The sequence below is a fragment of the Aegilops tauschii genome, chromosome 1, assembly GCF_002575655.3.
Source record: "Aegilops tauschii subsp. strangulata cultivar AL8/78 chromosome 1, Aet v6.0, whole genome shotgun sequence".
Classification (NCBI taxonomy): Eukaryota; Viridiplantae; Streptophyta; class Magnoliopsida; order Poales; family Poaceae; genus Aegilops; species Aegilops tauschii.
This window is the reverse complement of record NC_053035.3, coordinates 280,897,999-280,970,087: the sequence shown is the minus strand read 5'-3', so window position 1 is coordinate 280,970,087 and position 72,089 is coordinate 280,897,999. Positions and strand designations below refer to the sequence as shown.

The 72,089-nt window shown below is 45.2% G+C and overlaps 2 protein-coding genes across 2 annotated transcripts; both read right to left on the bottom strand.

The window, feature by feature from the left end:
- Nucleotides 1–1,737: 1,737 nt before the first annotated feature.
- LOC109777594 (uncharacterized) lies at nucleotides 1,738–4,634 on the bottom strand. The gene is made up of 2 exons (XM_020336210.4): nucleotides 3,028–4,634; nucleotides 1,738–2,144 (listed from the first exon to the last, which is right to left on the bottom strand). Exons 1-2 carry the CDS (start codon nucleotides 4,427–4,429, stop codon nucleotides 1,963–1,965), a joined length of 1,584 nt encoding a protein of 527 aa, XP_020191799.1. The 5' UTR covers nucleotides 4,430–4,634; the 3' UTR covers nucleotides 1,738–1,962.
- Nucleotides 4,635–35,705: 31,071 nt separating this feature from the next.
- On the bottom strand, nucleotides 35,706–41,173 carry LOC141029219 (uncharacterized). The gene is made up of 6 exons (XM_073506135.1): nucleotides 40,423–41,173; nucleotides 40,112–40,353; nucleotides 39,512–39,985; nucleotides 38,666–39,424; nucleotides 37,546–38,050; nucleotides 35,706–35,734 (listed from the first exon to the last, which is right to left on the bottom strand). The coding sequence occupies exons 1-6, from the start codon at nucleotides 41,171–41,173 to the stop codon at nucleotides 35,706–35,708; spliced, it is 2,760 nt and encodes a 919-aa protein (XP_073362236.1).
- Nucleotides 41,174–72,089: the final 30,916 nt, after the last annotated feature.

The following is a 72,089-nucleotide window of genomic DNA, read 5'->3' as shown; positions in this document are numbered from 1 at the left end:
GCCGTGATGAACTTAACAGTGGCTCTTCAGGGAATAATTTAGTGTTGACTGTACGTTTTGATGAATGCAATATTTATCTTTGTGGATATTAGTCGGGTTGGATTTCAATTGAAGCTGAAATTCCTCGGGTTATGTATATCCGTTGAGTGGCACCCATATTTTTTGTTAAACAACTCCTCATTATATCTTCATTTTTTGCCTCTTTTTTGTGAACTAATTAAATCTTCCTTGAATTACAAAATTGCAAATTTCAAAGATTCAATATTCCATAGTAAAAAAATACAGCAATTTATATGCAGATGTTCCCGCCGCAACGCGCGGGGAATCATCTAGTGTGTTAATAGAACTACTAAAACCGAGTACATGATGCGGTTTTATTACTACTAGGCGTGAGGAGGAGGTTAGCCTTGATGGGCATGTGGTGCCTCAAAAGGACATCTTACGATATTTGGGGTCAATGCTGCAGAAAGATGGGGGTATTGACGAAGATGTGAATCATCGAATCAAAGCGGATGGATGAAGTGGCACCAAGCTTCTGGCATTCTCTATGACATGAGAGTGCCACAAAAGCTATGACGGGAGAGTGCCACAAAAGCTAAAAGGCAAGGACGGCGGCTCGACCCACAATGTTGTATGACGTTGAGTGTTGGTTGACTAAAAGGCGACATGTTCAATAGTAGGTGTGACGGACATGCGTATGTCGAGATGGATGTGTGGCCACACGAGGAAGGATCAAGTCCGGAATGATGATATATGAGATAGAGTTGGGATAGCACCAATTGAAAAGATGCTTGTTCAACATCGTCTGAGATGGTTTGGGCATATTCAGCGCGGGCCTTTAGAAGCTCCAGTGCATAGTGGATGGAAGCGTGCGGAGAATGTCAAGAGAGGTCGGGGTAGGCCGAATTTGACATGTGAGGAGAGATATGAGGGATTGGAGTGACACCAAAGAACTAGGTATGAACAGGGTGCGTGAAAGCTTGCTATCCATGTGCCCAAACTATGAGTTGGTCGCGAAATCTTATGGGTTTCACCTCTAGCCTATCCCAACTTGTTTGGGACTAGTATTTGTTGTTGTTGTTGTTGTTTGTACTATGTCGTGTGCAACCAAGAACATCACGCCAACGCCAACGAAAGCCAAGCTCACTGCCACAATGGCACTAGAGTTCTCATGTTCAATGTACAAGAAAAATATACTGTACAGATTGGAAAAGAAAAGCAAAATACAGATCAAAACATACCACAAATAGGTTCAAGAAACATGCCAATATAACTTATCTGGTCAAGAGAATTCCCCAAAACAGGAGCCAACCAGATTATACTAAGGTTACCATACACACGAGAGCAGCAAAAACATTCATAACCTTCATGACAGCAGACAATATGCAACTATATGCAGTCCATTCACGATTCAGATAATATTGTTGTTCCTCTTAATCAAGGAGGTGCAAGCAAAGCACACTTATATTGCTGTGTGTAAACACCAAAAGGAGACGAGCAACAAACGTTGCTGTAATATTATTGGCTTATTGCCATTGGGGCACTTTATTTCTTTTTTCTCCCATAATGTAGACTATCTGAAACCACAATGGAACTAGAGTTCTCATGTACAATCTACAAGAAAAATATACTACACGGATTGAAAAGAAAAGCAAAATACAGATCAAAACATACCGCAAATAGGTTCAGGAAACATGCCAATATAAAGAGAACTCCCCAAAAAAGCAGCCAACAAGATTATAGTAAGGTTACCATATATAGCACACGAGAGCAGCAAAAATATTCATAACCTTCATGGCAGTAGACGATATGCAACTACAAGCAGTTCATTCACGATTCAGATAATGGTGTTGTTCCGCTCCCTCGAGGAGATAGAGATAAAGTAAACTGCATTGCTCTGCGTAAACACCAAAAGGAGACGAGCAACAAACGTTGCTGTAATATTATCGCCTGATGTTGCCCTCATGACCTCTCTACTGCCTGCCTCCCGTGAATGGCATCCGCTGGACCAACAACTTTGCCAGCACCCGACACCCCTGAGCCACACCCCTGAGCCATGCCACTGCCAGCCAACAACTTCATGTGCTGTCCTCTGTTGCCAGCACCGGTGGACATCCCTCGGCCCAGCATCTTTCCATTGCCCCCTGGAAAGAAATGAAGCCAATGTTTAACTGAAAATATCAGTGCAAAGACATCTTAAGCTACTACCTTCGTCTAGGTGAATAAGTCATTCGCGTAGTTCTAGGTCATCGATTTGAGGATTTAAATATGTGTTATATGTCATGAAAAGTATATCACTAGATTTCTACACGGATGTAGTTTCTAAATATATATTTTTTGTCACATATAATACATATTTAGATAGTTAAATCGTCGAACTAGAACTACGCGAATGACTTATTCACCGAGACGGAGGTAGTAGATGCTACTTATATGGGGTTCCTAGGCCTAGGAGTGCCATACGCTTTGTTGACCTGACAGTATTGATCATAACGCAACAGTCCTACATATACGATTTCTAGCTTCTAGCTACAGAACAGCAAGCAAATGGCAGAAGTACATGTGATTGGTGCTACTTTTGTGACTTATTAACAAAGAACTACTTAAGAATTTTGCTATACATGTCCTGAAGTTAAAAAGGTCCCGGCTTCTTCATCCATGTCCAGGTTTTATATATATATATATATATAGTATTTTTATCAGTTTACTGAGCTGTTCCTTCGTTTGCTCACAAGAAGCCTCAGATTAATGGTTCCCTAACCTAGCAGCATTCTAGCAAAGTTAACGTCTACAGAAATGCTCCCTCCGCTCGGAAATTATTTGCGTGGTTTTAGTTCAAATTTGAAGTGAAACCAGATCAGTAATTTCCGAACGGAGGGAATACCAAATAAGTCTGTAAAGTCATAATTAAGCAACATTGCACTATCAAAGGCATTTCTACAACAAAACAGACATATGCGTGCATTAGCGCGACATAATTGCAGGCTGCATCTTTTAAAAAGAAAGGGGGGGGGGGGGGCAAATTACCTGCTGAAGTACATCTTTTTCCCTTTTTCTTGTAAGAGACAGTAGTCCATAAATCCTCCTCATTATGGGGTTGATCTTCTTTTAACTCAACACCCATATGTTTGGAGATCCCACTTTGAGTGTACGTGTAACTGAAACCCATGCATCTTTCAGCGTCAAACTCACCCACGGCTTGGAGAGCCTTGGTGCTCGTGTTGACAGCAAGCACCCATGCGTTGCGATCTGAGAACTCAACCTTGGTCATGATGTAAACAATGCCATCATCATGCAAGCTCACAGCAGGACTGCCTGTGTGGAGCTTCGTCAGGACCTGCTTCTTGTTAAAACTGTTGGGCAGATCAGGCAGCAGCTCAAGATGGCTCGGGTCATCAATCATGATCTCCGAAGCTCTGAGATGGTAGTCCTCCTTCCATTGCCTTGAAATTGGGCAGGTCCCTGAAGGATGCATTGCCATCTTCCATGCCTTGGCTTTCCAATCTCCGAAGTAGTAGCTAGTGCTGCTTTGGGTCAAAGGAGGGTAGCTCATGCTGACATACTTGAGGCAGCCATCTACGGCAGCCATGTCACGCACAGAGTTGATTCTGGGGTCGGGCAACTCCGAAGGCGGCAACGGAATGTAACGGAGAATATTGTTGTGCAGGAGCGCGTCATAGATGAGGATACCATGTGAGAGGTCGACCCAGGCAATTGAGCCATGCTGTCCTCCAATAGTGATCACCTTGTTTGTGATCCTGTAACGGTAAGCGTCAGGTGAATTGACAAAAACCTCCTTTCTGGTCCATTCCCAGGTCTCTGAGTCGAACAGGTTGATATAGAACTTCACGGAGCCGCCAGGTCTGAGTGGGTGCGCTGCGTAGAACGCAGCAGCGAAGAACCTATAGTCGGCCTGGTCGCGAGTGCCGTAGTTCAGGAAACCAACATTACGGTCGCGAATTACGAGCTTAGAGGGGTTGGGGAGCATACGAAGCGACGGCTGCTTCTCGCCAGTGCTGCTGCCGACCCGGTAGATGAAGAACTGGTTAGCGGGCTGATCGCTGAAGGGGTTTACTGGTAAGCGGGGGATGCGGAGCAGCGCAAGGTGGCCGTCCGTCGCCAGAATCTTTGGCATCTCCGGGTACGCGTCAGGTTTCAGGCCGGGGGAGTGGATGGTAAAATACGAGACTAGCGGCGGGTGGTACATCCAGAAGGTCACCTGGATGCACTTGCCGTCCTCGGCGACGTGCTCGGCCGTGGTGTCGTTGCATTCGTCGTCGACGTACCCCAAGGTGTCGAGGAGGACCGACTTGGGTGGGGAAAGTGTTGGATCGGCTTTGGGGCGGTCAGCCGGGCGGAGCCAGATCGGCGTGGTGCCCTCGGGGTAGACCATGGAGCATGTACCATCTCCGTTCAAGATGAGTGCCATGGAAATTGAGGAGGAGGACTCGGATGAGGACAATCGCAGGGATTGGGGGGGGATTGGGAGGGGATTGTGGGTGGCGGCTGAAACGAGCAAAGCTAACCCTAGGGGCAGGTGGGGGAAGACGGTAAAGAGGATAGAGGAAACCTTGATTTCTCTTTAAAAACTAGTCTCGCTGAAGGAGATGGGCCAGCCCACGCGCGCGGGAGGGCTACAGCCTCTTTTTCTGTTAATTTTACGTTTTCTGTTTTCGTTTTTTGCTTTATTTTTATGCTTAAAAAAAATTCTAAATATATTTATTATAAAAAACAGTCTAAAAAAATATTTGGAAATGTCGAACATCTGTTCGAAAATTGTTAATCAAGCATTCCGAAAATTTTAAACAAGTATTAGAAAAATGTTTAAAAATCATTTAAAAAATGTTGAACATGTATTTGAAAAAATGTTGATCAAGCATTCGGAAAAATATTGAATAAATATTTGAAAAATATTAATCAAGCATCCGGGAAATGTTGAACATGTTTAGAAAAATTGTTAATAACGTATTTCAAAAAATGTTGAATTTTTTATCTTATATATATATATATATATATTTAATTATGAATTTGAAAAAAATGTTGAACAAGTATTTAAAAAATGTTAATCAAGCATTTGAAAAAAATGTTGAACAAGTGTTTGAATAATGTTAATCAAGCATTTGGGAACTGCTAAATGTGTATAGCAAAAATGTTGATCATGTATTTTTTTATTTGAAAACTTTTAATAAATAGTTTTTAAAAATTAATAGAAAAAATGTTAATCTTGTATATGAAAAATGTTAATCAAACATTTGAAAAACGTATAAAAATGTGTATAGAAACAATGTTGACCATCTATTAAAAAATTGAATTTGGAAAATCTTAAACGTGTATTTGAAACATGTTGTTGACATATACAAAAAATCTAGAACGAAAAACCAAAAGAAATAAAGAAAACCAAAAAAAGTAAAAAAAGAAAAAATAAACAAAATAAACCAAAGAAAAAAATGAAAAATAAAAACTGAAGAAAAAAAATGTAAAAATAATGAAAAAGGAATAAAAAACAAAGAAGAAAAAGGACAAGAAACAAAAGATAAATTACCTTAAAGGATGTCGCGCCTTCAGTTCATCACGAACAAGACCTAGTCGAGGTGGCTAGCCTCGCTAGCTCCTATCCAGAAGACGAGGATTCCGATCCTGCTTCTACTCGCTTCCCCTCTCTTTTCTTTTATTAAGAGGGCCAACCCAGTTGCTACAGTAGAGAAAAATCCTTCAACGAGAGATGCCACTGTCTCACTTAATGCGAGACATAGCTCTCACGGGGAGGTGGAGCTTCTAACGGGCGCTCTCAATGCCGGTTTAGGTTACTCGCGCTCGAAGGGTCACTCTACTGGCTCGCAGGGAACATGACCTGAAAAATTGGGGAGGTCCTATTCAACGCTTAAGGCGCCGGTAATTGCTACTAGCGCTCGCATAGCACGCATAGCGGGCTGGCCCAGCAGAAAAAGGTTGTTCCGCTTGTACGTAAAAAACACATTTACTTCTTCTAGTAGAAGCACGGTTCACAATTTACTTGTGACCAGGGTGGGTTTGCTCCCGGGGCTTGGTAGGCCTTGGTCTATTCCGGTTTATGTTCTGAATGGTCGTCACACTATTCCTGACTGGCTGGGAATGAAGAGGGGCCACCTTAGCTCAATGCCTCTCCTCACCCATATGAATTGCCATATTACACATTCATGTAGCAAGCTAGAATTGATGAGGTGGAGGCACAGAGGCTGCGAGGGTGTGGCCTATGATACCTCCTCCATATTCAGGTTTCAGTTTCAAGAGTTTCTTCCAATATGATGGGCCCTCTCTTATGAATGGTTTTCACCCCTAACACAATGTTATGGACAACATGTCTGATGTCTGGTCTAAGGAACCCTTTGAAGTTGAAGCTGTTGCAAACAACTTTATAAATGGGAGGCCATCTGGTAGATATTCTTTTGTTTGTGTTGGAGGTGCTAATGTCGCAACCCTAATCACCGCTGATGCAAATCTGCTTGCCTGGATTGGGGGACGCTCAAAATAATTTACACACCTTTGCTCACGGACACAGTTGATAACGCACAAGTATAGTGGATCGCGACAGTCTTCGAGGGTAGTATTTCAGTAGCATCATGAATGAATTCAACAATATAACTATCACATAAAGCATTCTTTTCATGATTCATAAGCATAGAAATTTTACTACTCTCCACATAAGCAAATTTATTCTCATCAACAATAGTGGGAGCAAAATCAACAAAATAACTATCATGTGAGGCATAATCAAATTGAAATTAAAATCATGATGACAAGTTTCATGGTTATCATTATTCTTTATAGCATACATGTCATCACAATATTCATCATGGATAGCAACTTTGTTTTCATAATCAATTGGAACCTCTTCCGAAATAGTGGATTCATCACTAAATAAAGTCATGACCTCTCCAAATCCACTTTCATAATTATCAGAATAAGATTCAACACCCTCCAAAATAGTGGGATCATTACTTCCTAAAGTTGACACTCTTCCAAACCCACTTTCATCAATATAATCATCATAAATAGGAGGCATGCTTTCATCATAATAAATATTCTCATCAAAACTTGGAGGACAAAAAATATCATCTTCATCAAACATAGCATCCCCAAGCATGTAGTTTTGCATATCATTAGCATCATGGATATTCAAGGAATTCATACTAACAACATTGCAATCCTTCTCACCATTCAAAGATTGTATGCCAAACATTTTATTGCATTATTCTTCTAACACTTGAGCACAATTTTCCTTTCCATCATTTTCACGAAAGACATTATAAAGATGAATAATATGTGGCAACCTCAATTCCATTTTTTTGTAGTTTTCTTTTTGTAACCTAAACTAGTGATAAAACAAGAAACTAAAAGATTCAATTGCAAGATCTAAAGATATACCTTTCAAGCACTCACCTCCCCGGCAACGACGCCAGAAAAGAGCTTCACTGACGGGATGTGAGTGCCACTTACCTAGCCTCCGCGGCAACGGCACCAGAAAATATTTTGATGTCTACTACGCAACTTTATCCTGGTAGACGTTGTTGGGCCTCCAAGTGCAGAGTTTTGTAGGATAGTAGAAAATTTCCCTCAAGTGGATGACCTATGTTTTTTCAATCCGTGGGAGGCGTAGGATGAAGATGGTCTCTCTCGAACAACCCTGCAACCAGATAACAAAGAGTCTCTTGTGTCCCCAACACACCCAATACAATGGTAAATTGTATAGGTGCACTAGTTCGGCGAATAAATGGTGATACAAGCGTAATATGGATAGTAGATACAGGTTTTTGTAATCTGAAAAATATAAAAATAGCAAGGTAACAAGTAACAAAAGTGAGCAAAAACGGTATTGCAATGCTTGGAAACAAGGCCTAGGGTTCATACTTTCACTAGTGCAAGTTCTCTCAACAATTATAACATAATTAGATCATATAACAATCCCTCAACGTGTAACAAAGAATCACTCCAAAGTTTCTATTGGAGAACGTAGGACGAAAACGTGCATCAACTCCTATGCATAGATTACCCCAATGTCACCTTGGGAATCCGCGAGTTGAGTGCCAAAACATACATCAAGTGAATCAATATAACATCCCATTATCACCACAGATATCCCATCGCAAAACATACATCAAGTGTTCTCAAATCCAATACTCAACCCAACATAATGAAACCTCAAAGAGCAAGACACAATTCATCACAACAAGAGATAGAGAGGGGAGAAACACCATATGATCCAAGTATAATAACAAAGCTCGCGGTACATTAAGATCGTGCCAAATCAAGAACACGATATATATATATATATATAGAGAGAGAGAGAGGTCACACACATAGCTACTGGTACATACCCTCAGCCCCGAGGGTGAACTACTCCCTCCTTGTCATGGAGAGCGCCGGGATGATGAAGATGGCCACCGATGATGGTTTCCCCCTCCGGCAGGGTGCCGGAACGGGCTCCCGATTGGTTTTTCGTGGCTATAGAGGCTTGCGGCGGCGGAACTCCCGATCTAGGTTTATTTCTAGGGGTTTCTATATTTATAGGAATTTTTGGCGTCGGGAACAAATCAGGGGGGGTCCACGAGGCGATGACAAGGCAGGGGGTGCGCTCTCCACCCTTGTGGATGCCTCGTGACTCTTCTAGCCCAACTCTTTTGCTTCGGGGGCTTCTTCTGGTCCTAAAAAATCATCGTAAATTTTCAGCTCATTTGGACTCGGTTTGATATTCCTTTTCTGTAAAACTCAAAAACAAGGAAAAACAGAAACTGGAGCTGGGTGATACGTCTCCAACGTATCAACTTTTTCTCACGCTTTTCCTCTTGTTTTGGACTCTAATTTGCATGATTTGAATGAAACTAACCCCCGGACTAACGCCTAACGCTGTTTTCAGCAGAACTACCATGGTGTTGTTTTTGTGCAGAAATAAAAGTTCTCGGAATGGAACGAAACTATGCGAGGATTTTTTATATCAAAATAAGAATTTCTGGAGCCAAGACCCACCAGAGAGGGGCCCTTGTTGGGCACAACCCACCAGGGCGCGCCCCCCTCTCCTGGCGCGCCCAAGTGGGTTGTACCCACCTGGTGGCCCCGCCGACGACCCCCCTGATACTATAAATTCACATTATTCCAGAAAAAATGGGGGAGAAAGAATCATCACGATCCACGAGACGGAGCCGCCGCCAAGCCTTGTTCTTCCTCGGGAGGGCAGATCTCGAGTCCGTTTGGGGCTCCGGAGTGGGGGATCTTCGTTCTTCGTCATCACCAACCAATCTTCATCGCCAATCCCATGATGCTCCCCACCGGGAGTGAGTAATTCCTTCGTAGGCTCGCTGGTCGGTGAGGAGTTGGATGAGATTCATCATGTAATCGAGTTAATTTTGTTAGGGCTTAATGCCTAGTATCCACTATGTTCTTAGATTGATGTTGCTATGACTTTGCTATGCTTAATGCTTGTCACTTTGGGCCCGGGTGCCATGAACTCAGATCTGAACCGTTTATGAACTCATCATTATATCCATGTTTTAGATCCGATCTTGCAAGTTATAGTCACCTACTACGTGTTATGATCCGACAACCCCAGAGTGACAACAACCGGGCCCACTCTCGGTGATGACCGTAGTTTGAGGAGTTCGTATATTCACTATGTGTTAATGCTTTGTTCGGGTTCTCTATTAAAAGGAGGCCTTAATATCCCTTAGCTTCCAATATGGACCCCGCTGCCACGAGAGGGTAGGACAAAAGATGTCATGCAAGTTCTTTTAATAAAGCATGTATGACTATTTATGGAATACATGCCTACATTATATCGATGAACTGGAGCTAGTGCCATATCGCCCTAGGTTATAACTATCACATGATGAATATCATCCAACAAGTCACTGATCCAATGCCTACGAATTTATTTATATTGTTTCTGCTGCGTTACTACTGCTATCATCACTGTTACACTTGTTACAAATTACTGCCATCACTGTTACTGTTACCGTTGCTGCTGTCACTACTATCAAAACTATCAAACTACTTTGCTACTGATCACTTTGCTGCAGATAATTAATCTCCAGGTGTGGTTGAATTGACAACTCCGCTGCTAATACCTTCAAATATTCTTTGGCTCCCCTTGTGTCGAGTCTATAAATTTGGGTTGAATACTCTACCCTTGAAAACTGTTGCGATCCCCTATACTTGTGGGTTATCAAGACCTTTTTCTGGCGCCGTTGCCGGGGAGCATAGCAATATTTGTTGAGTCACTTGGGATTGTTATCATATTATCACTATGAAGAATCCGAAGGATCCTAAACCGAAGATGTTTCCCTCAAGTACGAGGGGAGGTAAGAAACTGCCATCCAGTTCTGCTTTAGATTCACCTTCTGTTATGAGTAAACTTGCAACACCACCACATGCTATTAATCCTGATATGTCGCAAGTTATTGATGATGCTACTTCTACTATGAATGATGCTGATGATGATGCTAGTACCTTGCTTGATAATGATGATGTGCCACTTGGTGACTTTCTTGATGAACAAATTGGTAGAGTAATACAACATGATGTTGTTGAATCTAATGATGAACTTGAAACTGAAACTCCTGAAACATCTGCTAGAACTAGCCTTCCTAGATATGAATTGCCTAAGGTACCGGAAGGTTATGTTATGAGTGAAGAAGCAACTAGAGATATTCTTGCTTGTAAGGATAGAGATGATCTAGAGAAATTACTATGCAAGTATAAAGAAAAATCTCTTAATGCTAGAATGAAATGTGATCCTAAGTTTGCTACTTCACCTATCTGTATTGCTCATAAGGATTATGAATTCTCTGTCTACCCAGAGTTAGTTACTCTGGTTGAATCTGATCCTTTCCATGGTTATGAAACTGAAACTGTTGTGGCACATCTTACTAAGTTGAATGATATAGCCACCCTTTTTACTCATGATGAGAAAACTCACTATTACTTTATTCTCAAATTATTTCCTTTCTCATTAAAGGGTGATGCTAAAGCTTGGTACAATACTCTTGCTCCTGGTTGTGTGTGTAGTCCCCGGGATATGATTTATTACTTCTCTGAAAAATATTTTGCTGCTCATAAGAAACAAGCTGCCTTACAGGAAATATTTAACTCTTTGCAAACTAGAGAAGAGAGTCTCCCACAAGCTTGGGGGAGGCTTTGCAAATTACTTAATGCTTTTCTTGATCATCCTCTTAAGAAAAATGAAATACTTGATATCTTCTATAATGGGCTAACCGATGCTTCTAGGGACTTCCTAGATAGTTGTGCTGGTTGTGTTTTCAGGGAACGAACTATTGCTCAAGCTGAAGAATTATTGAATAACATACTGAAAAATTATGATGATTGGACTCTTCCTGAACCACCGCCTAAACTCACTCCGAAGAAGAGGGGTGCTACCTCTTGAGCACTGCGTTGGATTTCCTTGAAGAGGAAAGGGTGATGTAGCAGAGTAGAGTAAGTATTTCCCTCAGTTTTTGAGAACCAAGGTATCAATCCAGTAGGAGGCTACGCGCGAGTCCCTCGCACCTGCACAATACAAATAAATCCTTGCAACCAACGCGATAAGGGGTTGTCAATCCCTTCACGGTCACTTACGAGAGTGAGATCTGATAGATATGATAGGATAATATTTTTGGTATTTTTGGTATAAAGATGCAAAGTAAAATAAAAGGCAAAGTAAAAAAGCAAAGCAATAATAAAGTGATGGAAGATTGATATGATGAAGATAGACCCGGGGGCCATAGATTTCACTAGTGGCTTCTCTCAAGAGCATAAGTATTTTACGGTGGGTGAACGAATTACTGTTGAGCAATTGACAGAATTGAGCATAGTTATGAGAGTATCTAGGTATGATCATGTATATAGGCATCACGTCCGAGACAAGTAGACCGACTCCTGCCTGCATCTACTACTATTACTCCACTCATCGACCGCTATCCAGCATGCATCTAGAGTATTAAGTTCAAGAAAACAGAGTAACTCCTTAAGCAAGATGACATGATGTAGAGGGATAAATTCATGCAATATGATAAAAAAACATCTTGTTATCCTCGATGACAACAATACAATACGTGCCTTGCTGCCCCTACTGTCACTCGGGAAGGACACCGCAAGATTGAACCCAAAGCTAAGCACTTCTCCCATTGCAAGAAAAACCAATCTAGTAGGCCAAACCAAACTGATAATTCGAAGAGACTTGCAAAGATAACCAATCATACATAAAAGAATTCACAGAAGATTCAAATATTGTTCATAGATAATCTTGATCATAAACCCACAATTCATCGGTCTCAACAAACACACCACAAAAAGAAGATTACATCGAATAGATCTCCACGAGAGAGGGGGAGAACATTGTATTGAGATCCAAAAAGAGAGTAAGCCATCTAGCTACTAACTATGGACCCGAAGGTCTGAGGTAAACTACTCACACTTCATCGGAGGGGCTATGATGATGTAGAAGCCCTCCCTGGTGGATGCCCCCTCCGGCGGAGCTCCGGAACAGGCCCCAAGATGGGATCTCGTGGGTACAGAAGGTTGCGGCGGTGGAATTAGGTTTTTGGCTCCGTATCTGATCGTTTGGGGGTACGTAGGTATATATAGCAGGAAGGAGTACATCGGTGGAGCTTCGTGGGGCCCACGAGGGTGGGGGCGCGCCCCCCTACCTCGTGCCCACCTCGTGGATTTCTTGACGTGGGGTCCAAGTCTCCTGGGTCATATTCGGTGAGAAAATCACGTTCCCGAAGGTTTCATTCCGTATGGACTCCGTTTGATATTCCGTTTCTTCGAAACACTGAAATAGGCAAAAAACAACAATTCTAGGCTGGGCCTCCGGTTAATAGGTTAGTCCCAAAAATAATATAAAAGTGGATAATAAAGCCCAATATAGTCCAAAACAGTAGATAATATAGCATGGAGCAATAAAAAATTATAGATACGTTGGAGACATATCAGGCATCCCCAAGCTTAATTCCTGCTCATCCTCGAGTAGGTAAATGATAAAAAAGAATTTATGATGCGGAGTGCTACTTGGCATAATTTCAATGTAACTCTTCTTAATTGTGGTATGAATATTCAGATCCGAAAGATTCAAGACAAAAGTTCATATTGACATAAAAACAATAATACTTCAAGCATACTAACAAAGCAATTATGTCTTCTCAAAATAACATGGCCAAAGAAAGTTATCCCTACAAAATCATATAGTCTGGCTATGCTCTATCTTCACCACACAAAGTATTTAAATCATGCACAACCCCGATGACAAGCCAAGCAATTGTTTCATACTTTTGACATTTTCAAAACTTTTTCAATCTTCACGCAATACATGAGCGTGAGCCATGGATATAGCACTATATGTGGAATAGAATGGTGGTTGTGGAGAAAACAAAAAGGGGAAGATAGTCTCACATCAACTAGGCGTATCAACGGGCTATGGAGATGCCCATTAATAGATATCAATGTGAGTGAGTAGGGATTGCCATGCAATGGATGCACTAGAGCTATAAGTATATGAAAGCTCAACAAAAGAAACTAAGTGGGTGTGCATCCAACTCGCTTGCTCACGAAGACCTAGGGCATTTTGAGGAAGCCCATCATTGGAATATACAAGCCAAGTTCTATAATGAAAAATTCCCACTAGTATATGAAAGTGAAAAAAATGAGAGACTCTCTATCATGAAGATCATGGTGCTACTTTGAAGCACAAGTGTGGTAAAAGGATAGTAACATTGTCCCTTCTCTCCTTTTTTTTATTTGGGCCTTTTCTCTTTTTTATGGCCTCTTTTCTTTTTTTTTTTTTTTATTTTATTTTTCGTCTGTAGTCTCATCCCGACTTGTGGGGGAATCATAGTCTCCATCATCCTTTCCTCACTTGGGACAATGCTCTAAAAATGATGATCATCACACTTTTATTTTTCTTACAACTCAACAATTACAACTCGATACTTAGAACAAAATATGACTCTATATGAATGCCTCCGGCGGTGTATCGGGATATGCAATGAATCAAGAGTGACATGTATGAAAGAATTATGAATGGTGGCTTTGCCACAAATACGATGTCAACCACATGATCATGCTAAGCGATATGACAATGATGGAGCGTGTCATAATAAACGGAACGGTGGAAAGTTGCATGGCAATATATCTCGGAATGGCTATGGAAATGCCATGATAGGTAGGTATGGTGGCTGTTTTGAGGAAGTTATATGGTGAGTGTATGATACCGGCGAAAAGTGCGCGGTATTAGAAAGGCTAGCAACAGTGGAAGGGTGAGAAGAGTGCGTATAATCCATGGACTCAACATTAGTCATAAAGAACTCATATACTTATTGCAAAAATCTAGAAGTTATCAAAGCAATGTATTACGCGCATGCTCCTAGGGGGATAGATTGGTAGGAAAAGACCATCGCTCGTCCCCGACCGCCACTCATAAGGAAGACAATCAATAAATAAATCATGCTCCGACTTCATCACATAACGGTTCACCATACGTGCATGCTACGGGAATCACAAACTTTAACACAAGTATTTCTCAAATTCACAACTACTCAACTAGCATGACTCTAATATCACTATCTTCATATCTCAAAACAATTATCAAGCATCAACCTTTTCTTAGTATTCAACGCACTCAAAAGAAAGTTTTACAAATCTTGAATACCAAGCATATTAAGATTTATTAAGCAAATTACCATGCTATTTAAGACTCTCAAAATAATCTAAGTGAATCATGAGAGATCAATAGTTTCTATAAAACAAATCCACCACCGTGCTCTAAAAGATATAAGTGAAGCACTAGAGCAAAACTATATAGCTCAAAAGGTATAAGTGAAGCACATAGAGTATTCTATCAAATTCCGAATCATGTATGGCTCTCTCAAAAGGTGTGTACAGCAAGGATGATTGTGGTAAACTAAAAAGAAAAGACTCAAATCATACAAGACGCTCCAAGCAAAACACATATCATGTGGTGAATAAAAATATAGCTCCAAGTAAAGTTACCGATGGAAGTAGACGAAAGAGGGGATGCCTTCCGGGCATCCCCAAGCTTTGACTTTTTGGTGTCCTTAGATTATCTTGGGGGTGCCATGGGCATCCCCAAACTTAGGCTCTTGACATTCCTTGTTCCATAATCCATCAAAAGATTTTACCCAAAACTTGAAAACTTCACAACACAAAACTCAACAGAAATCTCGTGAGCTCCGTTAGCGAAAGAAAACAAAAGACCACTTCAAGGTACTGTAATGAAATCATTATTTATTTATATTGGTGTTAAACCTACTGTATTCCAACTTCCCTATGGTTTATAAACGATTTTACTAGCCATAGATTCATCAAAATAAGCAAACAACACACGAAAAACAGAATATGTCAAAAACAGAACAGTCTGTAGTAATCTGTAACTAACGCAAACTTCTGGAACTCAAAAAAATCAGAAAAAGTAGGAAGACCTAGGCAATTTGTTTATTGATCAGCAGAAATTGGAATCACTATTTTATCACGTTCTGGAGATTTTTAACAATTGTTTTCGTGAACAGAAAGTTTCTGGAAATTACAGCAAGATCAAATAACTATCATCCAACAAGATCCTATAGGTTTAACTTGGCACAAACACTAATTAAAACATAAAACCACATCTAAACAGAATATAGATTGATTATTTATTCCTAAACAGAAGCAAAAGCAAAAAAAAAAAATTGGGTTGCCTCCCAACAAGCGCTATCGTTTAACGCCCCTAGCTAGGCATAAAAGCAAGGATAGATCTAGGTATTGCCATCTTTGGAAGGCAATCCATAAGTGGCTCTCATGATAGATTCATATGGTAATTTTATTTTCTTCATAGGGAAGTGTTCCATGCCTTTCTTTAATGGAAATTATAATCTAATATTCCCTTCCTTCATATCAATAATTGCACCAATCGTTCTAAGTAAAGGTCTACCAAGAATAATAGGACAAGAAGGATTGCAATCTATATCAAGAACGATAAAATCTACAGGCACATAATTCCTATTTGCAACAATAAGAACATCATTAATTCTTTCCATAGGTTTCTTAATAGTGGAATCCGCAAGATGCAAGTTTAGAGAGCAATCCTCAAAATCACGGAAATCTAGCAAATCGCATAAAGTTTTGGGAATAGTGGAAACACTAGCACCCAAATCACATAAAGCATAAAATTCATGATCCTTAATCTTAATTTTAATAGTTGGTTCCCACTCATCATAGAGTTTTCTGGGGATAGAAACTTCCAACTCAAGTTTTTCTTCATAAGATTGCATCAAGGCATCAACGATATGTTTAGTAAACGCTTTATTTTGACTATAAGCATGAGGAGAATTTAGTACAGATTGCAACAAGGAAATACAATCAATTAAAGGGCAACTTTCATAATTAAATTCCTTGAAATCCAATATAGTGGGTTTAGCAACATCTAGGGTTTTGCTTTCTTCAATCCCACTTTTATCAAATTTATCATCAAGATCTAAAAACTCCGAATTCTTGGAACGCCTTCTAGGTAAAGGTGGATCATATTCAGTCTCATCATTATCAAGATTCATATTGCAAAACAAAGATTTAATAGGGGACACATCAATAACTTTTAGATCTTCATCTTGATTTTCATAGAAATCCGGTTTAGCGGCCATCTTATTGACTAAGGTAGCCTGCTTATCCGAAATCTCAGCAGTCAACTTCTCAAGACGAGCAATTTGGGATCTTATACCATCAAATTATTTAGACATATCATCGAGCTCTTTATTCATAAAACTCATAAAACTTTTTTGTTCTTTAAGCTCGTTTCTGAAGAAATTATTATGCTCAAATTGCAAAACCATAAAACTCCTGACGTTGCTTTCGATCTCTTCTAACCAGGTAGAGCCATTGTGACAAACAAGCAATCCAACACACGAGCAAACAAAAAGCAAGCGAGAAAGAGGCGAACGGAAAAGAGAGGGCGAATAAACGAGAGGAAAATGGCAAATAATGTAGTGCGGGAGATAAGGGATTGTGATGGGTACTTGGTATGTTGACTTTTGCGTAGACTCCCCGGCAACGGCGCCAGAAATCTTCCTGCTACCTCTTGAGCACTACGTTGGATTTCCTTGAAGAGGAAAGGGTGATGCAGCAGAGTAGAGTAAGTATTTCCCTCAATTTTTGAGAACCAAGGTATCGATCTAGTAGGAGGATACGCGCGAGTCCCTCGCACCTGCACAATACAAATATATCCTCGCAACCAACGCGATAAGGGGTTGAATCCCTTCACGGTCACTTACGAGAGTGAGATCTGATAGATATATAGGATAATATTTTTGGTATTTTTGGTATAAAGATGTAAAGTAAAATAAAAGGCAAAGTAAAAAGGCAAAGCAATAATAAAGTGATGGAAGATTGATATGATGAAGATAGACCCGGGGGCCATAGATTTCACTAGTGGCTTATCTCAAGAGCATGAGTATTTTACGGTGGGTGAACGAATTACTGTTGAGCAATTGACAGAATTGAGCATAGTTATGAGAGTATCTAGGTATGATCATGTATATAGGCATCACGTCCGAGACAAGTAGACCGACTCCTGCCTGCATCTACTACTATTACTCCACTCATCGACCGCTATCCAGCATGCATCTAGAGTATTAAGTTCAAGAAAACAGAGTAACGCCTTAAGCAAGATGACATGATGTAGAGGGATAAATTCATGCAATATGATAAAAACCCCATCTTGTTATCCTCGATGGCAACAATACAATACGTGCCTTGCTGCCCCTACTGTCACTGGGAAAGGACACCGCAAGATTGAATCCAAAGCTAAGCACTTCTCCCATTGCAAGAAAAACCAATCTAGTAGGCCAAACCAAACTGATAATTCGAAGAGACTTGCAAAGATAACCAATCATACATAAAAGAATTCACAGAAGATTCAAATATTGTTCATAGATAATCTTGATCATAAACCCACAATTCATCAGTCTCAACAAACACACCGCAAAAAGAAGATTACATCGAATAGATCTCCACGAGAGAGGGGGAGAACATTGTATTGAGATCCAAAAAGAGAGAAGAATCCATCTAGCTACTAACTATGGACCCGAAGGTCTGAGGTAAACTACTCACACTTCAACGGAGGGGCTATGATGATGTAGAAGCCCTCCGTGGTGGATGCCCCCTCCGGCGGAGCTCCGGAACAGGCCCCAAGATGGGATCTCGTGGGTACAGAAGGTTGCAGCGGTGGAATTAGGTTTTTGGCTCCGTATCTGATCGTTCGGGGGTACGTAGGTATATATAGGAGGAAGGAGTACGTCAGTGGAGCTTCGTGGGGCCCACGAGGGTGGGGGCGCGCCTGGGGGGGTAGGGCGCGCCCCTACCTCGTGCCCACCTCGTGGCTTTCTGGACGTAGGGTCCAAGTCTCCTGGGTCATATTCGGTGAGAAAATCACGTTCCCGAAGGTTTCATTCCGTTTGGACTCCGTTTGATATTCCGTTTCTTCGAAACACTGAAATAGGCAAAAAACAACAATTCTGGGCCGGGCCTCTGGTTAATAGGTTAGTCCCAAAAATAATATAAAAGTGGATAATAAAGCCCAATATAGTCCAAAACAGTAGATAATATAGCATGGAGCAATCAAAAATTATAGATACGTTGGAGACGTATCAAGGGGTATATTATATCTCAGTCCTGAAGATATGCAAGAGGCAAAGAAATCTATGAAGGAAAAAGGTATTAAAGCTGAGGATGTGAAAAATTTACCTCCTATTGAAGAAATACATGGGCTTAATACACCACCAATGCCTAAGGTGGTAGAGGTAAATTCTATTATGAAGTTCAATGAAAATGATAATCTTCACAATATGCATCCTAGTCAATGCCTTTATGAGTTTGAAAACTATATTAGAAAACAAGATCACTTAAATGCAAATGTTATGAAACAATTGAAATATAATTCTGATATGATTGCTCGCTTGAGTGACTTGTTATTTAGAATTTCAAATGATGTTAGAGGTGTTGGAAAACATGCTTCTATGGCACAAACTCAGTTAGAACAAGTTGCTAAATCTCAAAGAGAATTACTTGATGAAATGAATCATAATATGCATGACTTTGCTGTTAGAGTTGCAACTAGAGGAGGTAAAATGACTCAGGAACCACTTTATCCTGAGGGACACCCAAAAAGAATTGAACAAGATTCACAAAGAAATAACACTAGTGCACCTAGTCCTTCTAAAAAGAAAAAGAAAAAGAAAAATGATAGGACTTTGCATACTTCTAGTGAACCTGAAATAGAAAAACCTCCTGATAATGAAAATGAAACTTCTATCTCTGATACTGAAACTCAATCTGGTAATGAACATCCACCTAGTGACAATGAAAAAGATAATGATGATGTTCATGAAGATGCTCAACCAAATAATGAAAAAGAACGAGATAATGATGTTGAAAGAGCACCACCTGTTGATCTTGATAACCCACAACCTAAAAATAAAAAGTATGATAAAAGATACTTTGTTGCTAGAAAACACGGTAAAGAAAGAGAACTGTGGGTTCAAAAACCTATGCCTTTTCCACCCAAATCAACTAAAAAGAAAGATGATGAAGAATTTGAACGCTTTGCTGAAATGCTGAGGCCAGTCTTTTTGCGTACTCGCTTGACTGATATCTTGAAAATGCCTCCTTATGCAAAGTATATGAAAGAAATCATCACAAATAAGAGAAAAATACCGGAAGCTGAAATCTCCACTATGCTTGCTAATTATACTTTCAAAGATGGAGTACGTAAAAAACTTGGAGATCCGGGAATACCAACTATACCTTGCTCTATCAAAAAGAATTATGTGAAAACTGCTTTGTGTGATTTAGGAGCTGGTGTTAGTGTTATGCCTTTCTCTTTATATAAAAGACTTGACTTGAATAAACTCACACCTACTGAAATATCTTTGCAAATGGCTGACAATCAACTGCCATACCTATTGGTATATGTGAGGATGTGCCCGTTGTTGTTGCTAATGTTACTATTCTGACTGACTTTGTTATACTTGAGATGCCTGAGGACGACAACATGTCGATTATCCTTGGTAGACCCTTCTTGAATACTGTAGGGGCTGTTATTGATTGCAACAAAAGCAAGGTCACTTTTCATATTAATGGTAATGAGCATACGGTGCACTTTTCGAAGAAACAATTCCAAGTGAATGATATTAACGTTATTGAAAAATCTCCGACAATCATTATTGGAAGTTTTCAAATACCTCTACCTACTGTCAAAAAGAAATATGAAATGCGTATTGTTTGGGAAATGCATATCCCCATTGAGGTAACTTAGTGATTTACGAAAATTCTTCGGTTTCATGCTAATCAAAAGTGGTTGTTAATAAGACGTGATCAACCTTATTAATGAATCATTTTTGAACGGTACGAAGTTGATGAATTTAGTAAGCACTACTTTCTGTCCCTACCTTTTTATTCTCTGTTTTATTAGTTAAATAAAATAAATGCCATGCTTTGTCTGTTTTCTGAATTTCCCATGCAATAAAAAATGACCCACAAATAAAAGTTCTCAGAATGCCCTGAAAATTTTATATGATTTTTTCCTGAATATTTAAGAATTTTTGGTGCAAAAATAACCAGAGGGGGGGGGGGTGCACCGGGTGGGCACAACCCACCTGGGCGCGCTAGCACCCCCTGGCGTGCCCTGGGGGGTTGTGGTCCCCACGTGGGCCCCCTCACTTATCCCTTCGTCCCACACCATCACTCTCCACCAGAAAAAAATCTCCATTACTCTCTCTCCCGAGTTCTTGTGCATTTTGCTACAATTTTCGATCTCTTTGCTCGAAGCTCCGTTTCTGAAACTGTTTTGGGGATTTGTTGCTTGGTATGTGACTCCACCACTTGTCCAATTAGTTTTTGTTTTAGTGGTTTATACTTTGAATAAATAGCTACTCTTGGTGCTACTGTAGATGTGCTTGCATGTTCAATTCTTAGTGTTCTAAGTAGTTTGAATGCTTGCAATGGCCTCTATGTATCCCTATGAGTAGTTGCTATTAGTTTTGTGAAGTTTTGTTGGAAAAATTTTATGGACTAAAAATTCAGATTATTGTTCATAGGAAAAATTGTACGCGGACATTATGAACCTGTTTGGAAGGAGCTCTTCGAGGAGAAGGTCCTGGGGGGCATCCTCTAGTGGCGGCTCTGCTCGCCGGCCTTACGTTGAACCAAGCGAAAGTTCCACGCGAGATGCTGCCACCAAAACTTGCTTATGGCCTTGCAATGAGTATATGATGCAAGTGGGCATAAGGAAGAATTTGAGCAATATGTTCACACTGCCAGTCTCGGTCCCTACCTATCAAATAAGTGCAAACAGCGCCATCTTCTCACTGAATCATTTGTCAAAGGATTTAAATATTTTCCACATGATACTAGGGTGTCGTTTATGCTTTATGATGAACCATTTACTATTCCACTAGAGAATTTTACTCACCATTGCAAACTTCCATTTTGGGGTTTGCTTGATGAGCCAGCAAAGGCTGAGTATGAGACCTTTTTGACTAGCCTTTGTTATGGTGAAAATAGAGGAGTGAGACAAGGAAGAATAAGAAGTGTTCACTTTCCCGCAATTCAGTACCTTGCATTGTTTAACGGTAAATGCATAGTAGGCAAGCAAGACTGTAGCATACTCTGTGCTCCAGACTTGAGCCTCATTCACACTCCTCTCACTGGTGAGAGGGATTATAACCTTGGAGCAATTGTTGCACGTAGAATTCAGCATAACGCCAAGAGTGGCTGGTTCTATGGTGGAATTTATGCCACACGTCTAGCATGAGGACTAGGTGTTTCACCTTTACCCTTTGATCCTGTTCTACTCACTCGGTATTTAGATTTTGATGCCTTAAAGGATCATAAGATTCTCAAGGGAAGTGCTGATAACTTCACTTATAATTTGTTGTTTAACCAATCACATGTTGTGGACACATATTTACCTGCGCCTGCTCTCTTTGACTGTAATAGCACGGGAAGATATTTGGTTCTTGAGAGCGAGGCCCGAGCTCATAACACAACAGTGTTGGCGGCACATCCGCACTGAGAGACTCTGTGAGCTACTACGCCGACTACTACCCTCCAGGCTACTGATCGATCACCAACTTAGGCCAAAAGCCTAAGCTTGGGGGAGTACGTGTTTCTCACCGACATTACATTCATGTTCACATATCATTCTGTCTGTTGGTGCTCACACTCTTTCATTGTATCATCCATGCTTAGATTTATTTTTCTTGCTTTCTTCTTGTGTGTTTGAAAAACTTTAGAAAAAACCAAAAAAAATAGTTATAGTAATTTACTTTCTATGCATGCTTAGTAGTAGAACTAAAAAGAAAATCCAAAAAGATTTCCTTGTTCTTCTTTTGCTTGTTGGGAGCTTTCCCGTGTAAATAGTTTTTCTAGTTTTTGCTTTGTATTTGCTTGTTCAAAACCAAAAACTCCAAAAATATTTCAATGTGTTTCTCTGAATTTATTTTCCTTTTACTCAAGTCTTACCGAGGAGAAGACCACAATGAAAATGTTGAGTGGCTCTCATATGAATAACTATCGAACTAATAAAAAGAGCCCATTTTACCTTGTCTTCTTGTGTGAATAAAATGTTTTGCAGATTCCAACTTAGTCCATGGCACTCTTGCACTATTATTATTTTCATATCACTCGGTGCAAGTGAAAGGCAATAATGACGATATTCGATGAGCTGGTCGTGGCAAAGAGAAGCTGGTATGAACTCGACTTGTTATTGTTGTGTAAATATGTTTAACCTAGTGCCCATGCTTCAGCCCATTATGATTAAGCATGTTTGCAATGACAATTAGAGTTATAGTTTCTCATGCCATGCATAAGTAGCTGGGAGTTGATAATGATTTATCTTGGAGATCAACATAGCGTTAAAATGATTGTGATGTAGTATGATGATATGGTATCCTCCTCTGAATGTCCGAGTGGCTTGACTTGGTACATGTTCATGCATGTAGTTGAATCAAAACCAACATAGCTTCTATAATATTTATGTTCATGGTGTTCATATCCTACTCATGCTAGTGCCCAATGTTACTTATGCATAATGCCTGGTCATGATCGTTGTTGCTCTCTAGATGGCCGCTTCCCAATCTTAAATTGCTAGCCTTCGCCTGTACTGAGTGGGAATTTTGCTTGTACATCAAAACCTTGAACCCAAAGTTATTCCAGATGAGTCGACCATACCTTCCTATATGCGATATTACCCTGCAGTCCTAAGTAAATTTGCATGTGCCACCTCTAAAAACTTCTAAAAAAATTATCCGTTTTGTGTGCCTGGATCGTTCATGGAATGACAGGAGGTGGTCGATATTTTCCGTGCTAAGCATGTTATCCTCAGGTCGAGTGTTTATTCACTCGCCATCGCACGAGGAAATGGCGGTATTAGGGATGCCTAGTCCCAAACTGCAAATATGAAAAAGAGTTCATCTCTTGAATAATCAAACAAAAACTCCCAATGGAGTCAAAACCTTTACTTTCCGCTTGGGGACCGCCACTAGCGTGCTTAGCATGGAAGATGTTGATAATTGATAGTCGTGAAGTGAATCAGAAGGGTGCATGTCTCAAAATATCATTTATCTCTATTTTAAAAAACCAAGCTCTGGCACCTCTGCAAATCCCTGCTTCCCTCTGCGAAGGGACTTTCTATTTACTTTTATGTTGTGTCATCACCTTCTAAAAACAAGCGCCATAAATTGAGTAGAGCACAACTGTCATGATTTATGCATTGTGTATAGCTAATGTTGGGTGCATCATGACTGGATCTTTTCTACCATGAATTACAATGTTTAGTTGCCGCTTGAACTTCGAAGGTGCTCTGCATTTATGTTTTGCGGTCTCAGAAAGGGCTAGCAAGATACCATTATTGTCATATTAGATCAGGGTTGTTTGACAACATGTTTTTATTTGAGATATCTTATTATTGCTCGCTAGCTGATTATGTCACTGATATGAGTCATTATAATCTTTAAATGTTATTGTTGACATGGTTAGTTATAATGTTGGCTGAAAACCTGGGTGCTGTTTAAGCTTAATTTTGCAAACAAGAGCAAAAGAGTTCGTAAAAGTTTTTCTTTCTCACTTTCAGTTTATCAACTGAATTGCTTGAGGAAAAGCAAAGGTTTAAGCTTCGGGGAGTTGATACGTCTCCAACGTATCTAGTTTTTCTCACGCTTTTTCTCTTGTTTTGGACTCTAATTTGCATGATTTGAATGAAACTAACCCCGGACTGACGCTGTTTTCAGCAGAACTACCATGGTGTTGTTTTTGTGCAGAAATAAAAGTTCTCCGAATGGAACGAAACTTTGCGAGGATTTTTATATCAATAATAAGAATTTCTGGAGCCAAGACCCACCAGAGGGGGGCCCCTGGTTGGGCACAACCCACCAGGGCGCGCCCCCTCTCCTGGCGCGCCCAGGTTGGTTGTACCCACCTGGTGGCCCCGCTGACGACCCCCCTGATACTATAAATTCACATCATTCTAGAAAAAAATGGGGGAGAAAGAATTATCGCGATCCATGAGACGGAGCCGCCTCCAAGCCCTGTTCTTCCTCGGGAGGGCAGATCTGGAGTCCGTTCGGGCTCTAGAGAGGGGGATCTTCGTTCTTCGTCATCACCAACCAATCTCCATCGCCAATTCCATGATGCTCCCCACCAGGAGTGAGTAATTCCTTCGTAGGCTCGCTGGTCGGTGAGGAGTTGGATGAGATTCATCATGTAATCGAGTTAGTTTTGTTAGGGCTTGATCCCTAGTATCCACTATGTTCTTAGATTGATGTTGCTATGACTTTGCTATGCTTAATGCTTGTCACTTTGGGCCCGGGTGCCATGAACTCGGATCTGAACCGTTTATGAATTCATCATTATATCCATGTTTTAGATCCGATCTTGCAAGTTATAGTCACCCACTACGTGTTATGATCCGACAACCCCGGAGTGACAACAACCAGGCCCACTCTCGGTGATGACCGTAGTTTGAGGAGTTCATGTATTCACTATGTGTTAATGCTTTGTTCCGGTTATCTATTAAAAGGAGGCCTTAATATCCCTTAGTTTCCAATATGGACCCCACTGCCACGGGAGGGTAGGACAAAAGATGGCATGCAAGTTCTTTTAATAAAGCACGTATGACTATTTATGGAATACATGCCTACATTATATCGATGAACTAGAGCTAGTGCCGTATCGCCCTAGGCTATAACTGTCACATGATGAATATCACCCAACAAGTCACTGATCCAATGCCTACAAATTTATTTATATTTTTTCTGCTGTGTTACTACTGCTATCATCACTGTTACACTTGTTACAAATTACTGCCATCACTGTTACTGTTACCGTTGCTGCTGTCACTACTATCAAAACTAGCAAACTACTTTGCGACTGATCACTTTGCTGCAGATAATTAATCTCCAGGTGTGGTTGAATTGACAACTCAGCTGCTAATACCTTCAAATATTCTTTGGCTCCCCTTGTGTCGAATCTATAAATTTGGGTTGAATACTCTACCCTCGAAAACTGTTGCGATCCCCTATACTTGTGGGTTATCACTGGGCTCTAGGTTAATAGGTTAGTCCCAAAAATCATATAAAATAGCATATAAACATCCAAGATGGATAATATAATAGCATGGAACAATAAAAAATTATAGATACGTTGGAGACATATCAGCCAACATGATGAAAGTGACATGATGAAATTCGCGTGTACCGTCAAGAATGCTTTGCTTATCATAAGAGACCATTTTTGCCTTGTATTTGCCTCAAAAGGATTCGGCTACCTTGCTGCACTTTATTTACCGTTACCATTACTTGCTCTTTACATATTATCTTGCTATCAAACTACCTGTTACCGACTATTTCAGTGCTTGCAGTTAATACCTTGCTGAAAACCACTTGTCATTTCCTTCTGCTCCCACTACAAAAAAATACATTTCCGTGATGATACGTGTTTGTCACAGTAGGTCGCGTTTTTTGTCATGCATGTACATCCATGACAAATTTATGATAGAATCATGATAGTCATACCTGTGCTGTCGTAGAAGTGTTCCATGACATTACCAAAATTATCATCACGGAAGTGTCCACTTCCATGACGATAAATCGCACGTCACAGAAGTGCTTTCGTCAAGGGTGACCGACACGTGGCATCCACCGTAACGGAACGCCGTTAAGCTATCGGGTCGGGTTTTGGATCCGATAACCCGTTAACAGCCCCGACCAATGGGAAATTTCCACGTGTAAAATTCTTATTGGCCGGACGAAACACGTGTCAACTCGTCAGTGGGTCAGATAGGCGCCTATGATATGTCGACACGTGCCACAGCCCACCACTGGCCCATTTAGCTTACAAAGCCGGCCCGTTTGACTTGGTCAAAAGTTAACGGGCTGGCCCATGAAAAGCCTGTTAACGTTCTCTTCGCAAATAGCCCATTTTACGGCCCGTTAACTCACGGCCCGTTAGGCCCTAAAGGAAATCGGCCCAACAACGTCATGTGGGCTGTCGAATATAACACCAGCCCATTTCACTTTCGGCCCATGTATGGCCCACGATGTCTTTCGGCCCATATGAGGCCTTCGTATCTTTCGGCCCTTTACAGGCCCACGGTGACTCTAGCCCATAATGAACAGTAATTTTCTTTAAACCCGTTAACGGCCCATGATTTACATGGGCCGTTTCCAGCCCGTGTTAGCTTTCGGCCTATTGACGGCCCATACGTTCTTGGGCTCCTTTTCGGCCCTCGATTACTTCCGGCCCGTTACTGGCCTATTCCCCTAATGGGCCAAATTCGGCCCATGGCAAGAGTCGGCCCGTTACTGGCCTGTTCCCCTAATGGGCCAAATTCGGCCCATGGCAAGAGTCGGCCCGTTACTGGCCTGTTACCCTAATGGACCAAATTCGGCCCATGGCAAGAGTCGGCCCGTTTCTGGCCTGTTAACCTGTTGCGCCGTTTCCAGCCAGTCCTATATTCTGGCCCATTAACGACCCGTTATGCCTGTGACAGAATTAAGCCTTTGCTGTCCTACGACCTGTTAACGGCCTATTACCGTGCTGGGCCGATACCAATTACGCCCGATTACGGCCCATGTAGACCCATTTATCCAACGACCCGAGGCTCACCGATTACAGGCCCATTTATCGACGGCCCGTAGGAGACCCATGGATCCTACGGCCCGTATATGGCCCATGGTAGTTGCGGCCACTAGCAAACCTGGGAAAAAGAAGACTAGGAAATAAATAAGGACGAAACTAACGCTAGGCTATTAAGGCGATTGCACATATTACATCCACTCGGCATCAAAGATCGCCACCAGTGCAAATATAGGGAACCAACACTATACAAAAATGGCTTGCTGTTTTCTTCAGCCGGTGGCTGCACGTTAAGAATAAATTTTGTATCGCACCAAAACAAATTACAACTATATAACAAAAGGAAGGTTGGCATAAAACTTAACAGTCTAGCAGATAAATGCACCACCAGAAGTTCAGAAGCTCAGTTCATTTGACCTGACTGTTACGTTTTCATGCTGTATTATCCGATGGAGCACCATAACCCTCGCCTTCATTTCCACTAGGCTCCTGAACAACATAGCAAATGTCTGATAGTCTGGTTTCAAAACCATGCATATCTTGACGACATTGAGCAATGTTTCTCCTTGTTTCACAAAGGATCTCTATTAGGGAATGGACTTGTGTCTGGAGCGCATATACAACATTGCTTTGAGCTTGCATATCTTGATCATGAGGCTGTTTGGACGATATTGCCTTAACAACCAACCCAGTATTACGCAGGAACGTGCTTTTGGCACTGTTAGTGGACAGGTACTGACCCACTGCAGCAAGAGCTGACATTGCGGTTATAGTTGCCTCGCCACCTTTAGAAGGTGGCGGTTCCACCATTTTTTCCATAGCTCGCTGAAAAGTTGAGGTTTTACATTAGTAGTACCAGAACAGAAGATATTAAGGAGGCAGCAAAACCAAACGAAATAGCTTTGGTCTATATATAGAACTTATTCTGGTGAACCCATGTAAAATATTAGTTGTATTTTATTGCAAAGTACATAATAAAACCAGGTTCCAAACATATGACCATGTACCATCGCTAATGTATTGTCTATTTCTTCACATTGTATTGAGGGCTAAGGATAAAGAGACGAAGTTTATAATACGGTAAGCATAGTATGACATCATTCATATCACCAAACAACTGAGAACAGACAAGCAGGAAATTGTAACGTTGTGTGGGCAAGTCCAGCACGGAACTAGATTACGGGTCAAGATCAAAGGAACATCACTCCTCTCTTTTAAACCTTTTAAGGTGCAATGATACGCTAAGACAATTGTGTATAAAATTGAAAATAGTAATAGACATTGGCTGCAAACCATGCAGTTCAAGGCACAAGTCAGAGTAAGTAGTAGTTAAAAGGCATGAGGATTAAGGACTTACAACAGCGGCTTTGACTGGTGTAGTCATGCCCTTCTTCTTGCTGGTGTGACAGTCCTTGAAGATTTCCACAGCATTTGGTTCAGGTACTTTTTGGTCCTTGCGGGCTTTCCTTTGCATTTCGAACAAGTCAATATAGATCTGATAATATGGTACAGCGAAAAGAGTGAAATAGCAGCTAATTACAAGAGCCTCGCAGTGTGCAATATAGCTACGAGATCCTGTCGTCTGTTGGAATTTCACTTTCGTACGGTTGGCCTTGTTCTTTGAACAGTTCACCTACAAGAAGATAGATTTGTGTGGCACATGCGTAAATAGGACTTCAACATGTGATCTGATCACATATATATAATGTACCTGATACTTCGGATCAGACCAGTGTTTAACAAGACCCCTCCAGTCTTCATCCGATATATTTTCCACTGGAGATGTTTGGGAAAGTTCACTGTTGGCCTTGCCTTCAAAGTGAGTTTTCCTCAAGTTATACCGATACTGTCACAGAGAAGACTTGAAAACATGGGTGCAAGCTTGTCTGGTTGCATCATCTTGGCTATCCAACTTGAACCTCATCTGTTGAAAATTATGGGAGTCTCATTATCAGCAACCTAGAAAGTATGGGACAAAGCAAGACGATATTACTAGTTTCCATACATAACCATACTTACAGATAAATGGTCGAGGAAGGTGTTGAACTGGGTTTCATCTTTGTCATTCCTGTACTGAATCCATGTTGGGAGGATACATACATGACACCTAACGACAACCGCTGCCTCTGATACTAACTTGGCTGACTCTGTAGCATCACATGGCCTTTTTAAACCTGCCTCAAAACGGATCTCCATTCTTCCTCCTCTAGATTTAGTTAACCTATCAAGCATTATCCCTGATGTTTGTTTCCTCTTGCGCCTAGGTGCTAGTCCAACAACGAACATAGGAAGTGTTAGTGTACATCAAACTGTGAGACTACATATAAAGAAGCATGCAACTGTAACTTGACTCTAGCAACTACCTTCTTGCTGTTGAAGCTCACAAGGTTCATCTGATATTGCCAACTCGTCTTGTGTCAAGAGTGCTTGGGAAGTAGTGTCAGGTGGCAAGGGAGCTTGGGAACGTGTTGCTAGCTCAGTTGATGCATGAGTAAGTCGTGCAGCTGGTAGTACTGTGGTAGGTGTTGCAAGAACTAGGGCTGTCTCTGCTTGTTTGGTGTCAGCTATTTGTTTCTGTTTGGCTTTTTTTGCAACTCGTGTAGCATGGGATGTCGTGTTTGTAGAATTTTCCGCTGGACTTTGACCTTCTATTGCACCATTAGTACCAGCAGAATCTGCAGGATTCATCCGCTTCTCATTCCCTGCCATTCTGTGTTTCTTCCTCTTTGTCTGTGCCATGTTAAGTCAAGCCGACAAGAAAAACGAATAACAATTTAGTTTTCAGAACAAATTGATGTGTGATGCAGACGAACTGAACTTTGATGTTAGACAACCACATGATAGGAGGATGTAATATGTATGAAAAACATGACGGAAGAGATAACCAGAACTATGATGTGTAAACTAAGAAGAAGACATTTCACCAAATTAGAAGCAATGCAATGGAAGGTAGACACCATATGAAAGATGCTACAAATATCGCTCTGCCAAGTTAACAGTGTCTCATCATAAATGGCGTTTAAACAAATGTGAAGCAGTACAAGAAATAAATCATATGCAAGATGCAGACTACATCACACTACCATGTTAGAGGTCTCTCGTCATTAGTGCCATTGCATATTCACATCATTGCATATTCACAGCTTATGATGTGTAAACTAAGGAGAAGGCATTTCAACAAATTAGAAGCAATGAAAGCTAGACACCATATGAAAGATGCAATGAATATCACTCTACCAAGTTAAAACGGTCTCGTCATAAGTGCCATCTCAACAAATTAGTAGTACAAGCTAGAAAAGAATGTGAGATGTAACCTATATCACACTCCGAAGTCAAACATGTCTTATGGTAAGTGATTGTTGCAGGTTACACAACAGTAGTAATTTGATGTAAGAACATGGTGTGATAGATAGATATTGTATGTTCTAGAATCAGGAACACGTGGCTTATTCAAGTATAATGTGTAAAGTAAGCAGATGGAATTCAACAAAATTAGAAGCAATACAAGCTAGACATCACTCATAACATGCAACCACATATAGCAGTGCCAAGTTAGAGGGAGCACCGGTGATGCTGCACTAGGGGAGACATGCTCATCATAAACACAGCTTTATTGAGTTTCTATGCATGTGTTGTCTTGGAAATCATCTTGGGGGTGTGGAGGAGTAGAAACTGTAGAGGCCCTCCGGAAGGAGCACCTTTATCCGCTGCCTTGCTAACTTCCTTCCTCTTTATTGATTTCGAATTGTCAAGTAAAACCGACAAGAAAAAGCAATAAAATTCTCTCTTCAGAACTCATTCATGCATGATACTGACAATCACTACTTTGATGTAAGGCAAACACATGATACCAGGATGGAATATGTACAAAAAACAGGACGACATGGCATGTTATGCTTTGTTTGTGTAAACTAAGCAGAAACCATTCCAGCAAATAAGAAGCAATGCAAGCTAGACACCACATGAAAGATGCAACCAATATGACTCTGCCAAGTTAAAAGCGTCCCATCATAAATGGAATTTCAACAAATTAGAAGCAGCGCATGCTATAAATCATATGAAAGATGCAACTAATATCGCACTGCATATACTAAAGGTGTCTCGTCATGTTGATTGATGCGGGATACAAAAAAACAATAGTTTTATGTAAGGACATGCTTAATAGACAGATGTACTATGTACTAAATACAGGAAGGCATGTCACATTAATAGGTATAATGTATAAGCTAAGCAGACTAGCACATGCAGTTTAACCAGATTGGAAGAATTACAATCTAGACACCATATGCAACATGCAACCACATATCACGCTGCCAAGTTAGAGCAAGCACCCGCGATGCTAGTGTAGGGGAAATGCTGTAATCAACTACAGAGCTACGTTCACTATCTTCATCTAGCATTTCTGTTTCTTGAGAATCATGTCCGGAGGCTGACGCTGCATTCTTTAAATGAGGAGTAGTCCCCTTGCCTGCTTGCCTCGTCATAAGTGATTGATGAGGGATACACAAGAACATTAGTTTGATGTAAGAACATGGTTAATACACAGATGTACTAGTACGTACCAAAAATAGAAAGGCATGTCATATTCAAAGGTATAATGTGTAAGCTAAGCAGATGCAATTTAACCAAATTGGAAGCAATACAAGCTAGACATCCGGCTGGAGTGGTGAGCATGATCATCTAGGACCTGAGAGCCTGGTGGGAGGCGGGCTGCTTCGCCACCATCGCAGCTTTTTAGTTGGCTTCCAGGTGATACCTATCTTTGCTGGGCTTGTCACTGGCTCAGCCAGTGCCTTGACTAGCTATTTGTCTTCTGGTGCTCCCGGGATGGTGGTTCATGTAAAAAATATCTTTCCTTATCTTGATAAAGACTGACTTCGGCCTTTCGAATACAAGCTAGACACCATATGCAACATGCAACCACATATGACACCATGAAGTTAAAGCAAGCACCTGGGATGGTGGTTCACGGCGAGCGAGATCATCAACTCCAGAGCTACGTTCCCCGTCTCCATCTGCTGACACTACACCCTTTAAAGTCTTGAAACGTGTCTGGCCTAGCCGCGTACCACGCTGGACCGACTTCTCTCTTCTCTTTTCTACTTCTGTCAAGGCAGGGTCTGAAATAACCTTGCATAAAAACACAATAGTGAGAGTATGGGTGAAGTGTGTGCAGAAGTAGTGCACTGTAAAAGTAGCAGATAGCAGGTGGCTGAAAAATAAATGACAGGAGACATATGATAGCTTTACAATATTGCATGGCAAACAAAATTAGATTCTACTCCGTATGATTTTGTAATATATGAGCACAGGAAATGCAGGTACTCCTCCAGCACACCACCACATGTGGTCCTATCAAGATAACAGTCGACTAAAAATAAATAGGTCAGTCGATTTTTTTATGAACCGTCCGATCTATAAGGAACGGGCAGATGGCCTTCGTCTACCTGCCGCCAGTCACAATTGACGATCTTTCTCGAACCGCCAGCGACCACCGGCCCAGACCCCTGCCTCCGCCGCCCCGCCCTCCCATCGACCTCACACCACCGCCGTGCTTGGCAGCGCCCCAGGCCATCCCTTTAATCCCGGCCGACCTCCAGATCGGGCGCCGGTAGCTCTAGGCCGCACACGCCCCTAAGATAAACACCAAGGCGCTGCTTCCCTGGTGTAATAGGCGTACTAGCGCCTGTTACGCCGGGGAATGCTTCCGTTAATTGGGAATCAACTGGCCAGAAATTGAAATTCAGGGGGGCGACGGGCCTCTAGCTAAGGTGAAATAGTATATGAGGAGAAACCTTGTGCATCGCGAGTTACTAGGAACATCTAGTATCAAGAAGAAGTGGTCAACTAGTGTCTTCTGTGGGATGAATACCGTGCAAGCAGAGACGTAAGATTTGCACGAATAAGGGAAGAGGAGTACCTTTTTCGGTTGCCGGTGTGGTCACCTCCACATGCCGCGCCAATCTTCTTCTTTTTACAGGGGAAACCGATGTTCTGCAAGGTGCAAGCTTGGACGAACCCATGGCCAAATTGTTGACTGTGTTGCCGTATGTCGGCGGAGGGGAAGCGATCCGAGGCGGCGAAGGACGGCGTAGCAGGAACAGCTCCGGTGCGGTGGAGGGTGGCGAAGTTGGAGCGGCAACGGTGAGGCGCATGACGACGTGGTTGAACTGGCTCGGGTACGGACGGCTCGGCCTTGGCTTCAACTAGTAGCCATGGAGGGCGTTGTGGTTGAGGTTGCGGTGCACGATGACGTCGGGGTATCGGCTCAGGCGTGATGGAGGAGGGCGGCGGTTGATGGGTGGGATGGGGTGGCGGACGGAGGACGCCGGGGTTTCGCGGCTGGTGGAGAGGTAGTTTTGGCGCCCACGGAGTACGAATGGGGAATCGGACGGGTGGGGGGTGTCGGATTTCGGGTTCCGGTAGACCCTTAAGGTTCGAACTCTGGGGTGCGTGCGGAGATCTCTCCCCTGCCGATCTACGTCCGATCTCCTCGCGTGATCTAAGCTGGGAATGATGAACAACACAAGGGACACGAGGTTTATACTGGTTCAGGCCACCGTTGTGGTGTAATACCCTACTCCAGTGTGTGGTGTGGTGGATTGCCTCAGGGGCTGATAATGAACAGTACAGAGGAAGAACTGCCTCGCGAGAGGTGTTCTTGAGCTGGTGCGGAGTGTGGATGAACTGAATGAGTTCGAGGCTAGTTCTAGTGGGGTGAGGATTCGATGCCTCCTACTGTGGTGACTAGCCCTATTTATAGAGGCCCCGGACCTCTTCCCAAATAATGAGCGGGAAGGGCGCCAACAATTGGCCATTTTGAAGGGGAACATCTAGTACAAGTTATCCTGACCAAAGGTGGTCTTCGGCTGCCAAAAGCACTGGTGATGACACCGTCTTGGGCTCCACGGTGACCTCCGTCTTGCCGCTCTGCTGGTCTTGGTCTCGTTGCACCGGAATGGTAACCTTTGCCCGATGCCTTGGCCTGTGCTTGCTCCCTTTGCACCAAAGGGGAAACAAGGACACTGCGCAGGCCGGCGCCCGCCTGGTCTTTGATCGTCATGGCTTGCGTCACGGGCTCCTCGCGAGGTGCCCCTGCCTTGATCTCTCCGCCTCCTCGCGAGCCTGCCTGATGAGGCTACCCCTGGGAAGCTTCCTGTCATCCACCCCGCGAGGCTTGGCCCCTCGCGAGGGTCTTGAGCTCGAGCTGATGAAGATGGGCCGCGCTGGGCCCCCACTTGAGCCATGCCGCAGGCCGCAGGCCGCAGGCCGCAGGCAGGCAAGACTGGGGACCCCCGTTCCCAGAAAGCCGACAGTAGCCCCCGGGCCCAAGGCGCGCCCGGGCTTGGCTTAGCAGAGAAGCGAAGGGGCAAGAGCGAAGCACCGCGGGCCCCAATAGCCTGCGGCCTTGGGCGCCGCGTGGCGATTGACTGGACGTGGGCGTCTGCGCTTCCCACGACGCCTCGGCAACTGCGCAATTTGACAAGTCCCTGCATGCAGAGAAACGAGTCATGATTACCTGCGATCGTGGTGCTCGGAGGTTGGCCCTTCCCTGGCTATAAGTGCGGGGCGGCGTGAACCCCCTTAGTCCATTCCTTCCTGCTTCTCGTCATTCCCATGGCTCCGCCGAAGAGATCCTCAACCGCGGAGAAAGGAAAGGTCCGTGCAGCTGGGCATGACTCCCCTCCGACCAAGCATGGCCGAGGCCGCCCTCGCAAGCATCCCGCGGTCCCGGCAGTGGCTTCCCACGGCCATGGGGGCGGCGCCCTGCGCGGTGGTGAGCGCCCGACTGCCGAGGGGAGGCACTCCATGGCCGTGCGACCCCCTAGGCCACGCTTTCGCTCGGCGGAGGTGCTGCCGGAGTTCGTCGTATGGTCGGCGGACCCGGCCAGCACCTGGCTCCAGCTCCCCCGTTTCTTTATAGGTGAACTGCCGGCCAGCGCCCGGTGCGGCTTCTGGCTCCAGGCGGACGGTTGTTGCAGTAGGGCCTCCTGGGCTTCACTGTAGGTCTCCGCTTCTGGGAATGGTGCCTTGACCCGCGACTGGCAAACGTTTGCCCACGCGCGCGGCCTGAGCCGGCGGTGCACCTTGTACTTCAAGTTTGATGGCGACGCCACCCTCTACGTGAGGGTGTTCGGGGAAGACAGTCGCCGCGCTGGGTGCTGCCCCGAAGATGATGACCGCGGACGCCTGCCCAGCCCTGGTACTGACCGGGATGAAGACGGCGACAGACGCGCGGTCGGCGGTGCTAGGGGTTCGCATAGCTTCGGTGACCCTCTCTCAGGCAGTAGCTCCTCCAGCGGTGGCCGCGACCAGCCCCCATGCAGTCGCGCCCGCCTGAGTGAAGGCAGCGGGTCAGTCCGCCGTCGCGCCCCGGTGAAGCGAGAGGAAGGGTCCGCCTAAACCCTGGAAGCAGCTCGAGCCTTCACCGCAAGTTGGTGCCGGACAAGTCTTTTGTTTTTCCTCTTTCCATGCGCAAAAGGAGAAGGTAGTACAGGGCCCTGTGGGGGCGTGTTAAAACTGTTGCTGTCAATTATCACGCTGCTTTCGTTATTTTCGCGTTATGCTTCCGCGCCGTGTGCTTCACGCCCTGCAAAGATTAGCAGGAGGGGTAATTTTCGGTCTCGGTTGTGGGGGCGATCGGCCCAGGTCCTGTGCTCATGTCGCGATGCCCGTGAGGCATGGTCTGGGAGGGGTGCTCCAGCATAGGACTCGGGTTGGAAAGCTCCAAACGATCGGGCAGAAAATACTCGCGAGGGCGCCCACGAACCCCCCTCGCGAGACTTGTGCAAGAGAGAACGAGGCAAGTGAGTGAGGGAGGCAGAAAATTGCAAGCCTGAGACGGCAACAGCTCCAATAAAACTTCAAACAAGAACGAACAAGCCAACTGCAGAAAGCAAATGAAAGAGCCGCGTCCGGCACCTATTCTAGTCTTCGACGTCTTCTCACCAGCGCGGAGCTAAGTGCTGCCACTGGGCGTGGGCGGGAGCCCCCGAGGCCCGAGGGCGGCACTCCGGAGACTCCAGGGCATGTATAGCCCCACTCATTATTACGTGAGAGTGTCACGGGCGGCGAGCTTCACAGGCATTGGCCCTCTTCACAGGCACCGGGCCTTTTCCAAAACGCAACAGCTTCACAGGCATTTGCCTTCTTCACAAGCACCGGGCCTTTTTCGAAACGCGACAGCTTCACAGGCGTTTGCCTTCTTCACAGGCACCGGGCCTTTTCCAAAACGCGACAGCTTCACAGGCGTTTGCCTTCTTCACAGGCACCGGGCCTTTTCCAAAACGCGACAGCTTCACAGGCGTTTGCCTTCTTCACAGGCACTGGGCCTTTCATAGGCGCTGGGCCTAGCTCAGGGGTAGAACCTCCAGAGATGTTGAATGTTCCATGCGTTCTGGACAGGTACTCCCTCCGGGGTCTCCAAGCGCGCGGAGCCTGGCCTGGAAACATGAACAACCTTGAACGGGCCCTCCCATATGGGAGAGAGCTTGTGCAACCCCTCCCTGGAGAGAACCCGTCTGAGCACGAGATCCCCTACCTCAAGGGTCCTGGGGAGAATGTTGCGGCAGTGGTATTGCCGTAGCGCCTGTTGATACCTTGCTGCCCTCAGTGCGGCTTCTCGGCGACGTTCCTCCCCCAGCACGAGGTCCATCCCCCGCATGGCATCCTGCTGCGTCTTGTCGAACGCCAGGACCCGTGCGGAGTGACGCTTGACCTCGTGAGGGAGTACAGCCTCTGCTCCATAGACAAGGAAGAACGGGGTCTCGCCAGTCGGCTTGGTCGCAGTTGTGCGGATTGACCACAACACGGACTGGAGCTCATCGTACCAGCCCCTGCCGCAGGCCTCCAGCTTCTTCTTGAAGGTCCTGGCTTTGAGGCCCCTTAGGACCTCCGCGTTGGCTCGTTCGGCCTGGCCGTTGCTCCGGGGGTGTGCTACCGAAGCGTAGCATATCTGCGTTCCAAGGTTAGCACAATATGTTTTGAAGAGATTACTGGTGAACTGCGAACCGTTGTTTGTGATGATGCGGTTGGGCACCCCAAATCGGCTCACGAGGCCCTTGATGAACTTGACTGCGGAGCCTGCCGGGATTGTGCGAATAGCTTCCACCTCAGCCCACTTGGTGAATTTTTCCACAACAACGTAGAGGTAGCGATAGCCCCCTGGCGCCCGAGGAAACGGGCCCAGAATGTCCAGCCCCCAAACTGCGAACGGCCATGAGAGGGGTATAGTCTGGAGGCCCCCCGCAGGTTGATGGATCTGCTTAGCGTGAAACTGGCAGGCCTCACAAGCCTTCACCAATTCGATGGAGTCGCTGAGCGCTATGGGCCAGTAGAACCCGCTGCGGAACGCCTTGCCGATGAGGGTTCGTGATGACGAGTGGTGCCCACAGTCCCCACCGTGTATGTCTGCCAGCAGCTCTTTCCCTTTCTCTTGAGAGATGCAACGTAGGGACACGTCATTCGGTCGCTTCCTGTAGAGCTCCCCGTCCTTGATGCAATAAGCCGTGGCCTGCCGCGCCACACGCTCCGCCTCCTCCTCGTTCTCCGGCAAGGTTCCTTGCGTTAAGTAGTTCTTGAGCTCCGAGATCCAACACCCCTCCTGAGGCTCCAGCGCCAGGAGCAGGCGTGCCCCTGAGGCCGGGCCGCAGACCGGAGCTCCCGAGGCAGGTGGCTGAGGGAGCTCCTCCCTTGGTTGCGCCGTGCTTGACATTGACGGCACTGCCGAGGGTTTGAAGAGCCGCTCCTCGAAGACGCCAGGCTCCTGAGGCAGCCGCCTAGATGCCCTCTTGGCAATGAGATCAGCCTCCTGATTGGTGCCGCGAGGCACATGCTGCAACTCCAGCCCCCAGAACCGTTTCTCCATCTTGCGGACCTCAGCGAGGTACGCTTCCATGTGCTCGTCCTTCGGCTCATATAGCTTGTTGGAGAAGTTGATGAGGAGTTGCGAATCGCCCTTGATGATGAGGCGCTTCACCCCTAGGGCGATTGCGGCTTTCAGGCCTGCTATCAGGCCTGCTATCAGGCCTTCGTACTCTGCTATGTTGTTGGAGACCTTTTCCCCGTGTTGGAAGCAGAGTTGTACGGCGTAGTAGAGTTTGTCTTGTGTTGGGGATACGAGTACCGCGCCAGCTCCCGCGCCATGTCGGGAGAACGCCCCATCGAAGTACATGACCCAGCCGTCTGGTGCTTCACTCCCCGGGGAAAGTGAGCGGTCTTCGCCTGCCTCGAGGCCCGGCGCTTCTGCCCATTCCGCCACGAAATCCGCAAGTGCGGCTCCCTTGATGACTCTGGTCGTACTGAATTCTAGCTGAAATGCCTGCAGCTCAATGTTCCATTCAACGACCCTTCCAGCTGAGTTAGGGCTCCTGAGTACCCTTTCCAAGGGGTACGCTGAGACGACCTTGATGGGGTGGCCTTGGAAGTAGTGCCGCAGCTTGCGTGAGGCCACCAACAGCGCGAGGAGGAGCTTCTGAGGCATGGGGTACCGTGCCCTTGCGTCCCGCAGCATCGTGCTGACGAAGTACACGGGATGCTCGACGATGTTGATGGTGCTGGTGCAGCTTGCGTCCCCCAGAGGTCGAGGCGTCTCCTGAGATGACGAAGCCCCCTGCGCTTGCTCGCTTGAAGGGGCCCCTCCTGCTTCCAGTGCGCCCTCCTGCTGTGGCTGTTCCCTTCCTGCTGCGGTTGTGGTCTTCGCGAGGCCTTCCTGGCTTTGCTCTGTTTTAGTCTGGGCAGTTGATGCGGCTTTGGCGTGGCGCTCCTCCTTGACCGCCACCAGGGCTGCGCTAGCGGAGTAGGGTGTGGCCGCGAGGTAGAGCACTAGGGGCTCCTGAGGACGCGGAGCTACCATCACTGGCGGGCTGGTGAGGTATCTCTTGAGATCTTGGAATGCCTTGTCGGCCTCTTCAGTCCACTCGAAGGGGCCCTTCTTCTTCATCAGCTTCAAGAAAGGCAGCGCTCGCTCCCCCAGCTTGGAGATGAACCGCCCTAGCGCGGTTACACGCCCGGTGAGCTTCTGCATCTCTCTGAGGGTCCTTGGCGGGCTCATGTCTTCAACTGCCTTGACCTTCTCCGGATTGGCCTCGATGCCCCTGTGTGACACGAGGAAACCCAGGAGTTTGCCCGAGGGGACTCCAAACACGCACTTTTCCGGGTTGAGCCGTAGGTCCACTTTGTCGAGGCTCGCAAAGGTTTCTTCTAGGTCCTGTATCAGGGTTTTCGCCTCCCGAGACTTCACTACAATGTTTTCGACGTAAGCTTCAGCATTCCTCCCGAGCTGCCGACCCAAGGCGATGTGCATCAGCCGCTGAAAGGTTGCCCCGGCGTTGCGCAACCCAAACGACATGCACGTGTAGCAGTATACTCCACACGGGGTCAGGAAAGCCGTCTTTTCCACGTCTTCTACTGCCATCTTGATCTGGTGATATCCCGAGAAGGCATCTAGGAAGCACAACAGGTCGCACCCCGCGGTGGAATCGACTATCTGGTCAATGCGGGGGAGCGGAAACGGATCCTGCGGGCAGGCTTTGTTGAGGTTGGTGAAGTCGACACACATGCGCTCTTTTCCTCCCTTTTTCGGCACAACGACCGGATTAGCCAGCCAGTCAGGGTAGCGGACCTCGCGGATAACCCCTGCCGCTTCCAGTTTCCGGGTCTCTTGAACAATGAAAGCTTGCTTCTCAGCGGACTGTCGCCTCACCTTCTGCTTCACGGGGCACACATTGGGGCACATGTTGAGGTGATGCTCAATCACACTCCCCGGGACCCCTGCTAACTGATCTGGTTCCCACGCGAACACCTTCTTGTTCGCGCGCAAGAACCTCACCAGGGCCTTCTCCTGCTCAGGCTCGAGGTTGGCTCCTATGGTGAAGGTGGCGTCAGTAGACCCGTCCTCGTTGACCGGCACCTGCTTGGTTTCCGCCTTGTCCTGGGTGAACAACTGCTTCTTTTTAGCTGGCACAACCCCCTTGGGTTCAGGGGCGTCGGTGCTGGTGGGCTGCGCCGCCGCGGACACCCTGAAAGCGAGCCGGAGCGCCTGCAGTGCATCCCTTGAGTCTCCTGACACGGTAAGGACGCTACTGCTCCCGGACATCTTCATGAGGTTGTACGCCGGGTGAGTTGCCGCCATGAACTGGGCCAAGGCCGGATAACCGAGGATGGCATTGTAGGGGAGGCCGATGGGGGCGATGTCGAAGTCGATCAGCTCTGTGCGGAAGTTGTTGTAGGTGCCAAAGGTCACTGGGAGGCGGATCTATCCCAAGGAGGCGGTGGAACCGACTCCGACGCCCGAGAAGGGCCTGCTGGGTTGGAGCTGCTCCAGTGGCACGTGGAGGAGGCTGAAGGCCTCCACCGAGAGTACGTTGAGGCCGGCACCATCGTCGATGAGGGTCCTGGTGACGGCCACTTGGCAGATGGTGGGGGTGCACAGCATCGGGAGCGCGCCCGAACCGGCGGGGTTGAAGGGGTGATCATCCAAGTCGAAGGTTAGATCGGCCTCGGGCGCCACCCAGCCCGGGGAGGCTTCTCGGTGCTTGGAGGCGGTGCTGACCCGGCGGGTGAACGGCTTGATGTGGCGGCTCGAGTGCGGCGCCTGGGAGCCACCCAGGAGAGCTGCGACGACGGGCGGCGCTGGCGTGGCATGACGGGCGAGGAAGAGGTCGCGCAGCTCCTCCCAGGAGGTCACAGAAGCCGCCGGTAGGTGGAGGAGCCACATGCGCGGAACGCCGGTGAGGGCCATGGGTAACCAGTTGGCCATCACCCGGTCGTCGCCCCTGGCTCTGAGGACGGCCTCCTCGTACGCCAGCAGAAAAACCAGCGGGTCTGTCGCGCCGTTGTAGCGCGGCGGCATCTCAGGCTTGAACTTGCGCGGCCACTGCACCTGCCGCAAGGTGGGGGCCAAGGCCCGGAGCCCCCTGGCCCCAGGCAACGGAGAACGGCGGGGGTGTCCGCCGACGGGCGCCGTCTGGGCGACGCGGGTGGCGAGAGCAGCCCGGCGCTCGGCGCGAGCCCGATGAGCGTCAGCCATGGACACGATAGGAGATCACATGCGAACAACGGAAGAAAGATTCCGGCGCACCCCTACCTGGCGCGCCAAATGTCGGATTTCGGGTTCCGGCAGACCCTTAAGGTTCGAACTCTGGGGTGCGCGCGGAGATCTCTCCCCTACCGATCTACGTCCGATCTCCTCGCGTGATCTAAGCTGGGAATGATGAACAACACAAGGGACACGAGGTTTATACTGGTTCGGGCCACCGTTGTGGTGTAATACCCTACTCCAGTGTGTGGTGTGGTGGATTGCCTCAGGGGCTGATAATGAACAGTACAGAGGAAGAACTGCCTCGCGAGAGGTGTTCTTGAGCTGGTGCGGAGTGTGGATGAACTGAATGAGTTCGAGGCTAGTTCTAGTGGGGTGAGGATTCGATGCCTCCTACTGTGGTGACTAGCCCTATTTATAGAGGCCCCGGACCTCTTCCCAAATAATGAGCGGGAAGGGCGCCAACAATTGGCCATTTTGAAGGGGAACATCTAGTACAAGTTATCCTGACCAAAGGTGGTCTTTGGCTGCCAAAAGCACTGGTGATGACGCCGTCTTGGGCTCCACGGTGACCTTCGTCTTGCCGCTCTGCTAGTCTTGGTCTCGTTGCACCGGAATGGTAACCTTTGCCCGATGCCTTGGCCTGTGCTTGCTCCCTTTGCACCAAAGGGGAAACAAGGACACTGCGCAGGCCGGCGCCCGCCTGGTCTTCGACCGTCATGGCTTGCGTCACGGGCTCCTCGCGAGGTGCCCCTGCCTTGATCTCTCCGCCTCCTCGCGAGCCTGCCTGATGAGGCTGCCCTTGGGAAGCTTCCTGTCGTCCGCCCCGCGAGGCTTGGCCCCTCGCGAGGGTCTTGAGCTCGAGCCGATGAAGATGGGCCGCGCTGGGCCCCCACTTGAGCCATGCCGCAGGCCATAGGCAGGCAAGTCTGGGGACCCCCGTTCCCAGAATGCCGACAGGGGGGAACCATGTTTCGGTCTGGGACACGCTTGTTTTTGGCTTTTTTGAACAGAAGATGGACGCGCTTGTTTGAAATTTGGGGAAAGTACAAACTTTGCCCCCCTCTTAAATTTCGGACCTACTGCGGGTCGGGGGTAGGATGGTAATCCTAGGTGTCCCAAATAGTGGGCGGGAGTGATTTCGGCCGCGCGCATGTGTGCTTAGGCGGCCATTGTGTATGAATGTTTTTCGGATGCGGTTGCGTGGCGTCTAGATGAAGCTACAAACTACCCCGGTTTAGACCTTTGGACGTCGGGCCGGTAGGTTTCACGGGTCGGAGTTATTAGAAAAGTAATTTCCTTGTACTACCAAACATTGGTCTCACGCGGTTTCGGGCGAGTAGAGGCTCTTTTGGCGCTTCGTTCGAAATTTTGAAACACAAGCATTCACGTTTAGAGTACTCTTGAACTATGAGGATTGACCTAAATAGACAACGTTATATTTGACCTTGTATGTTTGAAAACCTCATTAAATTATCCGCTTCTTTTTGAAATTTTGACACTTGAATATCCTATAACAACGATTATTTTGGAATGGAGGAGCTAAATTTGAATCTATTTTGTACACGACTACATATGCTATTATGTACAAAATCAGAGCAAAGATTGGTGCCCCCATAATTTAGGTATGGTTTACAAATGCCATGATATCAAATTCAAATAATTGAATGGACTTCATGTTGAATTCGATTTTTTTAAACCACCTTAAGTTGAATTCAAATGTATGCTAGTTCGGAGGTAGCTATTTATAATGTCCATTGTGTAACTTTCGTATGTATAATGTGCTTTACACACACAACATGAACTATACTCACGTTTATATTCGATTGCTAAAGCGATGCATTGTCTGGAGTTCAAAATACTAACTATGTGGATCAATTGTGTCGAATAATAACATAGACATGCTCAAATTCGATAGAATCTAGATGTCTGATGGATCAATGACCGCTCCTTACGCGAATTGCAAATATCATGATCCCATCCTAATATTTGGATACAATTTATATTTTTAATCAATGTGTAGAGCAGTCTTTTACGTGTAGTTTCACTCTCCATCGGTGGTCTCTCACACATGCTCACACACTCTCTCACGAGGTGTCTTTCTCGCACACATGCTCTAGATATAACCCCCCCTCTCGTAACCATTTACAACTGTTTTCACTAACCTTTATCACAAGCACTCTTCCTCTCTCAAACATACACATGCACAATCCTCATCGACCCTTTCTATATACATGGACCTGCCTACGTGTCTCATGTACGCACATTATCTTTACGCCTGTCTCTCACGCATTGTCTCACACCTCTCTTCCTAATCGACGAGTATGATTATAGCAGAGCATTCTGTAGGATGCCCCTTAAAGTTAGGTTGGATGAATAGTAATATCAGAGATAAAGGGGTTACCTTAGTCCGAGAACCTAGGGTTACAAATCCTAGCCGACTTTGTCAATGGACACAGAGTCCTTCACAATTCTGCTATCTTTGTCTTATACGACTAGTCATCCATGGGTCTTCTTAAATGCGTCACGGGCCGACCAATGTGGCGCAGGACGAAACCGAACGAAGGGCCTCACCTCGACCCACCGGACCTTACACGGTGACACACCCTCTGCCCTCACGTCTCATTATCTTCTCACACCCACACATACCAACACGAACACCACACACACAAAAAATTTCTCCTGGTGCCTCTATTCCCTCCCCCCTTGCATATACACACTCAAGGGAATGGAATCTCTTGTCGTGACGTCATATTCGTCTCTCTCTCTAGACCACTCTCATTTCTCGTGCTATCTCTCCCACGCCCCCCCGTCGGCCCCTCTATACATGCCTCTCTCGAATACGTAATACACACACATACCTCTCTAGGCCCCGCCAAATGCATCAACTACACATTCACACATGTTACATCACGTACCCCATTGATCTAAAAAGCCCTCTCTTCACGTTTATTTCGCATACAACATTCCTTTTGAATAAAGTGTGGCAAAAAATTATTTTAGAGTTTCTACATATATACAACATTACAAAGTTATATGGAGGAGTACGAACGCTAATTTGCATTGCATGGTGCCCACAATGATATTTATTCCGCATTGTGAATTTGTATATTTTTATACTATATACAAAGTTAGTCATAATAAAGAGAAATGAAGAGCATCTCTCTCTCCATCGCATACCCCCCTGTACGCCCCTTTCACGTAGACAAAACTATCTCCAGGTCCTCTAAAAGTAAGCCCCCAAAAAATTCACGCATGTTTCATCTTTCTCTCGCGATATATGCAATGACGATCATTGTATTTGAAGGGAAGGCACGATACGTACATTGGACTTCGGAATCCACTCATTACGGTCACCATTTATGTTTAGTGGTTATTATACAGTCACGGGCTCACCGTACAACTCTGTATTTGCTCATGACATGACTAGTTGACCAGTTAAACACTCCACGTGGCACCTCTAGTGTTGCATCACATTATCTCACTACCATCGTGCCCACATGTCGACTTGTATCTACTCTACATCTACACTCTTATAAAATACATAAAATACACTCTTATAAAAAATAGAGTTGGTGATGATGGTGTGCCTGCCGTCCTGCAATATAGGCCGTCCGATTTATATCTGACGGATAGGAAAGAAACTATGGCAATTTTGCAAAAAGGTACCCACACACCTCTCCACATTTGCAAATAAGGCCTTCCCTCATTCATCCTTTTCTCTCACAAGATAAACAAGTCATACAAATGCATCTTGATGTTACGTGCAACGCACGGGCATCTTGCTAGTAAGAATGAAAACAAACGACAAAAATATATTTGGACGGTGGTTCGAAGTCATGACCGCGGGCACAGTGGACAAGGTGGCCTTGTATTGGTATGCTGAGCTGTCTGTTTTAACACACAGGAGCTGGTGTGGTGATTATACACACACGCACAGATGCACACGAACTGCATCCACGCAACACTCACACAAACACATGCACCCACGCACGCACGCAACACTCACACGTACACACGCAGCCACGCACGCACGCAGCACTCACACGCACGCACGCAACACTCACACGCACACACGCACGCATGCATGGACACACCAGTACACCACACGACCAACACACACTCTCACGCTCAAGTGCTCAACCTACACGTGCATGCGCACACATCAGACCCTGACAGACACATACACAACCAGGTGCTTCCCGCGCACGGGTTGGAGCCTTGTCGCGCCTGCGTAAATTTGTGTTTATCTGACCTTTTGCCTATGTGAACTGACAGGTGGGACCCACAAGGAACATGGTCAATTTAACTAGTCAACATGGCGCCACGCAGACTATTTGGCCGGTCAACAGAGTGCAATCCGATGCTGAACTGTGAGCAAGTGACCGTATAATCACCGCAAAACGTATATACTGACCGTAATCAGCTTATTCTGAAGTTCGGTGACCATATTACGCTTTTCTCTCTGTAGGCCCTCCAAAACTACATATCTACACGTTCTCGCATGTTACATCTAACAACTATGCAATACATCACTACTACTACACTCTAACACAATAAATCATATGTGTTTTTAGTTTTACTAGATATTATATTGTTACTTATAATTATTCAGCTTGCATACATTAAAATTGCCTTTGAAATGTATGGCCAGTATCATCTACCGCGCGGGAAAAATCCCGCCCTTTCCTGTTTAATCGGGTTTGTATCGATGGATCGTGCGAAACAGCAAAACTATAGTACTATACAGTACAAGTGACAGTTCACTGGGCCGTCATGTCGTCTACTGTGACGCCCCAAGACCGACGCTCCAGATGCCTTCCATGTTTGGCGTGCCAGCTGTGTTAGTTATTTGTTTGCTGCATTCATCATGTCATCATGCATATTGCATCCGCATGTTTTCTTAAAAACTTGCATCCGCTCGTAGTTGCCGCGTCCCCCTTGCTTTCGTTGACCGTTCCAAGACCAACCTTGTTCTTCGTTTTCCCTCTTGCCTAAACCGGAGTCTCTTTGCATAGTGCATCAAGCTCTCGCGCGTGTCCGAAACTTCCCCGAACCCGACCCGCTCAGTTATCACCGTTGGATTCGGATCATCCCCAAACATCTATGAAACATCTCTGTTTTCTTAATCGGACTTTCTAACCTATATTTTCTCAGCCGTACGATTACGATCGGAGGGGCTAGAATGCCCCTACCCAAATGACCTAGCTATATATAAGGCGGCAACCCTAATTTTTAGGCCACTTGTCTCATCCATCTTCCTGCCCGCCGCCACTCCACCAAATCCCCCTCGGGATCCATCCCCCAATCAGCCCAGCTACGTTCCTCCAACCCGCACCCGCAGCCTCCTCCCTCGATCTGCGCAGCCATCCAAGCAGCGCTCGAGCCTGAGCTCCTTCGATCGGAGCCACCGAGAGATCCCTACTGCCCCGAGCTCCTCCCGTTTGCTCCTCTCTCCATGGCGCCGTCGCCGCCGGCCAGCACTCCGAGCAGAACAGCCGGACCAGCAGGTCCCCGTCTCGCGTCCCTTCCTTCCCTCCTGCTCCGTTTATCTCTCCCTCCCTTAATTTCTTAGCTCTCTCCTCTCTGTTCGTCGACAGGACCACGCCGTCGCCATGGCCTACATCGCCTCGCTGGAGATCGTCGTCTCCTGCCCGGATCCACTGCCTCCGCGCCGTCCCTGACCACCAAATCGCTGCGCCGCCGCTCTGCCTCAACCTCGACCGCCTCATCTTCTCCTGAAGCCTCCTCGTGTTCCTCCTCGTCCCCGCGCCTCTGCTTCACCAGAGACTGGCCCCGTCGCCGCCCAAGTCCACCGGGGCTTCAACCGTGCCCATGCCCTCCTCCACGAGCTGCCCTGGCGGACCTCTCCTACAGCCGAGCTCCCCTCCCACAGCGCCCCTCCTTCTCCTGCCCGAGCCATGCCTTGTACCTGGCCTCCTCCAACCGTCGCCCTCTGCTTCGAGCTGCCTCCCGCGCCTCGATCTCCTCTAAGACTGGCCGGATCCATCTTCCCGCGCCCGGACCAGCCCGTCCGCTCCATCCCGCCGCTCGCCGGAGACCCAGATGTCCCTGCCGTCGCCGTTGACTGCGTTCGACCTCGAGCCCGCGTCCTCTGCTGCAACCTCGAACGAGCGCCTCGACCTCGACCCTGCCTCAAGCCGCGCCGCCTTCACCTGGAGATCGCGCCAAGTACAGCGCCGCCTCGCCCCCGCGGCGTCTACCTGTTGTCGCCGTGGCCTCTGCATCCTCTGCATCGAGCAGGTGCTTGCCTGCTCATCCCGCTCGCGCCTCTGGTCGCTGCGTTGACCGCGCCTTCCTCGCCTATGTGGAACGCGACCAGCGCCAAGGCCCAGCCCCGCCGCCCAAAGCCGGCCTCCTCTGCTTCCGACTGGGCCGAGCCCTTGGTGAGCGCCCAGCCGCCCTGTTGCGGCCCAGATCCTGTTTTTTTGCAGTCTCTGCGATTTAGCTATTATCCAGGATTTACCAGTTTTACAGAAAAACCCTCAAACATCATGCATATAATAGCTCATTAACCGTGCATCGGATTAAAAGGTTTTATATATGTAAAATGCTTAGAATTTCCTCTAGTTTCATAATATCCAATTTTCATCCATGTTTAAAATGTTTAAATTGCTGTTTGTTTAAATTTGCTCAAATGCCATGTTAAAATGATTTATTTCATAACTAAATAACCGTAGCTCCATTTTAAATAAACTTTATATGTAAATGGGGTGGAAAAATGCCTAGTTTAACATGGTGCACTCATCTTGCATGCTTAACAACTCTAAAATATGGTTTAGGGCAGAACAGTACCATTTCCAATATATGCACATGAGGATTTTCCGGATTGTTGTTTGTTATTTCCGGCCTCATTTAAACTTGCCTAAATAGTTAATTTACTTATGCTTCACCTCTTGCCATGTTTAACAATATTTAATATTATTGGGTACATAACCGAGAGCGAACTAAATAACTTGAATGTGGTGTTTCGTCAATATGCAACTCATTGCATATTGTGTTCCACTTAACTTGTAGTATTGATTGTGCACTTTGCCATGCCATGCCTCTTTAAACCGGACATGCATCATACTTGGTTGCGCATCATGCCATGTTTATGTGATGGTTGTTTACTATGTTGCTTGCTTCTTTCCGGGTTGCTTCTCTCGTTAGCTTCGGTTTCGTTCCGGAGTTGTAAGGATCCGTTCGACTACGTTCGCTTGTCTTCTTCATGGACTCGTTCTTCTTCCTAGTTGGATCTCAGGCAAGATGACCATACCCTCAAAATCACTTTTATCTTTGCTTGCTAGTTGTTCGTTCTATCGCTATGCCGTGCTACCTACCACTTGCTATATCATGCCTCCCATATTGCCATGTCAAGCCTCTAACCCACCTTCCTAGCAAACCGTTGTTTGGCTATGTTACCGCTTTTGCTCAGCCCTTCTTATAGCGTTGCTAGTTGCAGGTGAAGATGAAGTTTGTTCCTTGTTGGAACATGGATATGTTGGGATATCACAATATCTTTTATTTAATTAATGCATCTATATACTTGGTAAAAGGTGGAAGGCTCGGCCTTATGCCTGGTGTTTTGTTCCACTCTTGCCGCCCTAGTTTCCGTCATATCGGTATTATGTTCCTGGATTTTGCGTTCCTTACACGGTTGGGTATATGGGGACCCCTTGACAGTCCGCGTTGAATGAAACTCCTCCAGCAAGGCCCAACATTGGTTTTACCATTTGCCTACCTACCACCTATACCTTTCCCTTGGGTTCTGCAGACTCAAGGGTCATCTTTATTTTAGACCCCCCCCCTCGGGCCAGTGCTCCTCTGAGTGTTGGTCCGAACCGAGCTGCTTGCGGGGCCACCTCGGGGAAACTCGAGGCCTGGTTTTACTCGTAGCTAGTCTCATCCGGATGTGCCCTGAGAATGACATATGTGCAGCTCTTATCGGGATTTGTCGGCACAATCGGGTGGTCTTGCTGGTTTAGTTTCACCATTGTCGAAATGTCTTGTAACCGGGATTCCGAGACTGATCGGGTCTTCCCGGGAGAAGGATTATCCTTCGTTGATCATGAGAGCTTATAATGGGCTAAGTTGGGACACCCCTGCAGGTTATAAACTTTCGAGAGCCGTGCCCGCGGTTATGTGGCAGATGGGGATTTGTTAATGTCCGGTTGTAGAGAACTTGACACTTGACTTAATTAAAATACATCAACCGCGTGTGTATCCGTGATGGTCTCTTTTCGGCAGGGTCCGGGAAGTGAACACGGTTTGGGTTATGCATGTGCGTAAGTAGTTTCAGGATCACTTCTTGATCACTTCTAGCTTCACGATCGTTGCGTTGCTTCTCTTCTCGCTCTTATTTGCGTATGTTAGCCACCATATATGCTTAGTGCTTGCCGCAGCTCCACCTCATTACCCTATCCTACCCATAAGCTTAAATAGTCTTGATCTCGCGGGTGTGAGATTGCTGAGTCCTCGTGACTCACAGCTTCTACCAAACAGTTGCAGGTGCCGACGATACCAGTGCAGGCGATGCTACCGAACTCAAGTGGGAGTTCGACGAGGACCTTGGTCATTACTATGTTTCGTTTCCTGTTGATCAGTAGTGGAGCCCAGTTGGGACGATCGGGGATCTAGCAGTTGGGTTATCTTCTTTTCTTTTGGCTTTGACCGTAGTCGGTCTATGGGTGTACTCTGAATGATGTATGATTTATTTAAGTATTGTGTGAAGTGGCGATTGTAAGCCAACTCTCTTTATCCCATTCTTGTTCATTACATGGGATTGTGTGAAGATGACCCTTCTTGCGACAAAACCTACAATGCGGTTATGCCTCTAAGTCGTGCCTCGACACGTGGGAGATATAGCCGCATCGTGGGCGTTACAAGTTGGTAATCAGAGCCATCCCCGACTTAGGAGCCCCCTGCTTGATCGAATCACTGACGTTGTTGACTCTAGAACAAAATTTTTTGAGTCTTAGGATTATATATATCGGAGAGTAGGATTCTTTTTACTCCTCAGTCCCTTCGTCACTCTGGTGAGGTCTCGTGACGTAGATGTTTTGTCTTTCCTCTCCTCAAATTTCACTAAATTTTTTTTAGGATCACGCGGGTATCTTGGGATCGTTCCAATATTCTTGTGACGAGAACATTGTTCTTGGTGCCTCCTGACATTTAGGGGTTGTGGCAGTGTCCCGGGGAGTTGAGCTCCGAGGTGTTGTCGTCACAATTTTATCGTTGCAGTTTTGGAATACCTGAGTTTTTTTTCGCCGACATCGAAAATCTCTTTTATGCAGTTGTTGGTGAGATCACCTCGACGCCACCCAGTACTGGGGCGGGAGTTCGGGAGTATTGCCATAGCTCGTATAACGGATGCTTTTCGAAGGTTGAGGTACACGATTTCCGGAGTTTTCTTGGTTATGTGTTGACGGATGGATACAGCTGGATCTAGGGATTGTTAGTTTGGGTGAGATATTATGCGTCCCCTGTATCCCCAGCACCAGATTGCATAACCAGAAAGTTTCGGGAGTTTATAGGTGGGAATTCAAGTAGCTCCTAGAATATCTTTCCGATAGATGCATGATATGGGATTGGGTAAATCTCTATCATATGTATTTGTTCCGGCTTATTCTGCGAGCCAAATCCTTTGTTTTGTTTTGTTTTTGATTTGTCGTATTCGAGTTGCTTCGATGTCAAGTGTTGATTCCATACCTTTCTAAATGGTGTTCTCATGTGAATACTAATCCTTCTTGATCATTGAGGTTGTCATGTCAATTCTTTTCCAACCGGCGTGTTTATCTTCAAGTGCATCTGACCATCCCAACATTCGCAAGATCAATTCTAAGTTCTTTCTCAACGGTGTTCGTTTCATCCGACCCAAGTTGCCTTTGTTTTCCCGCCCTCCCACCCTTTTCTTCAAGGACTCGGATTTCTTAATCAAGTATCCTTTTAGTGATGGGAAGTCCCTCCATTCTTTTCCATCAATGTTCTTACCCGGCGATTTCCCATAAAGATACTAACAGAGCTTCAAGTTCGTCATTCTTCACTCGTTTTCTTCTCCGGTGGTTTCAATTCAAGATTTCAGTGTTGATCATATTCCTTTCCTTGTTTCAAATGCTTTCTTATGCCGGTGTATCTCTTAATCATTCACCTGTCGCTTTCCATTTGTTCCGTTGTGCTGAAGATATCTCGGAAGATTCGTGCTTCTATTCTAGATCCGTTCAAGCTATCTCGAGGTTGTTATCTCATTCAAGCCATTTAATTCAACCGGTGCAATCTCTCTTCCAAGAAACATTTCCAATGGTGTTTTTTTAGTGGGCCCTAACCCACAGGTCTTTTCCCAGGATCTTACCTGACTCTTCTAATTTTTTCCGGAGCTATTCTCAAATTCATTTCAAAGTATGACGTAAGTATGAATTGTCATCAGTCATATGTCTTTCTCCAAGATCTTTCAAATTCTGGTCATCGTTGGTTCATCATTTCTATTCTTCATTGTTCCGGAGTGGCTCATCATTTGTCATGGTGGTTCTCATGATCTTTCTCAACATTTGAAGACCAAAGAAGAGTTTTCCTCCAAATCTTATCCGTTCTCTCAAGATTCGTGGTTCTAACTTTATGCCATCCTCTCATAATTGTTTTCGATGGTGACAATTATTTTCACCCATCCAGAGCAATTCAGGAGTCTTTTTAGATTGATTCTCCATAGCCATCATCTCAGAATTATTCATTCTCAGCTTTCAGCTCTCGTTCTCGAATCTTACCGGTGCATTGTTCAAGTATTCTCTAATCAGCTCGTGATCTATTCGTTCACTTGTATCTAAATTCTGTCAAGTATCTTTATTCGTTTTCTAATTCTTCCCGGTGAATTGTGCCTTTGCTACTTTCATTTTCAATTCTTATGGTGGTTCGTTCAAGAGTTCTCTTTCTTGGTTATCATATCAATTCATTCGTTTTTTCCAAATCCTACCGGTGGATCGTGGAAGACTTTTCTCAAGTTTGCGCTATATCTATCTTAATCCTGTCTATGAGAATAAGTAGTATGCCAAATCCATTGCTTGTCATCAATCTAAATTGGTGAAGGATACTCTTAACGTAATTCTTATTATTGTTTCATCCAAGTCATCAAGTTTGCGCTATATCTATCTTAATCCTGTCTATGAGAATAAGTAGTATGCCAAATCCATTGCTTGTCATCAATCTAAATTGGTGAAGGATACTCTTAACGTAATTCTTATTATTGTTTCATCCAAGTCATCTAGTTTCTTCTTTCCGGAGTTTGTCCACCAGGTCACATTCTCGGTTCGAGATGCTTCATCTTTTCTTATCCGGAGTTCCAAGTCTTTCGCTTTATCTCGTCGGGAAGCTCCATCTAAATCATCGCAAGGCTTCACCTTGTGTTTTCAAATTCTCTTTCTTTTTATCATCCTTTTATTACCGGAGTTCTTCATGGAGGCTCTACATGGTGGTTCATCAAGGATCTTTTTCATTCTTCATTTGTTCTTCAAGATTTCTCTCGGAGTTATGATCCGCCAAGCTATACTCTAAAATAAACATGATGCTCAACACATGTTTTGTTTTGAGGAGTTCAAGCATTCTTCATCTTGCATCTGAAGTGCGGTTCTTCCTATCTCATCTCTTGAGATGGTGTTATGTCACTCTTGGCAATTTCTCCTCGTGTTTCATGATTCACAAGTCGTCAGGAATGAGATATGTAAACCCATCGTTTTCTCTTCGTTCATGAGTTGTTTTAACTCATCATCACCATTTCTTCCTTTGTTGGAGTTATCTTGTGGCATATTTCACCTAAAGCCTTCCCTAAGGAATGTTGTTATTGTGGTGCTTATCAATGATCCAAGTTTTCTCCTATCCTCTCGGCGAAAGAAGTTTTCATCTCTTCTTTGATCTCAAGCAAGCAATTGTTTTTCGTTAGTGGCAAAAATTTCACCTCAAGTTTTGAGATGTTTTCCATAAGCCCACTACAAGCTTATTCTTTTGTTGTTCATTTTCCAACAACTCCGTTCTAGCATTTCTTGTAAGCGTGCTCTTTCAAGATCTTGTTTCCCTCCGTTCATTCCATTCCATTCTATTCTTTCGTTCCGAAGGCATTGTGATGTTGCTCTCTTCACTCATCATCTCGAATTGTGAGGATCGTGTTCTTCTCGTGCTTATCCTTTTAACCGGAGTGTTGTGTCATCTATTCAAGTTCTCTCATCTTATCAAGTTTATCCTCTCCTTTCAACTGGAGTGTTGTTTGGAATCATTCTTACCCCTTGTGTCATTCTTTTAATTGTTTTGGAGGTAGTGTGTTGTTGATTTCGTCAAGGATCATCCAATCTTCCCAAGTTCATGATTCTAATTCCTTCCATTTTTCAACTGGAGTGCTAACTAAATTTTCTTGTTCTTATTCCTTGTCTATCTCGCTTAACCGGAGTGGTTTCAATGTCTCTCTTGTCACCTAAGCTCTTGGTTCTCGCCGTATTCCTTGTTTCCTCATTTTACCGGAGAGCCTCAATGTTGTTCGTCTCCCTTGTACCTTTTCTTTCAAGTTTTTTTTCAACCTCTCAAGGTTCTTTGATTTCACTCTTTTGTCCAACAAGCAACTTTGTCTTTCTATTCCGCTTCCGTCTCGTTCCTAAGATCTCGGGACGAGATCTCTTGTAAGTGGAGGAGTGTTGTGACGCCCACAGACCGACGCTCCAGATGCCTTCCATGTTTGGCGTGTCAGCTGTGTTAATTATTTGTTTGCTGCATTCATCATGTCATCATGCATATTGCATCCGCATGTTTTCTTAAAAACTTGCATCCGCTCGTAGTTGCCGCGTCCCCCTTGCTTTCGTTGACCGTTCCAAGACCAACCTTGTTCTTTGTTTTCCCTCTTGCCTAAACCGGAGTCTCTTTGCACAGTCCATCAACCTCTCGCGTGTGTCCGAAACTTCCCCGAACCCGACCCACTCAGTTATCAAAGTTGGATTCAGATCATCCCCAAACATCTATAAAACATCTCTGTTTTCTTAATCGGACTTTCTAACCTATATTTTCTCAGCCGTCCGATTACGATCGGAGGGGCTAGAATGCCCCTACCCAAATGACCTAGCTATATATAAGGGGGCAACCCTAATTTTTAGGCCACTTGTCTCATCCATCTTCCTGCCCGCCGCCACTCCACCAAATCCCCCTCGGGATCCATCCCCCAATCAGCCCAGCTACCTTCCTCCAACCCGCACCCGCAGCCTCCTCCCTCGATCTGCGCAGCCATCCAACCAGCGCTCGAGCCCGAGCTCCTTCGATCGGAGCCACCGAGAGATCCCTGCTGCCCCGAGCTCCTCCCGTTTGCTCCTCTCTCCATGGCGCCGTCGCCGCCGGCTAGCACTCCGAGCAGAGCAGCCGGACCAGCAGGTCCCCGTCTCGCGTCCCTTCCTTCCCTCCTGCTCCGTTTATCTCTCCCTCCCTTAATTTCTTAGCTCTCTCCTCTCTGTTCGTCGACACGACCACGCCGTCGCCATGGCCTACATCGCCTCGCTGGAGATCGTCGTCTCCTGCCCGGATCCACTGCCTCCGCGCCGTCCCTGACCACCAAATCGCTGCGCCGCCACTCTGCCTCGACCTCGATCGCCTCATCTTCTCCTGAAGCCTCCTCGTGTTCCTCCTCGTCCCCGCGCCTCTGCTTCACCGGAGACTGGCCCCGTCGCCGCCCAAGTCCATCGGGGCTTCAGCCGTGCCAATGCCCTCCTCCACGAGCTGCCCTGCCGGACCTCTCCTGCAGCCGAGCTCCCCTGCTGCAGCGCCCCTCCTTCTCCTGCCCGAGCCATGCCTTGTACCTGGCCTCCTCCAACCGTCACCCTCTGCTTCGAGCTGCCTCCCGCGCCTCGATCTCCTCTAAGACCGGCCGGATCCATCTTCCCGCGCCCGGACCAGCCCGTCCGCTCCATCCCGCCGCTTGCCGGAGACCCAGACGTCCCTGCCGTTGCCGTTGACTGTGTGCGAGCTCGAGCCCGCGTCCTCTGCTGCATCCTCGAACGAGCGCCTCGACCTCGACCCTGCCTCAAGCCCCGCGCCGCCTTCACCCGGAGATCGCGCCAAGTACAGCGCCGCCTCGCCCCTGCGGCGTCGACCTGTTGCCGCCGCTGCCTCTGCATCCTCTGCATCGAGCAGGTGCTCGCCTGCTCATCCCGCTTGCACCTCTGGTCGCTGCGTTGACCGCGCCTTCCTCGCCTACGTGGAACGCGACCAGCGCCAAGGCCCAGCCCCGCCGCCTGATACGTCTCCAACGTATCTATAATTTTTGATTGCTCCATGCTATATTATCTACTGTTTTGGACTATATTGGGCTTTATTATTCACTTTTATATTACTTTTGGGACTAACCTATTAACCGGAGGCCCAACCCAGAATTGCTGTTTTTTGCCTATTTCAGTGTTTCGGAAAAACGGAATATCAAACGGAGTCCAAACGGAATGAAACCTTCGGGAACGTGATTTTCTCACCAGAAGCAATCCAGGAGACTTGGACCCTACGTCAAGCAACAGAGGAGGCGGCCACGAGGGTAGAGGGCGCCCCCTGCCTCGTGGGCCCTCCGATGCTCCTCCGATGCCATTCTTCCTCCTATATATATCCACGTACCCTCAAACGATCAGAACAGGAGCAAAAACCCTAATTCCACCGCCGCAACTTTCTGTATCCACGAGATCCCATCTTGGGGCCTTTCCCGGAGCTCCGCCGGAGGGGGCAATTGATCACGGAGGGCTTCTACATCATCCTATCCCTACCGATGAAGTGTGAGTAGTTTACCTCAGACCTTCGGGTCCATAGTTATTAGCTAGATGGCTTGTTCTCTCTTTTTGGATCTCAATTCAAAGTTCTCCCCCTCTCTCGTGGAGATCTATTCAATGTAATCTTCTTTTTGCGGTGTGTTTGTTGAGACCGATGAATTGTGGGTTTATGATCAAGATTATCTATGAACAATATTTGATTCTTCTCTGAAATCTTTTATGTATGATTGGTTATCTTTGCAAGTCTCTTCAATTTATCAGTTTGGTTTGGCCAACTAGATTGGTTCTTCTCGCAATGGGAGAAGTGCTTAGCTTTGGGTTCGATCTTGCGGTGTCCTTTCCCAGTGATAGCAGGGGCAGCAAGGCACGTATTGTATCGTTGCCATCGAGGATAACAAGATGGGGTTTATATCATATTGCATGAATTTATCCCTCTACATCATGTCATCTTGCTTAAGGCGTTACTCTGTTTTTAACTTAATACTCTAGATGCATGCTGGATAGCGGTCGATGAGTGGAGTAATAGTAGTAGATGCAGAATCGTTTCGGTCTACTTGTTTCGGACGTGATGCCTATATACATGATCATGCCTAGATACTCTCATAACTATGCTCAATTTTGTCAATTGCTCAACAGTAATTTGTTCACCCACTGTAGAATACTTATGCTCTCGAGAGAAGCCACTAGTGAAACCTATGGCCCCCGGGTCTATTCTCATCATATCAATCTTCCATCACTTTACTTTTGCTTTGTTCTTACTTTTGCCCTTTTATTTTACTTTGCTTTCTTATACCAAAAACACCAAAAATATTATCTATCTCCTTTATCAGTTTTAATCCTTGCAAGTGGCCATGAAGGGATTGACAACCCCTTTATCGCGTTGGTTGCGAGAGTTTGTTATTTGTGTAGGTGCGAGGGAGTTGAGCGTAGGCTCCTACTGGATTGATACCTTGGTTCTCAACAACGGAGGGAAATACTTACGCTACTTTGCTGCATCATCCTCTCCTCTTCGGGGAAATCCAACGCAATGCTCAAGAGGTAGCAAGAAGAATTTCTGGCGCCGTTGCCGAGGAGCTCTATGCAAAAAGTCAACATACCAAGTACCCATCACTATCTCATCTCCCGCATTACATTATTTGCCATTTGCCTCTCGTTTTCCTCTCCCCCACTTCACCCTTGCCGTTTTATTTGCCCTCTCTTTTTTCCTCCTCTCTCTCTCTCTCTCTCTCTCTCTCCGTTTGCCGTTTTCTCGCTTGCTCCTTGTTTGCTCGTGTGTTGGATTGCTTGTTGTCACTATGGCTCAAGATACTACCAAATTGTGTGACTTTACCAATACCAACAATAATGATTTCCTTAGCACTCCGATTGCTCCTCTTGCCAATACTGAATCTTGTGAAATCAATACCGCTTTGTTGAATCTTGTTATGAAAGATCAATTCGCCGGCCTTCCTAGTGAAGATGCCGCTACTCATCTAAATAGCTTCGTTGATTTGTGTGATATGCAAAAGAAGAAAGATGTTGATAATGATATTGTTAAATTGAAGCTGTTTCCTTTTTTGCTTAGAGATCGTGCTAAAGCTTGGTTTTTGTCTTTGCCTAAAAATAGTATTGATTCTTGGAACAAGTGCAAAGATGCCTTTATCTCTAAGTATTTTCCTCCCGCTAAGATCATCTCTCTTAGAAACAATATTATGAATTTTAAGCAACTTGATCATGAACATGTTGCACAAGCTTGGGAGAGAATGAAACTTATGCTACGTAATTGTCCTACTCATGGCTTGAACTTGTGGATGATTATTCAAAAAATTTATGACGGATTGAATTTTGCTTCTAGAAATCTTTTAGATTCGGCCGCGGGAGGCACTTTTATGGAAATCACTTTAGGAGATGCTACTAAACTCCTAGATAATATTATGGTTAATTATTCTCAATGGCACACTGAAAGATCTACTAATAAAAAAGTGCATGCGATAGAAGAAATCAATGTTTTGAGTGGAAATATGGATGAACTTATGAAATTATTTGCTACTAAGAGTGTTTCTTCTGATCCTAATGATATGCCTTTGTCTACCTTGATTGGGAATAATAATGAATCTATGGATGTGAATTTTGTTGGTAGGAATAATTTTGGTAACAACGCGTATAGAGGGAATTTTAATCCTAGGCCTTATACTAGTAATCCTTCTAATAATTATGGTAATTCCTACAACAACTCTTATGGAAATTTTAATAAGATGCCCTCTGAATTTAAGAATAGTGTTAAAGAGTTTATGAATTCACAAAAGAATTTTAATGCTTTGCTTGAAGAGAAATTGCTTAAAGTTGATGAATTGGCTAGGAACGTTGATAGAATTTCTCTTGATGTTGATTCTTTAAAGCTTAGATCTATTCCTCCTAAGTCAACCTGGCAATCAGGTCGGGTTTCACCGGATCGACCTCTACCAGACCCATGCCCAATAAGTAAATGGGTCTAACCCTTTGCCCACGACCCTACCCATGGGTATACAAGCAGACCCATGCCCGAACCCGATGGATGACCCGACCCATTAGGGCGCCCATCAGGTTTGAAATAAATATTTGTTTTTATTTTTATACTTCAAAAATAGTACACGTCTTGTCGTAAGTGTGCCCATCTGGCAGCTACGACCTGTGAGGAAGAGCTGGAAAGGTCACACCTTCTTATATAGCTAGCAAGCTGGTTCCTTCTTGTTCTCTACGCGAGGTGGGACTAAACAAGTCTGTTCCTTTGCCTGAGCACCAGCCTTTAGCTGCATGGGCTGCATATTGCAAGTTGGGCCGAAAATTTAACACAATATATGGACTTGAGGGCTTGGGCCAAACAAGTAATTGAGCAAAGGCCTTGATGAATGGTGCTCTTATTAGTGTTTTTTCGGCCCAAGTTTGATGGACTTTCATATCGGTGGATGTGATCTTTGTGGTCGTGGTGTGGTGCTTCTTATTAGTGTTTTTTCAGCATAGATGGCTGTTTTTTTTGAGGGTGCATAGATGGCTGTTGGATGATAGGGGTTAGTGTATTTTGTGCATCAAAGGGCCCACATGTCAGATAATCAGGCGACCCATTGGGTGACCCATGGGCAAGACCTTATGCCCGTACCCTACCCACGACTAATCGGGTTACCCATGGGTGAGGATGACGACCCATACCCTACCCATTCGGGTCGGGTGCCCATGGGCGCGGCCACCCATGGGTCGGATTGCCGGGTTGACTCCTAAGCATGATATCAATGAGTCTCTCAAAGCCATGAGAATTTCCATTGATGAGTGCAAGGAAAGAACCGCTAGGATGCATGCTTCAAAAGATGCCTTTATTAAAGCGTGTTCTTCCGATACCTATGAAAATAAAGATGAAGATCTAAAAGTTATTGATGTGTCCCCTATTAAATCTTTGTTTTGCAATATGAATCTTGATAATGATGGGACTGAATATGATCCACCTTTACCTAGAAGGCGTTCTAAAAATTCGGAGTTTCTAGATCTTGATGATGAAATTGATAAAAGTGGGATTGAAAAAAGTAAAACCCTAGATGATGCTAAACCCACTATTTTGGATATCAAGGAATTTAATTATGAGAGTTGTTCTTTGATTGATTGTATTTCCTTGTTGCAATCCGTGCTAAATTCTCCTCATGCTTATAGTCAAAATAAAGCCTTCACTAAACATATCGTTGATGCTTTGATGCAATCTTATGAAGAAAAACTTGAATTAGAAGTTTCTATCCCTAGAAAACTTTATGATGAGTGGGAACCTACAATAAAAATAAAAATTAAGGATCATGAGTTCTATGCTTTGTGTGATTTGGGTGCTAGTGTTTCCACGATTCCAAAAACTTTATGTGATATTCTAGGCTTCTATGAATTTGAAGATTGCTCTCTAAATTTGCACCTTGCGGATTCTACTATTAAAAAGCAAATTGGAAGGATTAATGATGTTCTTATTGTTGCTAATAGGAACTATGTGCCCGTCGATTTTATCGTTCTTGATATTGATTGCAATCCTTCTTGCCCTATTATTCTTGGTAGACCGTTTCTTAGAACGATTGGTGCGATTATTGATATGAAAGAAGGGAATATTAGATTCCAATTTCCTTTTAGGAAAGGTATGCAACACTTCCCTAGAAAGAAAATAAAATTACCTTATGAATCTATCATGAGAGCCACGTATGGATTGCCTACCAAAGATGGCAATACCTAGATCTATCCGTATCTTGATGCCTAGCTAGGGGCGTTAAACGATAGAGCTTGTTGGGAGGCAACCCAATTTTATTTTTATTTTTGATTTTTTTTTCTTTTAGGAAGAAATAAATTTTGTTTATTCTCTGGTTAGATGTGTTTGTGTGCTTAAATTAGTGTTTGTGCCAAGTTAAACCTATTGGATCTTCTCGGAATAAGAGTTATTTGATCTTGCTGTAATTTCCAGAAACTTTATGCGCAGTGCCCGAATTGTTAAAAATCACCAGAACGTGATAAAATACTGATTCCAATTGCTGCTGATCAATAAACAGATTATCTAGGTCGTCCAATTTTTGCAGAATTGTTTGGGTTCCAGAAGTTTGCGTTAGTTACAGATTACTACAGACTGTTCTGTTTTTGACAGATTCTGTTTTTCGTGTGTTGTTTGCTTATATTGATGAATCTATGGCTAGTAAAAGAGTTTATAATCCATAGAGAAGTTGGAATACAGTAGGTTTAACACCAATATAAGTAAAGAATGAGTTCATTACAGTACCTTGAAGTAGTCTTTTGTTTTCTTTCTCTAACGGAGCTCACGAGATTTTTGTTGAGTTTTGTGTTGTGAAGTTTTCAAGTTTTGAGTGAAATCTTTTGATGGATTATGGAACAAGGAGTGGCAAGAGCCTAAGCTTGGGGATGCCCATGGCACCCCCAAGATAATCCAAGGACACCAAAAAGTCAAAGCTTGGGGATGCCCCGGAAGGCATCCCCTCTTTCGTCTACTTCCATCGGTAATTTACTTGGAGCTATATTTTTATTCACCAACATGATAAGTGTTTTGCTTGGAGCGTCTTGTGTGATTTGAGTCTTTGCTTTTTAGTTTACCACAATCATCCTTGCTGTACACACCTTTTGAGAGAGCCATACATGAATTGGAATTTGATAGAATACTCTATGTGCTTCACTTATATCTTTTAAGCTAGATAAATTTGTCCTATGAGCTTCACTTATATCTTTCGACCTATATGATTTTTGCTCTAGTGCTTCACTTAGATCTTTTAGAGCACGGTGGTGGACTTGTTTTAAAGAAACTATTGATCTCTCATGCTTCACTTAGATTATTTTGAGAGTCTCTAATAGCATGGTAAATTGCTTAAGAATAAAAATATGCTTGGTATTCTAGATTTGTGGACCTCTCTTTTGAGTGTGTTGAATACTAAGAAAAGTTTGATGCTTGATAATTGTCTTGAGATATAAAGATGGTGATATTAGAGTTATGCTAGTTGAGTAGTTGTGAATTTGAGAAGTACTTGTGTTAAAGTTTGTGATTCCCGTAGCATGCACGTATGGTGAACCGTTGTGTGATGAAGTCGGAGCATGATTTATTTATTGATTGTCTTCCTTATGAGTGGCGGTCAGGGACGAGCGATGGTCTTTTCCTACCAATCTATCCCCCTAGGAGCATGCGCGTAATACTTTGGTTTTTGATGACTTCTAAATTTTTGCAATAAGTATATGAGTTCTTTATGTTTAATGTTGAGTCCATGGATCATATGCACTTTTTCCCATCCTTCCACCATTGCTAGCCTCTCTAATACCGCACACTTTTCGCCGGTATCATACACCCACCATAAACCTTCCTCAAAACAGCCACCATACCTACCTATCATGGCATTTCCATAGCCATCCCGAGATATATTGCCATGCAACTTTCCACCGTTCCGTTTATTATGACATGCTCCATCATTGTCATATTGCTAGCATGATCATGTAGTTGACATCGTATTTGTGGCAAAGCCACCGTTCATAATTCTTTCATACATGTCACTCTTGATTCATTGCATATCCCGGTACACCGCCGGAGGCATTCATATAGATTCATATTTTGTTCTAAGTTTCGAGTTGTAATTGTTGAGTTGTAAGAAAAATAAAAGTGTGATGATCATCATTTTTAGAGCATTGTCCCAAGTGAGGAAAGGATGATGGAGACTATGATTCCCCCACAAGTCGGGATGAGACTCCGGACGAAAAAAAAAAGAAAAAAAAAAGAAAAAAAAGAGGCCATAAAAAAAAAAGAGAAAAGGCCCAAAGAAAAAAATATGAGAGAATAAGAGAGAAGGGACAATGTTACTATCCTTTTACCACACTTGTGCTTCAAAGTAGCACCAAGATCCTCATGATAAAGAGTCTCTCGTTTTGTCACTTTCATATACTAGTGGGAATTTTCATTATAGAACTTGGCTTGTATATTCCAATGATGGGCTTCCTCAAATTGCCCTAGGTCTTCGTGAGCAAGCGAGTTGGATGCACACCCACTTAGTTTCTTTTGATGAGCTTTCATATACTTATAGCTCTAGTGCATCCGTTGCATGGCAATCCCTACTCACTCACATTGATATCTATTGATGGGCATCTCCATAGCCTGTTGATACGCCTAGTTGATGTGAGACTATCTTCTCCCTTTTTGTCTTCTCCACAACCACCATTCTATTCCACATATAGTGCTATGTCCATGGCTCACGCTCATGTATTGCGTGAAGATTGAAAAAGTTTGAAAATTCTTTAAGTATGAAACAATTGGTTGGCTTGTCATCGGGGTTGTGCATGATTTAAATACTTTGTGTGGTGAAGATAGAGCATAGCCAGACTATATGATTTTGTAGGGATAACTTTCTTTGGCCATGTTATTTTGAGAAGACATGATTGCTTTATTAGTATGCTTGAAGTATTATTATTTTTTATGTCAATATGAACTTTTGTCTTGAATCTTATGGATCTGAATATTCATATCACAATTAAGAAGATTTACATTGATATTTTGCTAAGTAGCACTCCGCATAAAAAAATTCTTTTTTATCATTTACCTACTCGAGGATGAGCAGGAATTAAGCTTGGGGATGCCTGATACGTCTCCAACATATCTATAATTTTTGATTGCTCCATGCTATATTATCTACTGTTTTGGACTATATTGGGCTTTATTATTCACTTTTATATTACTTTTGGGACTAACCTATTAACCGGAGGCCCAGCCCAGAATTGCTATTTTTTGCCTATTTCAGTGTTTCGGAAAAACGGAATATCAAACGGAGTCCAAACGGAATGAAACCTTCGGGAACGTGATTTTCTCAACAGAAGCAATCCAGGAGACTTGGACCCCACGTCAAGGCACAAGGGAGGTGCTCACGAGGGTGGGGGGCGCGCCCCCCTGCCTCGTGGGCCCTCCGATGCACCTCCGACGCCCTCCGTCCTCCTATATATATCCACGTACCCCCGCAAGATCAAATACGGAGCCAAAACCCTAATTCCACCGCCGTAACTTTCTGTATCCACGAGATCCCATCTTGGGGCCTTTTCCGGAGCTCCGCCGGAGGTGGCAATCGATCACGGAGGGCTTCTACATCATCCTAGCCCTACCGATGAAGTGTGAGTAGTTTACCTCAGACCTTCGGGTCCATAGTTATTTGCTAGATGGCTTCTTCTCTCTTTTTGGATCTCAATACAAAGTTCTCCCCCTCTCTTGTGGAGATCTATTCGATGTAATCTTCTTTTTGTGGTGTGTTTGTTGAGACCAATGAATTGTGGGTTTATGATCAAGATTATCTATGAACAATATTTGATTCTTCTCTGAAATCTTTTATGTATGATTGGTTATCTTTGCAAGTCTCTTCGATTTATCAGTTTGGTTTGGCCAACTAGATTGGTTCTTCTTGCAATGGGAGAGGTGCTTAGCTTTGGGTTCGATCTTGCGGTGTCCTTTCCCAGTGACAGCAGGGGCAGCAAGGCACGTATTGTATCATTGCCATCGGGGATAACAAGATGGGGTTTATATCATATTGCATGAATTTATCCCTCTACATCATGTCATCTTGCTTAAGGCGTTACTCTGTTTTTAACTTAATACTCTAGATGCATGCTGGATAGCGGTTGATGAGTGGAGTAATAGTAGTAGATGCAGGCAGGAGTCGGTCTACTTGGTTCGGACGCTCATGTATTGCGTGAAGATTGAAAAAGTTTGAAAATTCTAAAAGTATGAAACAATTGCTTGGCTTGTCATCGGGGTTGTGCATGATTTAAATACTTTGTGTGGTGAAGATAGAGCATAGCCAGACTATATGATTTTGTAGGGATAACTTTCTTTGGCCATGTTATTTTGAGAAGACATGATTGCTTTATTAGTATGCTTGAAGTATTATTGTTTTTATGTCAATATGAACTTTTGTCTTGAATCTTACGGATCTGAATATTCATACCACAATTAAGAAGCTTTACATTGAAATTGTGCCAAGTAGCACTCCGCATCAAAAATTCTTTTTTATCATTTACCTACTCGAGGACGAGCAAGAATTAAGCTTGGGGATGTCTGATACGTCTCCAACGTATCTACAATTTTTGATTGCTCCATGCTATATTATCTACTATTCTAGACTATATTGGGCTTTATTATTCACTTTTATATTACTTTTGGGACTAACCTATTAACTGGAGGCCCAGCCCAGAATTGCTGTTTTTTTTGCCTATTTCAGTGTTTCAGAAAAACGGAATATCAAACGGAGTCCAAACGGATTGAAACCTTGGGGAACGTGATTTTCTCACCAGAAGCAATCGAGGAGACTTGTACCCTACGTCAAGCAACAGAGGAGGCGGCCACGAGGGTGGAGGGCACGCCCCCCCTAGGGCGTGCCCCCCTGCCTCGTGGGCCCTCCGATGCTCCTCCAACGCCCTTCTTCCTCCTATATATATCCACGTACCCTCAAACAATCAGAACAAGAGCAAAAACCCTAATTCCACTGCCACAACTTTCTGTATCCACGAGATCCCATCTTGGGGCCTTTTCCGGAGCTCCGCCGGAGGGGGAAATTGATCACGGAGGGCTTCTACATCATCCTAGTCCTACCGATGAAGTGTGAGTAGTTTACCTCAGACCTTCGGGTCCATAGTTATTAGCTAGATGGCTTCTTCTCTCTTTTTGGATCTCAATACAAAGTTCTCCCCCTCTCTCGTGGAGATCTATTCGATGTAATCTTCTTTTTGCGGTGTGTTTGTTGAGACCGATGAATTGTGGGTTTATGATCAAGATTATCTGTGAACAATATTTGATTCTTCTCTGAAATCTTTTATGTATGATTGGTTATCTTTGCAAGTCTCTTTGATTTATCAGTTTGGTTTGGCCAACTAGATTGGTTCTTCTTGCAATGGGAGAAGTTCTTAGCTTTGGGTTCGATCTTGCGGTGTCCTTTCCCAGTGACGGCAGGGGCAGCAAGGCACGTATTGTATCGTTGCCATCGAGGATAACAAGATGGGGTTTATATCATATTGCATGAATTTATCCCTCTACATCATGTCATCTTGCTTAAGGCGTTACTCTGTTTTTAAATTAATACTCTAGATGCATGTTGGATAGCGGTCGATGAGTGGAGTAATAGTAGTAGATGCAGAATCGTTTCGGTCTACTTGTTTCAGACGTGATGCCTATATACATGATCATGCCTAGATACTCTCATAACTATGCTCAATGCTGTCAATTGCTCAACAGTAATTTTTTCACCCACCGTAGAATACTTATGCTCTCGAGAGAAGCCACTAGTGAAACCTATGGCCCCCGGGTCTATTCTCATCATATCAATCTTCCATCACTTTACTTTTGCTTTGTTCTTACTTTTGCCCTTTTATTTTACTTTGCTTTCTTATACCAAAAACACCAAAAATATTATCTATCTCCTTTATCAGTTTTAATCCTTGCAAATGGCAGCGAAGGGATTGACAACCCCTTTATCGCGTTGGTTGCGAGAGTTTGTTATTTGTGTAGGTGCGAGGGACTTGAGCGTAGGCTCCTACTGGATTGATACCTTGGTTCTCAAAAACTGAGGGAAATACTTACGCTACTTTGCTGCATCATCCTCTCCTCTTCGGGGAAATCCTACGCAGTGCTCAAGAGGTAGCACCGCCCAAAGCCGGCCTCCTCTGCTTCCGACTGGGCCGAGCCCTTGGTGAGCGCCCAGCCGCCCCTGTTGCGGCCCAGATCCTGTTTTTTTGCAGTCTCTGCGATTTAGCTATTATCCAGGATTTACCAGTTTTACAGAAAAACCCTCAAACATCATGCATATAATAGCTCATTAACCGTGCATCGGATTAAAATGTTTTATATATGTAAAATGCTTAGAATTTCCTCTAGTTTCATAATATCCAATTTTCATCCATGTTTAAAATGTTTAAATTGCTGTTTGTTTAAATTTGCTCAAATGCCATGTTAAAATGATTTATTTCATAACTAAATAACCGTAGCTCCATTTTAAATAAACTTTATATGTAAATGGGGTGAAAAAAATGCCTAGTTTAACATGGTGCACTCATCTTGCATGCTTAACAACTCTAAAATATGGTTTAGGGCAGAACAGTACCATTTCCAAAATATGCACATGAGGATTTTCCGGATTTGTTGTTTGTTATTTCCGGCCTCATTTAAACTTGCCTAAATAGTTAGTTTACTTATGCTTCACCTCTTGCCATGTTTAAAAATATTTAATATTATTGGGTACATAACCGAGAGCGAACTAAATAACTTGAATGTGGTGTTTCGTCAATATGCAATTCGTTGCATATTGTGTTCCACATAACTTGTAGTATTGTTTGTGCACTTTGCCATGCCATGCCTCTTTGAACCGGACATGCATCATACTTGGTTGCGCATCATGCCATGTTTATGTGATGGTTGTTTACTATGCTGCTTGCTTCTTTCCGGGTTGCTTCTCTCGTTAGCTTCGGTTTCATTCCAGAGTTGTGAGGATCCGTTCGACTACGTTCGCTTGTCTTCTTCATGGACTCGTTCTTCTTCCTAGCTGGATCTCAGGCAAGATGACCATACCCTCGAAATCACTTTTATCTTTGCTTGCTAGTTGTTCGTTCTATCGCTATGCCGCGCTACCTACCACTTGCTATATCATGCCTCCCATATTGCCATGTCAAGCCTCTAACCCACCTTCCTAGCAAACCGTTGTTTGGCTATGTTACCGCTTTTGCTCAGCCTTTCTTATAGCGTTGCTAGTTGCAGGTGAAGATGAAGTTTGTTCCTTGTTGGAACATGGATATATTGGGATATCACAATATCTTTTATTTAATTAATGCATCTATATACTTGGTAAAGGGTGGAAGGCTCGGCCTTATGCCTGGTGTTTTGTTCCACTCTTGCCGCCCTAGTTTCCGTCATATCGGTATTATTTTCCCGGATTTTGCGTTCCTTACACGGTTGGGTATATGGGGACCCCTTAACAGTTCGCGTTGAATGAAACTCCTCCAGCAAGGCCCAACATTGGTTTTACCATTTGCCTACCTACCACCTATACCTTTTCCTTGGGTTCTGCAGACTCAAGGGTCATCTTTATTTTAGACCCCCCCTCGGGCCAGTGCTCCTCTGAGTGTTGGTCCGAACTGAGCTGCCTGCGGGGCCACCTCGGGGAAACTCGAGGCCTGGTTTTACTCGTAGCTAGTCTCATCCGGATGTGCCCTGAGAACGAGATTTGTCAGCACAATCGGGCGGTCTTGCTGGTTTAGTTTCACCATTGTCGAAATGTCTTGTAACCAGGATTCCGAGACTGATCGGGTCTTCCCGGGAGAAGGATTATCCTTCGTTGATCGTGAGAGCTTACAATGGGCTAAGTTGGGACACCCCTGCAGGGTATAAACTTTCGAGAGCCGTGCCCGCGGTTATGTGGCAGATGGGAATTTGTTAATGTCCGGTTGTAGAGAACTTAACACTTGACTTAATTAAAATACATCAACCGCATGTGTATCCGGGATGGTCTCTTTTCGGCAGGGTCCGGGAAGTGAACACGGTTTGGGTTATGCATGTGCGTAAGTAGTTTCAGGATCACTTCTTGATCACTTATAGCTTCACGATCGTTGCATTGCTTCTCTTCTCGCTCTTATTTGCGTATGTTAGCCACCATATATGCTTAGTGCTTGCCGCAACTCCACCTCATTACCCTATCCTACCCATAAGCTTAAATAGTCTTGATCTCGCGGGTGTGAGATTGCTGAGTCCTCGTGACTCACAGATTCTACCAAACAGTTGTAGGTGCCGACGATACCAGTGCAGGCGATGCTACTGAACTCAAGTGGGAGTTCGACGTGGACCTTGGTCATTACTATGTTTCGTTTCCTGTTGATCAGTAGTGGAGCCCAGTTGGGACGATCGGGGATCTAGCAGTTGGGTTATCTTCTTTTCTTTTGGCTTTGACCGTAGTCGGTCTATGGGTGTACTCTGAATGATGTATGATTTATTTTAGTATTGTGTGAAGTGGCGATTGTAAGCCAACTCTCTTTATCCCATTCTTGTTCATTACATGGGATTGTGTGAAGATGACCCTTCTTGCGACAAAACCTACAATGCGGTTATGCCTCTAAGTCGTGCCTCGACACGTGGGAGATATAGCCGCATCATGGGCGTTACATCTACTCCTTCATTGTAAGAGTGGAGCGCTCGCTTTCATAAATCTTCTAGTCCCTTTCGCTGACATGTGGGACATCAAGCTACCGGGTCCACGTGCCATACCGGAATACAGTGCAAAGCAGCCGGGGTGAAGCACCCCAGTCATGGCACCGGCGTAGTAATGAGCAATGAGGCGTCAAATCACAAAGCTGCACCTTTCCCGCAGTTAAGTTGGAGGGACGAAGCAACCATCATTTCACTCGTTGCTGAATCCGCTTCTCCCTCATCTTCTTCAACTTAACCACGTGTTGCTTCTGCCGTTGTTCTGCCTCATGTGGGACGCAGATCGGCTTGGTAAAGCACTGACACGTGGGACCACAAGTTAGCAAACCGCCAGGACAATGTCCTCCGAAAATAAGAAGCCTAGTCCTAGACGTACAAAGGGCTACGTAGCTGCTACGTATACTTTCCATCTAATCTATATATGCCCCCCTGATTTTTAGGTGGGGTGGGCCTAATCCTCTCCTTTAATCCAATCAAATAGTCCCACATCACATCAGTTCGTAACTTTACGTAAACCATTACGTGGATGTAGCATTGCTCAAATAAGAAACCTCCCCCGCCATCCGCGCGGCAGAATCACCTCCTTTTTACTAATCTTGATTCTATAATTTTTTAGATCAATATAATTGAGATTTGTATAGATAGCACATAGGAGCAAAACCAAGTGGTACGGTTAAGGGCATCCACAATGTGTAGCCAAATGTGAAAATAGCTTTTGGCATCGTGGGAACCATTGTGGACGGTGTTGCCAAAGCCAAAAAGATGGAACCGAAGCTCCCTGATTGATTGATTGAAGGAATAGAAAAATGCAACGTCTCTCCTCTTTCTCCCATGCTTGGACGCATGTAGTACAGTATAGAGAACAGAGTCTACTCCCCTGTCCCTTCTATCACAAATCACAAAGCAGTGAGGCGTCAAATCACAAAAGCACGGACGAAGCAACCATCATTTCACTCTTCGCCGACTCCGCTTCTCCATCGTCTTCTTCGAGAAACCATCTCACCGCACTAGTACTCCTAGTAGTACTAGTAAAGGACTTCCTCGATGCAAATAAGGCGGTTGTCTCAGCTTGCAGGCGGCACTTATGAACGACTTACCGTGGTCTCCCTCAATGGTGTTCTCCGTCGAACGCACTTCGCCAAACCACCAAAAAAAAGATATCGTCAACGTCACCGTGATGGGGAAGGAAGTCCAATATAGTTACTACCTCCATTTTTTTGTACACAAGGCCAGTATATCAAAATTACAATTTGCAAAGGGCCACTAACACTAATCGAGGCAAAATTGATGGGGTTAGCAACCAAGGACATTAATATCCCCTGCATGCATGCGGAAGTGAGAAGGTTGGTTTGCATGGCGCTGCATTAATCAAGCGATGAGGAGTGAGATGGTTAGCTCTTTGGTCTTTGGAGAAAAAAAACGCATTAATTGACACGTGAAACGAGGATTTGTATCGATTAAATCCCGCAAAGGAAAACCCCGCCTTTCTTTTTTAACACTAGTACTCCTAGTACGTACGTACTTATCCTATTTGGGTCTAGGCCTTGCATTGCCAAACTTCGCCACACATTTTTGCCAAGCTTGCCTAAAGTTTTCAAAATGAGAAGGAGGTACACTTGCGCACGGCTGTCGCGGTCGCACCGCACCCTCACACGGTCGCTCCTGCACGCCGCGGTCGCACCACACCCTCACATAGTCGCTCCTGCACGCCGCAAACCCAACCAAGGGGAACACACCCTCACTGACACGTGCTGTCGCATGTGAACAAACCAAACTCAGCCATCCTATCGCTGACACACAATTTTCGTTCATAGAGTATGTTTATCCAACCGCATGTTGGGGAGTATCCGTACGGCCCGTGCGGTGGTCTGTTGGGGAAGAAGAAGAGGTGAGGAAGAAGGAAAGAAGGGTTAGGAGACGTAGGATATCCATCCAACCGCCCGAAATGGTAGACTGACCCAAGTCAGGCGACTTGCATAACAAATATATGTTTTCACGCAGCAAAAGATCCATAAAAACAACAACATAAAGAAAAACTATCACTGCTCGCGGAAAGAGACGGCCTCGTCGTCTTTGGCTGCCGGCGCGAACCAGCCATCGCTGCCGACGTGTGTCTCCGCACCGTGATTGTCCTCGGCCTCCAGCTACTCATTCAAGCGGAGAGTGCGGGTGCTCTGCACGGACGAGAGCACAGCCCGGTTCAAGTCGAGGACGTCCGGTTCCGCCTGCAGGAGGGCCTCGATGGCAGCGGCATCCGCGCGCTCCGCGTCGAGTCGAGCCTCCGCCGCCCTGTTCAAGTCCAGGACGTCCGGTTCCGCCTGCAGGAGGGTGTCGATGAGAGCGGCATCCACGCGCTCAGTGGCGAGTTGAGCCTCTGCCGCCCGGTTCAAGTCCCGGACGTCCGGTGCCGCCTGCAGGAGGGCCTCGATGGCAGCGGCATCCGCGCGCTCCGCCTCAAGTTGAGCCTCCGCCGCCCGATTCACATCCACGACATCCGGTTCCGCCTGCAGGAGAGCCTCGATGGTAGCAGCATGCGCGCACTCCGCGTCGAGTTGAGCCTCTGCCTCCCGGTCCTCCTTTAGTATCGCCATGTTGAACCGCTGGTCCGCCCGCACAATGGGGGACTCGGACGCCGGCACGAAGTCGACGTCCATCGTCTCATACCCATTGGGGGCCTTCTGCGCCGCGACCTCCGCCATGAACATTGGATTAGCTTCCTCCTCCTCGTAGCTTGGCTCTAGATAACTTGGGGATTGGCCCGCCGCAAAGCGAGCTTGGGAACGGAGGTCTGTGGCACCGACCGCCGCCGCGATTTCTGCGCGGCGCTCCGGCGTCAGCATCTTGTAGTAAGTGATCTTGCGGCGCATCATGGCTTTCCGGCGAACTAGGGGATGCTTGATGCGGGCTAGGGGATCGAAAGGTGGGGGAATGGGCTAGAGATTTGGTGTGGTTTTAGGGTAGTGGCTGGCGCAGGCCGAGCAGCGAAGGTTCTGGTGTGAATAGTGGGTCCGGTGACGACCGGTCAATCGGTTTTGACTGTACATCGCTCTTGTCGCGTTCGCGTTGCAGCCCGGCACGCTGGACCCTCCACGTCCACCGAATGGAACGCGCTTCGTCTTGCATTTTCGCTCGCTTGTGGGACCGCAGTTGAGAGCAAACCGACGTCCCTCCCCCTCCCCCGCCCGCGTCATTTATTATACCACCACTCCCTCCGTTTTATGCGGAGTAAATAAAAACAGAGGGAGTATACTATGGATGAGGATCCCCTGACATGGCCGAACCCATTGAGTAACTGACATGCGGGGCCTAGCAAGCATGGGGTCCGCCAGTAAGTGACCGAAAGGGAGGGTAAGGCAGGGATACCTACGTCAGAGGGTCCACTTCCACTATACTACTTTGACCAAATGTTAGAGTAATAATATATGATATGCAACTTACACAAATGTTAGAGTAATAA

Excerpts from the sequence above, each read along its gene's own strand:
- LOC109777594 (XM_020336210.4), bottom strand. The coding sequence starts at position 4,429 with ATGGCACTCATCTTGAACGGAGATGGTACATGCTCCATGGTCTACCCC. Across the intron at positions 2,145-3,027 it reads AAAAAGATGTACTTCAGCAG|GGGGCAATGGAAAGATGCTG; the intron begins GTAATTTGCCCC and ends ATTTCTTTCCAG.
- LOC141029219 (XM_073506135.1), bottom strand. The coding sequence starts at position 41,173 with ATGGCTGACGCTCATCGGGCTCGCGCCGAGCGCCGGGCTGCTCTCGCC. Across the intron at positions 40,354-40,422 it reads CTTCTCGGGCGTCGGAGTCG|AGCTGATCGACTTCGACATC; the intron begins GTTCCACCGCCT and ends ACTTCCGCACAG. Across the intron at positions 35,735-37,545 it reads GCTGCTGGCAGACATACACG|GGCGTGAAGCACACGGCGCG; the intron begins GTGGGGACTGTG and ends TAATCTTTGCAG.